The sequence below is a fragment of the Loxodonta africana genome, chromosome 4, assembly GCF_030014295.1.
Source record: "Loxodonta africana isolate mLoxAfr1 chromosome 4, mLoxAfr1.hap2, whole genome shotgun sequence".
In the NCBI taxonomy this organism is placed as follows: domain Eukaryota; kingdom Metazoa; phylum Chordata; class Mammalia; order Proboscidea; family Elephantidae; genus Loxodonta; species Loxodonta africana.
In genome coordinates this window covers 181,885,474-181,957,562 of record NC_087345.1, presented here as the reverse complement: position 1 = coordinate 181,957,562, position 72,089 = coordinate 181,885,474, and positions in this window count along the sequence as shown.

Below are 72,089 nucleotides of genomic sequence, written 5' to 3'. Positions count from 1 at the left end.
CCACTGCCATCGAGTCATAGGGGCCCTACAGGACAGAGTAGAACTGCTCCATAGGGTTTGAAAGGAGCAGCTGGTAGATTCAAATCTTTTGGTTAGCAGCTGAACTCTTAACCACTGTGCCACCAGGGCTCCTGGTTGCTGGTAAGCGCTACAAAAGTATACATTACTACAGCTGCTGCTGCTACTGCTGGCAGTACTACTACCGCTGCTGCTGTAATGAAGTCATGACTCTTTTTAGCCTTAGTGATGTCTTTTGCTTTCATATCCATTTTGTCTACTCAATATAGCTTTACCAGCTTAATTTTGGATAGAATTGGCCTGGTGTGTATTTTTTGTTTTATTTCTACTTACATTCCATCTTTAAGCCTTTTTTATCCCCTTGCTTTTGCTGACAGTTTGCCCTTTGTAAATGGAATTTAGCAAGTTTTCTTAAGCTAAACTAATCTGACAATTCCTATCTTTCACCTGACAATTTAGCCTATTTAGGTTCACTGTGTGTGGTTCACTATTTTTTTTTTTTTTTTTTTTAGCCTATATCCAGTTTCTCTCCCATTGGGAGATTATACTTCTCAGCACAGTTGAATATAGGTGGTCTTGTAACTCACCTTGGCCAATAACATGTGAGTGGAGTGTAAGTCTGTCCCTTCATGGTAGAAGGTGAGTCCTGAATGCCTTGCCATGGTCTCTTTTCCCTCCACCGTGGAAATCAGCAATGTTCCAGAAGACTGCTCTGCTAGCCTGGGCCTTGAAGTAAAAACAAGGACCAAGCAGAGAAGGACAAGGACCCCAGCTGACCTTCAAAGAAGGAGCCCAGGTGGCACAATGGTTAAGCATTCAGTTGCTAACCAAAAGGTCGGCAAAACCCACCAGATGATCTGCTAGGGAAAGATATGGCAGCCTGCTTCCATGAAGACTACAGAATTGGAAACCCTATGGGGAAGTTCCACTCTGTCCTATAGGGTCACTGTTATGAATTGAACTTTGAGATATAAAAGAGAGAAGCAAGCAGAGAGACATGGAGACCTCACACCACCAAGAAAGCAGAGCCAAGAGCAGAGTGTACCCTTCGGACTCAGGGTCCCTGCACTGAGAAGCTCCTAGGCTACAGGAACATTGATGACAAGGATCTTATCCCAGGGCCAACAGAGAGAGAAAGCCTTCCCCTGGAGCTAGTGCCCTGCATTAAGACTTCTAGCCGCCTAGACTGTGAGAGAATAAATTTCACTTTGTTAAAGCCATACACCTGTGGCATTTCTGTTACAGCAGCACTAGATGACTAAGAGAGTTACTATGAGTTAGAATCAATTCGATGGCAATGAGTATGACCTGCAAAGCATGTTAAAGTGATAAACATTTCCTATTTTTAGTCATTGAGTGGGATTTTAGCCAATTCGAATGATAGACAATGGTTGGTACTAGGTTTATTTTGGTTTCTAACACCTTATTTTGTGTTGTGTTTATGTCCTGCTTTATCCGTGCTTCTTTTCTTTCTATTTCCTTTTCTGCCTTCTTTTGAATTGATTAAATGCTTTTTGTAATACTAACTTTTTCCACCTGCTATATAATTTACAAGGAATTCCTGAGTGGTACAAACTGTTAAGGACTTGACAACTAGCTGAAAGCTGGTGGCTCAAACCCACCCAGAGATCCCTCAGAACAGCCTTGAAAACCCTACAGAGTTGTACTGTGCACACAAGGGGTTGCCATGAGTTGTAATTGACTCCATGACAACTAACAACAACAACGACATAATTTGCATAAATGAAATGCACAAATCTTAAGTGTTATAATTGAATACAGTTTGAACAAATGCATAGATCCACGTAATCCACTCTTATATCAGAGGATAGACTATTTCCACCATCGCAAAAATTCTTTCTTGACCGTTTGAAGCCAATCTCTGTCCTTCCATCTTGAAGCAACTGTGACTGTGATTAATTTTGCCTGCTCTAGAGCTCATTGAAATGGAATTATAAAATGTATGCTTTTGTATGTGTGGCTTCCTTTGCTCAGCATGTTTCTGAGATTCTTCCATGTTATGGTGTGTAGCAATTTACTGTGAAGTATTCCATTGTGTCAATATACCACAATTTATTTATTCTTTGTTCTCTAAATGGAATATTTGTGCTATTTGCAAGTTTTTTTTTTTAATTTTATTGTGGTTTAAATGAAAGTTTACAAATCAAGTCATCCTCTGATACAAAACCTTATATACACCTTTCTATATCTCCCAGTTGCTCTCCCCCTAATGAGACAGCACATTCCTTCTCTCCACCCTGTGTTTCCATGTCCATTCAGCCAGCTTCTGTCCCCCTTGGCCTGCATATCTCCTCTCCAGAGAGGAGCTGCCCAGATAGTCTCATGTGTCTACTTGATCCAAGAAGCCCACTCTTCACCAGTATCATTTTCTGTCTAGTACTCCAGTCCAATCCCTGTCTGAAAAGTTGGCTTCGAGAAGGGTTCCTGTCTTGGGCTAATAGAAGGTCTGGGGACCATGACCTCGGGGTCCCTCTAGTCTCAGTCAGACCATTTAGTCTGGTCTTTTTACTAGAATTTGGGGTCTGCATCCCACTGCTCTCCTGCCCCTTCAGGGATTCTCTGTTGTGATCCCTGTAATGGCAGTCATCGGTTGTAGCTGGGCACCACCTAGTTCTTCTGGCCTCAGGCTAATGTAGTCTTTGATTTATGTGGACCATTCTGATGCTTGGGCTCATTCTTACCTTGTGCCTTTGGTGTTCTTCATTCTCCTTTGCTCCAGGTGGGTTGAGATCAATTGTTGCATCTTAGATGGCTGCTTGCTAGCATTTAAGACTCCAGATGCCACTCTCCAAAAGGGGGTGCAGAATGTTTTCTTAATAGTTTTTATTACTCCAATTGACCTAGATGTCCCCTGAAATCATGGTCCCCAAAACCCTGCCCCTGCTACATTGGCCTTCAAAGCGCTCAGTTTATTTAGGAAACTTCTATGCTTTTGGTATAGTCCATTTGTTCTGGCCTCTCCTGTATTGCGTGTTGTCCATCCCTTCACCTAAATTAGTTCTTGCCTACTATCTAATTAGTGAATCCCCCCTCCCTCCTCCTCTCCCTCCCCCCTCTTGTAACCATCAAAGAATGTTTTCTTCTCTGTTTAAACTATTTCTTGAGTTCTTATAATCGTGGTCTCATACAATATTTGTCCTTTTGCAACTGACTAATTTCACCCAGCATAATGCCTTCCAGGTTCCTCTATGTTATGAAATATTTTGCAGATTCATCATTGTTCTTTATTGATGCATAGTATTCCATTGTGTGAATATACCATAATTTATTTATCCATTCATCTGTTGATGGGCAACTTGGCTGCTTCCATCTTTTTGCTATTGTAAACAGAGCTGCAGTGAACATGGGTATGCATATATCTGTTCGTGTAAAGGCTCTTATTTCTCTAGGATATATTCCAAGGAATGGGATTGCTGGATCATATGGTAGTTCTATTTCTAGCTTTTTAAGGAAGCACCAAATCGATTTCCAAAGTGGTCGTACTATTTTACAGTCCCTCCAGCAGTGTATAAGTGTTCCAGTCTCTCCACAGCCTTTCCAACATTTATTATTTTGTGTTTTTTGGATTAATGCCAGCCTCGTTGGAGTGAGATGGAATCTCATTGTAGTTTTGATTTGCATTTCCCTAATTTTTTAATGGCTAATGATCGTGAGCATTTCCTCAAGTATCTGTTAGCCACGTGAATGTCTTCTTTAGTGAAGTGTCTGTTCATATCCTTTGCCCATTTTTTAATTGGGTTGTCTTTTTGCAGTTGAGTTTTTGCAGCATCATGTAGATTTTAGAGATCAGGCATTGATCAGAAATGTCATAGCTAAAAGCTTTTTCCCAGTCTGTAGGTAATCTTTTTACTCTTTTGGTGAAGTCTTTGGATGAGCATAGGTGTTTGATTTTTAGGAGCTCCCAGTTATCTAGTTTCTCTTCTGCATAGTTAGTAATGTTTTGTATACTGTTTGTGTCATGTATTGGAGCTCCTAGCATTGTCCCTATTTTTTCTTCAATGAACTTTATTGTTTTAGATTGTATATTTAGATCTTTGATCCATTTTGAGTTCATTTTTGTGCATGGTGTGAGGTATGGGTCTTGTTTCATTTTTTGCAGATGGATAACCAGTTATGCCAGCGCCATTTGTTAAAAAAGACTCTCTTACTCATCAGACATGAAAGGGACTGGACAGTGGGTAGGAGAGAGATGCTGATGAAGAGTGTGCTAATTATATCAGGCGGACACCTGAGACTGTGTTGGCATCTCCTGTCTGGAGGGAGGATGGGAGGACAGAGAGAGTTGGAAGCTGGCAAAATTGTCATGAAAGGAGAGACTGGAAGGGCTGACTCATTAGGGGGAGAGCAAGTGGGTGTACGGAGTAAGATGTATATAAACTTACATGTGACAGTCTGACTTGATCTGTAAACGTTCACTTGAAGCTCAAAAAAAGTTAATAAAAAAAGACTGTCTTTTTCCCATTTAACAGATTTTGGGCTTTTGTCAAACATCAGTTGCTCATATGTGGATGAATTTATGTCTGGATTCTCAATTCTGTTCCATTGATCTATGTATCTGTTATTGTACCAGTACCAGGCTGTTTTGACAAATGTGGCAGTATAATATGTTCTAAAGTCAGGTAGTGTGAGGCCTCCCACTTTGTTCTTCTTTTTCAGTAATGCTTTACTTATCCGGGCTTCTTTCCCTTCCATATGAAGTGGGCGATTTGTTTCTCCAACTCGTTAAAAAATGGCACTGGTATTTGGATAGGGATTGCATTGTATGTATAGATCACTTTGGGCAGAATAGACATTTTTAAGATGTTGAGTCTTCCTATCCATGAGCAAGGTGTGTTGTTCCACTTATGTAGGTCTCTTCTGGTTTCTTGCAGTAGTGTCTTATAGTTTTCTATGTATAGATCTTTTATGTCTCGGGTTAGATTTATTCCTAAGCATTTTATCTTCTTAGGGGTGATTGTAAATGGTATTGATTTAATGATTTACTCTTCGTCACTCTCTTTTTTGATGTAGAGGAATCCAACTGATTTATGTATGTTTATCTTGTATCCTGATACTCTGCTGAACCCTTCTCTTAGTTTCAGTAGTTTTCTTATGGATTCTTTAGGTTTTTCTTTGTATAAGATCATGTCATCTGCAAACAGAGATACTTTTACTTCTTCTTTGCCAATTTGGACGTCCTTTATTTCTCTATCTAGCCTTATAGCTCTGGCCAGGACCTCCAACACTATGTTGGATAAGAGTGGTGATAAAGGACATCCTTGTCTGGCTCCTGTTCTCAGTGGGAATGGTTTCAATCTTTCTTCATTTAGGATAACCTTGGCAATTGGCTTTGTATAAATGCCCTGTATAATGTTTAGAAATTTTCCTTCTATACCTATTTTACTGAGAGTTCTTATCATGAATGGGTGTTGGACTTTGTCAGGTGCCTTTTCTACATCAATTTGTAAGTGATGTGGTTCTTGTCTTTTGTTTTACGTATGTGATGGATTACATTGATTGTTTTTCTAATGTTGAACCATCCCTGCATACCTGATATGAATCCCACTTGGTCGCGGTGAATTATTTTTTTGATTTGTTGTTGAATTCTATTGGCTAAAATTTTGTTGAGGATTTTTGTGTCTAAGTTCACGAGGTATATTGGCCTGTAATTTTCTTTTTTTGTGGATTTTTTACCTGGTTTTGGTATCAGGGTTATGCTGGCTTCATAGAATGAATTTGGGAGTATTCCATCGTTTTCTATGGTCTGAAATAACTTCAGCAGTAGTGGTGTTAACTCTTCTCTGAAAGTTTGGCAGAATTCTCCAGTGAAGCTGTCAGGGCCAGGGCTTTTCTTCATTGGGAGTTTTTTGATTACTTTTTCAATCTCTTCTTTTGTTATAGGTTTATTTACTTGTTCTGTCTCTGTTTCTGTTAGTTTAGGTAGGTAGCGTGTTTCTAATTTGTTAGAGTACAACTTTTCATAGTACTCTATTATGATTCTTTTAATTCAGTTGGGTCTGTTGTAATATCGTCCATCTCATTCCTTATTTGGGTTATTTTCTTCATCTCCAATTTTCTTTTGTTGGTCTGGGCAATGGTTTATCAATTTTGTTAATCTTTTCAAAGAACCAGCTTTTGGTCTTGATTTCTCTTTCAATTGTTTTTCTGTTTTTTATTTCATTTAATTCTGCTCTAATTTGCATTATTTGCTTTCTTCTCGTGCCTGAAGATTTCTTTTGTTACTGTCTTTCTATTTGTGCAAGTTGTAGAGGTAATTCTTTGATTTTGGCCCATTCTTCTTTTTGTATGTGTGTATTTATTGATATAAATTGACCTCTCAGCACCCGCTTTTGCTGTGTCCCAAAGTTTCTGATAGGAGGTGTTTTCATTCTCATTGGATTCTATGAATTTCTTTATTCCATCCTTAATGTCTTCTATAACCCAGTCATTTTTGAGCAGGGTATCGTTCAGCTTCCAAGTGTTTGATTTCTTTTCCCTGCTTTTTCTGTTATTTATTTCTATTTTCATGGCCTTATTGTCAGAGAAGATGCTTTGTAATATTTAGATGTTTTGATTCTGTTAAGGCTTGCTTTATGGCCTAATATGTGGTCTATTCTAGAGAATATTACATGTGCATTGGAAAAGAAAATATACTTGGCCACTGTTGGGTGGAGTGTTCTGAATATGTGTATGAGGTCAGGTTGGTTAATTGTGGCATTTAGCTCTACCGTGTTTTTATTGAGCTTCTTTCTGGATGTCCTGTCCTTCACCGAAAGTGGTGTGTTGAAGTCTCCTACCTTTATTGTGGAGTTGTCTATCACAGTTTTCAGTGCTGTTAGAGTTTGTTTTATGTACCTTGAAGCCCTGTTGTTGGTGCACAAATATTTAATATAGTAATATCCTCCTGATGTATTGTGCCTTTAATCATTATATAGTGTCCTTCCTTATCCTTTGTGGTCAATTTAAGTTTGAAGTCTGTTTTATCAGAAATTAGTATAGTCACTCCTGCTTTTTTTTATTGTTGTTTGCTTGATATATTTTTTTTATCCTTTGAATTTTAGTTTGTCTGTGTCTTTAAGTCTATGGTGCGACTCTTGTAGGCAGCATATAGCAGGATCCTGTTTTTTTAATCCATTCTGCAACTCTCTGTCTCTTTATTGGTGCATTTAGTCCATTTACATTCAGTGTGGTTATAGATAGGTACAAGTTTAGTGCTGTCATTTTGATGCTTTTTTGTGTGTTTTTGACAATTTTTTCCACTTACTTTTTTGTGCTGAGAAGTTTTTCTTTGTAAATTGTGTTCCTTTTTCATTGTGGTTCAATTTGTTTTTGCTTCATCTTTATCTTGTTTCTTATTTTGAAGTGTAGAATTGTTAGTCTTCTTTGTGGTTACCTGTATATTTACCCCTATTTTTCGAAGTTTAAACCTAACTTGTATCTCCCTATATCGCCTTGATTTCCTCTCCCTATGGAAGATCTATGCCTACTTTATTTAGTCCTTCTTTATTGATTATGGTCATCTTTTACATAATGACATCACTGATTCCCTGTTTTGAGCATTTTTTTTAATCTTGATTTATTTTTATGATTTCCCTATCTGAGTTGATATCTGGTTGCTCTGTTCTATGTTCTAGTGTTGTGCTGATATCTGATGTTATTGATTTTCTATCCAGAGAATTACCTTTACTATTTCTTGTAGTTTTGGTTTGGTTTTTACAAATTCCCTAAGCTTCTGTTTATCTGTAAATGTCTTAATTTCTCCTTCATATTTGAGAGAGCATTTTGCTGGATATATGATTCTTGGCTGGAATTTTTCTCCTTCAATTCCTTATATATGCCATCCCATTGCCTGCTCGTCTGCATGGTTTCTGCCAAACAGTCCAAACATATTCTTATTGATTCTCCTTTGTAGGTGACTTTTCACTTATCCCTGGCTGCTCTTAAAATTTTCTCTTTATCTTTGGTTCTGGCCAGATTGATGATAATATGTCTTGGTGACTTTTTTGGGGGATCTACCTTGTATGAGGTTCAATAAGCATCTTGGATAGATATCCTGTCATCTTTCATGATATCAGGGAAGTTTTCTGCCAACAAATCTTCAACAATTCTTTCTGTATTCTCTGTTATCCCTCCCAGCTCTGGTATTCCAATCACTTGCAAATTATTCTCCTTGATAGAGTCACACATGTTTCTTAAGGTTTCTTCATTTTTAAAAATTCTTTTATCTGATTTTTCTTTAACTATACATATGCCAAGTGATTTATCATCAGTCTCACAAATTCTGCATTCCAGTTCCTCAGTTCTGCTCCTATGATTTTCTAATGAGCTAATTCTGAAATTTTGTTGTTAAACTTTTGGATATCTATTTGCTGTCTCCCTATGTATCCTAGCAGCCTGTTAAATTTATCATTCTGATCTTGTATAGCTTTCTTGAATTCCTCTGTTGCTTTGTCTGTGTGTTCTTTGGGTTGGTCTGACTTTTGAGTGATCTCATTCCTGATCTCTTGAGGAGCTCTGTATATTAATCTTTTGAATTTAACCTCTGGTAATTACAAGAACTTTTCTTCCTTTGGGAGGTTTCCTAGTTCTTTGTTTTGGTGGCTTAATGGATACATCTTGATCTGCCTCTTTATGTGATTTGATATTCACTGTTGTCTCCAAGCAGTCAATATGTTGTATTTATTTATCGTATGCTTGTTTACCGTGGCCTGGTTTTTTGTTCTGTTTTGTTTTGACATGCCCAAGTAGGCTGAGCATATAAGCTACTTTGATTATTGGCATCTTTGAAGCTCTCACATCCTGTCTCTGGGTGGTTAGAGCAGCTACTAGGTGTGTGAGCCCAGGAGTCTGTTTGCTTTTCTTGTGTGGATGCGTCACATGTGTCTAGATCATGAGTCGCTGAGTATGTGGTGCAGACACTCACCTACAGACCTAGATGGGCAGGGTTGCTTAGGAGTGATCAGACCAGTCGCAGGTATATGGCTGCAATAAGTGCTATGTGTGGAGCAAGGTAGGGGGCTGATGGCTGCCCCCAGGTGCCTGGGTGGAGGGCCTGTCCCTGTCCCCTAGAGCACATGGGGGGTGCATTTTAGCTGGTCCTTGGGCAACCAATATTGTTGGTTGGGGGGACTGGGAAGAATCACTTATTCTCAGTCCCCATCATGGTTGGCTTGATGAAGGCCCCTGGTGGGTTAGGTCCCTGCTTAATGGACAGGGTGGTGACAAATGTCATGAATCTGCAACTCCCCTTGGCTACTGCAGCTGAATATAGGTTTCAGGTGTATGCGCTGTTGTTTTATACTAATGAGGACCTATGGTGTTGAATCAGCTCACACAGGTCTAGGCAGGGGTGAATGGCACTAGAAGTCTATGAACCCCTTATGCCAGTGCCTAGGCAAAGGGGCAGGGCCTGCCCTGAGTTCCTAGGTTAGGGGGCATGGGTTTTTTTTAAAGTCAAGAGACTGATTTGGGCACAGATAGCTCTTAGTTCTAGCTTAGGGTGTGTGGCAGTTGTTGAATACTGCTGGACTAGTGTTGGAGCAGAGTGGGGTGGGGGGTGAGTGAGAGGAAAGAGGCTCTTCTCCCCTGTGAAAGTCCCAGAGTAGGAGGGGGTATTTTGACCCCACACAGTAGGTTAGATGCTTGCACTTAACTTTCATGCATCCAGTGCTGCTTTCAACTGGCTCCAGAGGCTTGTATGGACTCTCCACCACTAGCCTTTGCTGATGTGGTGAGATGTGTCCCAAATGCTTCTGCTCCCCTCAGCCCATGTGTGTCAGACAGCCCAGCTGGCCAGGTGCTGGCAACCTCAAGACTGGCACTTCTTCACTGCTTTTGAATTGTCTCTCTTTCTTTCTCCCACTCAGTCCAACTCTTCAGCTTTGTCTGTGATGATCAAGGCTCCTAGATTGCATTATATAATCAGTTCATTTGTTTTTTCAGGTCTTTGTTTTAAGAGGGATGACAGGAAGCATCTGACTATTCTGCCATCTTGGCCCCTCCTCCTATGATCCACATCTTGGAAAGGTTTCTGAAACTTCACAAATCTTATGACTCTTTTTTTTTTAATTGTACTTTAGATGAAGGTTTAAAGAGCAAACTAGCTTCTCATTAAGCAATTAATACAAACATTGTTTTGTGACATTGATTACCAACCCCATGACATGTCAACACTCCTCTTCTTAACCTTGGGTTCCCCATTACCAGCTTTCCTATCTCCTTCTGCCTTCTCATCCTTGCCCCTGGGCTGGTGTGTTCATTTAGTCTTGTTTTGTTTTATAGGTCTGTCTAATCTTTGGCTGAAGGGTGAACTTCAGAAGTGACTTCATTACTGAGCTGAAAGGATGTCCAGGGGCCATACTCTCAGGGTTTCTCCAGTCTCTGTCAAACCAGTAAGTCTGGTCTTTTTGTTTTTTGTGAGTTAGAATTATGTTCTACATTTTTCTCCAGCTCTGCCTGGGATTCTCTATTGTGATCCATGTCAGAGCAACTGGTGCTGGTAGCTGGACACCATCTAGTTTTGCTGGACTCAGTCTGGTGGAGGCAGTGGTAGTTGTGGCCCATTAGCCCTTTGGACTAATCTTTCCCTCGTGTCTTTGGTTTTCTTCAACCTCCCTTGCTTTAATGGGGTGAGAGCAATGGAGTATCTTAGACAACCACTCAAAAACATTTAAGACCCCAGATGCTACTCACCAAAGTAGAATGTAGAAGATTTTCTTTATAAACTACGTTATGACAATTGAGCTAGATATTCCTTGAAACCATGGTTCCCACAGCTCTCAATCCAAGAATTTGGTCCTTCAGGGTGTTTGGATGTGTCTATGGAGCTTTCATGACCTTGCCTTGAACACGTTGTGCTGGTTTCCTCAGTATTGTGTACTGTTTTACTCTTCACCAAAGTTACCACTTATCTATTGTCTAGTTAGTGTTTTTCCCTCCTACCTCTCCCCTCCCTAGACAAATCTGATGATTTTGATGAAAGGAGTTTACATGTGAAAAAGGGCCAATATATAAGGGGGCCAATATATAAAAATATATGTGTGTATGTTTGTATATATAACTATCTACATGTATATAAACTATATGTATGTGCTTACATGTACACATACATAATTCCTTTGCTTGGTACTAATCCTTTTGTGAGTGGTAAATAGCTGTCATAACAAAATAAGGAGAATCTTATAGAGATTGGAGATGTGAGATTGAAAATGTTATATTTAATGTCCAAACTGGCTGAAAATAAATCTGGAAGGTTCTGATTGTCACAATACTTAAAACTAGTCCAATCAATTTTTATAGTAAATAAATGATAAATGATTATCTTGCTTAAGTTTTCATTTTATGTAAATGGGCAGTACTGTAGGACTATACAAAAAGGTAACTTCAAAAGCCAAGTTGTTTTTTCCTAGTAAAAAAGTTAATAGAATTGTCCATTCAAGCCCTTTGCCTATTTTATGATTGGGTTATATGTCTTTTTGTTATTAAGTTGTCCAAGTTTTATATGTATTTTGGTTATTAAGTTCTTGTCTGATGTATGGTTTCTGAAGATATTCTCCCAGTTAGTAGCTTGTCTTTTCATTTTTTTTTTTTTTGGCAAAGTCTTTTGATGAACAAAAGTTTCTAATTTTTATGAGGTTTCATTTATTTATTCTGTCTTTTGCTTTTGTGCTTTTGTTTTTAGATTATATAATCCATTATTAAAAGCTAGGCCTGACAGCATTGCCCATGCTTTTTCTTCTAAATCTTTATGGTTTTGGTTTGCATATTTGGGTCCCTAATTCATTTTGACTTTATTTTTGTGTATAGTGTGAGGCTTGGCACCTGTTTCTTTTCTTTTTTTTTTGCATGTCAAATGGCCACCAAAGACATGGAAAGATGGTGAGAGTCATTAGCCTTCAGGGAGACACAAGTCAATTCCACAATGAGATAACATTCCACTCCCATTTGAAAAAAAAATAAATAAATAAAATAAAGTAACAAATATTGGTGAGGATGTGGGGAGATTGGAACTCTTACTTATTGCTGGTAGGAATACAAAATTTTACAGCCATTGAGAAAAAAAGCGTGTTGGTTCCTTAAAAGTAGAACTACTATATCACCCCGCAATTACACTTCTAGAATTATACCCAAAAGGCTTCAAAGCAGAGACTCAAGCAGAGATTTATACATCAATGTTCATTGCAGCACTATTCGCAATAGCCAAAAGTTGGAAACAACCTAAATGCCCATCAACAGATGAATGGATAAACAAAATGTGGTGCATAGATGCAATGGCATACTACTGAGCCAGTAGGAAAAATGAAATCTTGATACATGCTACAATGTGGATGATGCTTGGAGACATTATGCTGAATGAAATAAGCCAATCACAAAAGGACAAATATAGTATGATTTCATTTATATAAAAAGACAGGAAAAGACAAATGTATAGACAACAAAGTTAATTAGTGGTTACCAGGGGCAAGGGTTGGGGTAGGGAGGTTAGTGGTGATGGGAATATCGCACCGATTTAGGGTATTGTTGCAGAGCCATTTATTGTAATTGCTGTCAGTAAGTTGTACACCTGTAAAAAGTTGTGTGATAGATACATTTACAACAACAACAAAAAGATAGAGCAGCTGCTGAAGCTGATTATATGCAACTAAAAACCTCATAGGATTTACTTTCTTTTTTGGAAGTTTAGGGTCATGGTTTAATGGGACATCCCAGTGAATTGGCCTAATAACATGTTCGTGCCTCTCTTCTGTCTCCTAGTTTGATATGCCGTGCTCAGGATCTCAAAAGCTGGCATGCAGCCATCCAAGGCACAATTGGTATACATTCATCTGGAACAACAAAGGAAGAATGAAAGTCAGGAATAGGAAGATATGGAATCTTGGCTAATTGTCTCCAGGAAGAACTGTGCCCTTTGCCATGAGACCAGAAGAATTGAATGTGCCCAGCTACCATTACTGAATATTTTGATCAAAGATTCGGAAGAATCCTGATCAAAGGGGAAAATGAAGAACAGAATTTCAAATTCTCATGGTGTCCGTACTTTCTGGAGCCACGAATGTTGGATGAGCCCCTGAAACTATTGTCGTGGATAATCTTTAAACCTTAAGCCAAAATATCCCCTGTAGTCTTCTTAAAACCAAACAATAGCTTAACTCGTAAAAAAGGTCAACTTTGAGTGTTATGTTCCTTTAAGAACTATCTATACGGGATTAAAGTGACAACAACAACTCAAAAGATTAGATAGCAATCTTAGGAAGCAGTGAATTTATGTTAATGAAGGAGGAACAACTCAGAAAAGGAAGGTGAGAATGGTTGCACAACTTGAAGAACGTAAGCAATGTCACTAAATGGTACATGTAGAAACTGTTGAATTGGTGTATATTATAGTGTGTATATTTTAACAACTAACTAAAATAATTAAATATGTGTGTGTATGCATACACACAAATATATAAAATTAGCATAATTTAAACTAGCTGTCTAAAATCCCACACACAGGATAGATGCAAGGGCAGGTGTTTTCTTATTTAAAGCAAATAAAATAAATATTCTTGGTGTGATAGTTGAGGTTGTGTGTTAATTGGGTGGGGCTGTGATTCTCAGTGGTTTGGCAGTTATGTTGTAATTTGGCAGCTATGTAATAATGTAATCACCTCCACAATGAGATCTGATATAATGTAATCACCTTAATAATGAGATCTCCTTTGAACAGCCAATCAGTTGAAAGGGAGTTTCCTTGGGTGTGTGACCTGCATCCAATATATGTGCACTTTCTGGCAAAGCTCACTGGCTTTTACTTGCTCTGGATCCTGCATCTGGCTCGTTATCTGACCTCCAGTTCTTGGGACGTGAGCTAGCAGTTTACCTGCCAATCTGGGATTGCATTAACCTCCACACCCTGTGAGCCAGTGTACTGCCATCTGACCTGCTGATCTTAAGTTCATTAGCCCCTGCAGCTACATGAGCCAGAATAAGCCTCTAGCCTGATCCATGGACTTGAGACTTTCCAGCCTCTACAATCGAGTGAGCCATTTCCTTGATAAAAATCTCTTTGCCTCTCTATGTGTGTATATACACACACACACACAAACACACACACACACACATATGCTTCACTGGTTTTGATTCTCTAGAGAACCAGGCCTAAGATACTTGGTAAGGAGAAATTGTTAGGTATAGACATCTTCAGGTCTGAAATCTAGAGACTGAGCCTTAATTCTAGATCATCAATACTCTCTTAAATCTTAACTATGTCAAATCATTTAAACATATAAGCTCCAGTTTCATTGCCTTGATGGATTAGGAAGAAAATAGTAACAACCTGTTTGCCTCATATTATCACTGTTTAAATCAAGTAGTGTGTGAAAAAGAATTGAGATAATTAAAATAATATTATTTATTGTTTCTATCTATACCACATTGTCCTTTTCGCTGTAATGATCACATCTACCTATGTATACAGGATTGGTTTAAAAATTTATACCCTGTCTCATTGCCTTCCTTTTCATTCCAAATTTCTTCCACCCTAGACAATCTATAGGCGCTCTGGTTGCACAGTGGTAAAGCACTGAACTGCAAACCAAAAGTAGGCAGTTTGAATTCCCCAGCAGCTACACAGGAGAAAGATATGGCAGTCTGTTTCTGTAAAGATTACACCTTGTAAACCCTATGGGGCAGTTCTATTCTGCCCTATAGGGTTGTTATGAGTTGGAATTCACTTGACAGCAGTGGGAGATAAACTATAAATAAATGTTGGAGATTCTCAGGGCTCAGTTCCAAATCCACTTCTAGTCCATTCTTAGTACGTTACCTTAGATGATATGATCAGTTCCCACAGAATTAAAAGTATCTACTCACCAACTCTTTCAAACTAAATTTATAACTCAGCCCAAAAGATTCCTTTGATCTAAACCCATATACCCAGCTCCCTACTTGAGCTGGGTTATGGGCTTATTAAAATTTAACTCTTTCAAAACCATATCATGGATCTCCTCGGCTCTTCCAATTTTCTCCATTTTAGTAAGTGGCTTCTCCTTCCATTCAGACCATCATGTCACAAATATGAACCTCTTTCTTGATATTGCCATCTTCCTCACCACACTCATAAAAAAAGATCAGTGACTCTGTAGATCTAAACCACCATCATCTCTTCATGCTACAGCTACACACAGTTCTGCCATTCTTGGTTCACAATGAGCTTGTTCTCATTCATGACACTTGAGTATGCTATTTCCTTTGTTTGAAATACTCTTTTGCCTCCCCCATCTTTTTTGGGGGGAGCTTTAAAAAAAGTTAAATATGCTATACCTACTGTCATGGATTGAATTGTGTGCCCCCAAAATATGTGTCAATTTGGCTAGGCCATGATTCTCAGTGGTTTGGCAGTTATGTAATGATGTAATCATTCTCCATAATGTGATCAGCCAATCAGTTGTGATGGGATTAGGGTGGAATGAAATGCTCTTACTCAGGTCACAGCCCTGATCTAATGTAAGGGGAGTTTCCCTGAGTTGTGGCCTGTATCACTTTTTGTCTTACAAGAGATTAAAAAAAGAGAAAAGTGAGCAGAGAGCACTGTGAGATGTCAGCACTGCCAGAAAGAAGTGCCAGGAACAGAGCACATTCTTTGGACCTGAGGTCCCTGCACTAATAACTTCTTAGACCCTAGGGAAGATTGATGCCGAGACACATGGAGAGCTCCAAGGGTTCCCAGGGCCATGGATGTTGAAAGGAGACAAGGACTTTCCCCCAGAGCCAACAGAGAGAGAAAGCTTCCCTTAGATCTGGAACTCTGAATTTGAAGTGTTAGTCTCCTGAACTGTGAGAAAGTATATTTCTGTTTGCTAAAGCCATCCACTTGTGGTATTTCTGTTATAGGAGCGCTAGATAACTAAAACGCATACAGAAGAATGTGTAAAAGGATGATATTCAATAAACACTCGCAGAGTCGTCACTCAGTTTAAGAGCTGACACATTGCCAGTTCTTTTAAAAGCCCTTCTGTGCCTACCTGATGCAACCCCATCCATGCTCTCTTAGGTAATAACTCTCTTGATGTTAGTACTATTCATTCCACTGTTTACATTTTGATCACATGTATGTGCATATTAACATATACATGCTTGTGCACTCACACAACACATATCCCTAAGGCATATATTGCTTAGTTTTGCCTGGTTTTGAACTTCATATAAATCATATGTGACATATATATTTCTTGCAACATTTTGTTTTTGAGATTCCTCCATATTTCTGTATGTATTTGCAAGTCATTTATTTTCATTGCTCTATTCTATTCTATTATGTGATTATGCTATAATTTATTTCTTCAGTCTGTTATTAATGGATATTTATTTTTTTCTCTAGTTTTACCTAGTTTTTGTGTAAGTTTCCTAGGGTATATAACCTAGAATGAAGCACAAAATAGTAGTTCTTCTAAAGAAAGCTGAAAGTAGATTAGTGCCGCTATAGCATTTGGGTTTGGGTGTGTATATGTGTGTGTGTGGAGGGGGTGTGTATGATTAGGTGATCATATGGAAGAGAAAAGCAGTGACCATATATAGAGGGTATTGCAGGCCATTCTAAAAAGTTTGAATTTTAGCTTGAAGCCTGGTACTCACAAAAGAGCTCTAGTTTAGGCATGTGGAGTTTTGAGTCACATGTTTACAGATATAATTGAAGTCATAGCTATCGAGTAGCCTCCTAGGGACAATGTACACAGAGAAAAGAAAGGTGGTCAAGAAGACGAACTTGGAATGTTAAAACTCAGAGGACAAATGAGAGAAGAGTGTGAGAGCTTGGCCAACCATACAATTAAGGGGAACAAAGTGAACACTAGACCACTCTCACTTCTGATAGTAATTTTAAGTTCAGGGAGTTTCCTTAACCACCCTCAGGTTCAATAATTTTCTAGAAAGACACACAGGACTCACTGAAAGAGGTTTTACTGAGAGTTATGTTTTATAAAATGGAAAGGATACAGATTAATATCAGCCAAGGGAAGAAGTGCATAAGTCAGAATCTAGGAGGGTACCAAATGTAGTGCTTTCATTGTTCTCTCCCTGTGGAGTCATGATTGCGTTACTGTCCAGGAATCAAGGCATGTCAATATGCTTGGAGTGTTGTCAACCAGGAACGCTCACTTAAGCCTCAGTATCCAGAGTTCTTTTTGGGCTCCATCATGTAGGCATGATTGATTGTTCACATCACTGAATTCAGTCTATAGGCTCTCCAGGGCTGATCCTAAGACATCCTCCCCCCACCTAAATCAAATTGTTGGCTTTTCTGGTGTAGATAGCTCCACCCTAAATACTATCTAATGTGACCAACCGCCACCCTAAGTCACATTTTAGACTACTATCTGGCAAGAATCTGATGAGGGTGCCTGTTGGGATACACCCGTGACCTGCAGCATTTAAATGGTCTTGAAGGGACTGAGTTCAACAGACATCCACAAAGCCCAGAGCCTGACACCCTGTCTTATTCATCTTTTCCTAAGACCTGGCACCAGCAAATGTCTACTGAATTAAGGTCCAAGTAGTTCAGTGGAGAGGAAAGTCAAAGACTTGAGGCATAAGGAGAGAAACAAACAACAACAAAAAATTACTGAGACAATTTCTACTGGCTTTTTGGTATTTTGTGATATTTCTTCCATTATTTAAACATATTGCATTTGTTTAATGTAGAGTGATATGCCACCTTCTTAGAATATTCTAGAATACTTTAGAAACTGAAAAGAAGAAATACACCCACTTCTCATTTATCCACATGGTTAAGTTCCAAAGACCAGGTCTTTATGTGAAAATCAGTGTTATATAAATGTGGAAAATGACCACATCCAATCACAAAATGGAGGATGACTACATCATTACATGACTGCCAAATTGTATCATTACGTAACTGCCAAGCCAGTGAGAATCATAGCCCAGCCAAATTGGTACATAACCTTAACCATCACAGCCAGCATTACTCTTGCCTTGCACCTCAGTGTTCATTACTGCCGATGTACATCGTCAAGGCACAAAATAGTCAGATAGTAGATTTTTTACTGTTGTCGTAAATGTGAAATGTTGGATAATGAGATAGTCGATAAGTGAAGAGTAGATGTATATGCTTTGAGAACTCTGTATATTGAAAGGCATCTAGAGCACACACACACTGAAAATGATTTACGAGCATGTCTTGGTCTTCAATTTTTCTTGGCTACCTGAATGTTCTAAAATAATTTAAAACATAATAAGTATGTTTTTTTTTTTCTGCCAGAAATGACATTGCATAAAGATACTTAAAATATCTTTATCCATGAATAACTTGTGTAAATATCTTTCAAAATACCTTGTTCAATGTGCTTTGAGTTCCAATATAGTAGTTACAAGGCCATTTATAACTTCAGACTATTTGTCCTGAATCCTTGTTTGAATGGGAAGTCTCAACAAAGTGTTGTTTGACTTCACTGTCTTGCCTACCACATCGACCCAAGAGGTGAAATTGGAAAGAAACAAATGGAATTTTACTATGAAAGGCTATTTTTTTTTTATTCCTAAAGGTTAAAGTACACACACACATACACACACAAAGAAATAGGAATACATGTCTGCCTAAACTTGGGAACGAAGTTTATCAGCAAGCAATGCTCAACAGAAAGCTTTCTTAAGAAATTGATAGAGCTAGAAGTTTGTGAGTTGCCAATCATTGTTTCACTTGAAGAGCTATCGCTCACCCTCCTCATTTGAATAGGAAATTAAAACATTCATAGGAACAGCACAGTTTGACTTACTCCTAAAGTCTCTTCTCAGAAAATGTGAAGGTTAACATGATATAAAAATCAATACTTTCCAGCTACAGAGACTGGAATGTTTGGCACATTTCCTTCCACCCTTCTTTTTCTCCCCTGGCTGTCCAGATTCTATTCCCATAATCCTTAAATCCTCAGCTTATTCTCATCACCATAGAAACACCTGCTGGTGTGATCAGTTTTGATCAGTCACATGCTCACCCTCTGTGGTTTTTGCCAGCAGGCTCTTCTCTGCTCTGGCCTCTGTTACTGCAGGGCAGAAAGGGCAGTGATGGGGAGCTGGCTAAACAAAGCTTCTCTCCACTTCCATTGTCTGATTTTCCCTTTAGGGAGAAATGCATCCCTGATATTTTTTTCTTTCTTGTGTTAGCAAATGCTTAAGTGCTTTGGGCTTCTGAAATACCATACATAAACCGAGCAAGGTCTAAATCTCTTTCTCTTCTTTTCCTTCCTTTCTCCCTCCCTCTTTCTTTCCTTCCTCTCTTTCAAAGGGAATGATTGTTCTTATTCTTCTTACATCTCCTCTCATTTCATCATTCCCATTGACCTCAGAATAACCTCTAGATGTTGAGAAAATAATCAGTTTGGAAAAACATATTTTCTTAACATATTTTAGCCTGAAGGAAAAATCTTTATAAATATGAAGATTCGTGTGCGGCCTGGGGCATGAGAGGTAGAGGGTAGAGCTCGGCGGAAGTTGTGGGTGTGCTATTTAAGCTCAGCTCCATTTTCTGGTACAATACATGGTATGTGGTTCCAGAAATTCTGAAATGTATGCAACAAGCCTGAAATATGTACAGGTTAAACATAAATACTAAAAAACAAAGAAAGGCTACATAGGTAAAATGGCTATATTGAGTCATTAAATTGATTTGGTCATTTCAGCCACCTTAACGACTGATGAGGGTTGTGGCAGGATTGATTCAGCTGTAGCGAATGGTATTGATCATTAAGATAGCAAAAGAGATTAGATCCCCATGTCACAGTGCAAAATGAAGTGGCTGTTTGTCAATTATCCTGTTAATTTGATCCATGCTCTCTTGTCATTGTTCCTCTTTATGTCAGCATTGTAAATTCTCTTTGTGGGATGAAATATTTTTCAGCGTTTGCCCTAAAATGCTTATAAACTCAGCGTGATTCCTCTTACTAAATATAGACCGAACTTTTTGACCACTTTCAACCAATTTGAATTAGACACAGTGACAAAGAGACAATGACAAAATAATGATAGCGATGGAGACGATGATAAAAAAATTCAATAATTTTGTCAAGAAGAGAAAAAAAATGCAGAAAATGATCTAAAAGTCCATGGAATAAAAATTAATGGAAATTGTTAAGTAGTATATTCTTTTAGACAAAAATATCTCTTTTTTCTTAAATACCCATTGCTGTGGAGTCAATTCAGACTCATAGTAACCCTATAGGAAAGAGAAGAACTGACCCATATGGTTTCCAAGGAACACCAGTTCTTAAACACCATCCATTAAAAGGAACAAATAGAATTTATCTGTATCAAAACACTTGATCGGGTATCTTCTAACCAGATAATTTAAATGTCTGAATAAGTCATACTAATGGGGTCAAAACAAGGGACATGATAGTCTTAAGTCCTGTTTTTAGTTAAATTCTCCTTGGCTAATTGGATTGATCATATAGTTACCCATACCAATTGCTAACATGGCCAGGCCCCAACTCAACCGTGTCCACTTCTAGTGTTTCCCTGTCTTGACTAAAGATATCCTAATTTGACTACTTAGAAATCTCTGCTCAGAATTTTCAGGGAGGAAGTGATATTAAAGAACATGGATGGCTTCTTTTTCTTTGTGTAATTAAACATCACAGCACAAAGCAATTTAAAGGCTATAATAGCCTCAGTAAAATGTTTAATTCAATTTCTTATTGTAGCACTATTTATATGCTACAAAAAATCACAGGATTTTGTTGACATCTTTGGTATCTATTCTTGATTTTCAGACTGGGTGCTAGAAGTTTATGATTAAAGTTGTTTGGTGCAATTAGAAAATAAATGCCCTCATAAAACAACACTTTTTAAGGTGGATTGAAGTTCCATTCTTATTTGTACCTATTTGTGTGACTTCATGTGCAAAGCTCCTGTATTTCCATTTATCCCAAATTGCCTTTTCCACCAGACCATCTAAAAAATTTTATCATTAGCATCACTACATCACTACTGTAGGTTATAATAATTTTATAGTCAATAAATGTTAAAATGAAAATATTAGTTAAGATGGAAGAATCCATTCAATGGTATGTGAGCCTTGACTCATTTATCAAATTAGATACTATCGAGTAGTACACAAAGGAATGGAATAACCCTTCTTAATTTCTCAAGGCAAGAAAAAGCAGAAAGTCAGGTAGTCAAAGGGCAGTGTGAAGACATTTCGCAACCCGCGGGGAATGAGAAATTGCAAAATGTGTGTGTGTGTGCGTGTGCATGCACACAAGAGTGTGCACGTGTGTCCATTAAAAGAAGTGGTGTGGTAAGGAATCCAGATTTTATATGTGCCAACCAAAAACCAAACCAATAGTGGGGAAGTCAGTTCCGACACATGGAGACATTGAGTGTGCAGAATAGAGTTTCTCCATTGGATTTTCAAGGCTGTGATCTTTTGAAAGTAGGTCACAAGCCTGTCTTCTGAGGTGCCTCTGGGTGGCCTCAAACCTCCAGCCTTTTGGATAGTAGTCAAGTGCTTAACTATTTGTGCCACCCAGAGACTCCTTCACATGTGTCAGTCTTTTCTTCGGAACCAGACTTGTCCATTTCATCCACTCGCCAGGTATTTGTGGGGTATAGGAATAGGTTCTAATTTTTGTAAAATGATATGTGTTATAACTCCTACCCCTTCACTTCAGATTCTGCTCGGAGCAGACAAACTTTTCCAACAGTCCTGATGCTTTTCTTTCCTTCCAGAGATACAAATTTAACCTGATTTCCTCTGGGTTCCACCGGGAACCTAGTACCTGTGAAAAATCTTACAAACATCTCCAGGGGAGCTACATGAATGGGTTAGGCATACCAATACCCCTATATAGAATAGTTCAATTATGCTCCTATGGAGGTATAAAAGAAGAAAAAAATCTTTTTTTTTTTTTTAATGGAGGGGGATAGCAATATTTCCAAAAGGGACCAGTTGCAAAACCAATTTAGAGGTTTCAGAATAAATCAAGTTTCCTGTTGATGACTACTGAGTCATTGACTATGTATGATTATTCATATATTTTTCTCTTAATAGAATCTGAAGGATACTTATTCCTGAGACTTCCTAGAGATTCTATGGCTTTCCAAATACTGTCCACTCCCAAGCCCACTTGGCTAAATAGGTGTTAAATGAAAAGGCTGCTGGTTGAAGCAAAAGCTACAAACTGCATTTCAAACACCTAATAAGATACTAAAAATTACCTCAAGCTTTCAAATGTCACATATAGTAAAAATACAAATTAGACTGGAAATGCAGCCCAGCCATAATTAACACTCTGATATGTTCAAATAATCAAACGATCCTCTGTGGAGTCTATTGAAGGGGATTATTATAAGTGATAGTTCACTAATCATTAGGTGACAACTATTTTTATGTCATTGATCTAGTCTGCCTTGTCTATTTTACCAGTGCTGCTCAGGTCTTTTTAAAAAGGGTGATATTTCCCCACACACAGAGACAGCTCTTCCCAGTGCTCCAGTTGATGTCAACCTTTGCTCAGAGCTATCATCTGTACACAGCCAGGCTTCATTTTAAATCAGAGAAGCGGGGGAAAATAAAACTGGATGGCTTTCAGTTCCAATCACGTCTTGTTTTACCTCGCTCCAGCCAATATGTTATCGGGAAATAATGAATTTTTATCTGTGAAAGTGAAAGAGCAGGTCTAAGATTTTCAAATTTAAAAATGTTCTTCTGCATTTTATGTGGTGAACAGAAGGCTTTCTTTGATGGAAAGAGGAAAGTTTCATTTTATTCTAATGTAAAAGAGTGCTTTCAAGATAGAAAATTTAGTTAGTTTCTATCCTTAAGCAAACAAGGTACTTGCTGTACATAGAGTGTCTGTAGCAAAAGTTGAATACACATTCCTGAATGTGTGGTTTTAGAGGGATGTACGGCCATTGAAATGTCTTTTGCATATAGAGCTGTCAGTGAGCACAGGGACATGATAGTCTTAAGTCCTGTTTTTAGTTAAATTCTCCTTGGCTAATTGGATTGATCATATAGTTACCCATACCAATTGCTAACATGGCCAGACCACCAACTCAAACGTGTCCACTTCTAGTGTTTCCCTGTCTTGACTAAATATATCCTAATTTGACTACTTAGAAATCTCTGCTCAGAATTTTCAGGGAGGAAGTGATATTAAAAACATGGATGGCTTCTTTTTCTTTGTGTAACTAAACATCACAGCACAAAGCAATTTAAAGGCTATAATAGCCTCAGTAAAATGTTTAATTCAATTTCTTATTGTAGCACTATTTATATGCTACAAAAAATCACAGGATTTTGTTGACGTCTTTGGTATCTATTCTTGATTTTCCGACTGGGTGCTAGACCCAACGCAGAACTTACCACCTTTGAGACCAAGCATTCCCTCGACAGGAGATTTGGGTCTCCTCAGCGAGCAACCTACCTGGGAAGAGGCCTAAAACTCTCCCCAGCTTGCCTTAGAACACCATGTTCACCAGCACTCGCTGCATTCAGGGCGGGTGAACAAAAACATTTTTAAACAGAGTTGCTACCTTCCTTCATCTGATTTTTTCGACAACTCTCCTCCAAGATTAGGCCCTTTTTAAAATCTTATTCGAAGCAGGGCAATAGCTACTTGGTTGGTAAGCATTACCTTTTTTTTAACTGATTGCAGACGACCAGCATACCATTCTCCCCACGGCTACCAGATTAAACTTCCTTTTTTAAAGAACTGCGGTAGTCACGTTACTCAGCTCAAACCTTTCAGAGCCCTCTCCCCACGCTCACCACCCACCCCCTCCAGGAAATCTAACAAAAATCCAAGCTTATTAATTTGGCATTCAATGCCATTATTTACTTGGCATACAAAATCCTCCAGATTTAAATGCAGCCACCGATCTAGACAAATCTGCTGCCACTTTGCCCCAAGAACCCCATATGCCAGGCATCTGGACTACTTGGAATTCTTGGTTTTTCCATCTCTGAAATGTTTAAACCCTTTGGAAAAGCCTTATATGTATAATCGCCACAGATCAAAGTTTACCTATCACTCAAGGTACAACCACAAACCTCTGCCCTCTCAATGGTACTTGTCTGCATCTTCTCCAGACACATGCGAACCCCTCCTCTTTTATGTGATGCTAGAACCCCATTTTGCTCATTCATGTGACCCGTCTTACCTACTACCTTGAGAGTAGATATTTATGAAAATATCTCCTTGAGAATAAAGACCATGTTTGGGTAATTCCATCCCTTCCAGGGTGTATGTAGTGCCCTGCATAAGTAAATGTCAGACAACTTAGGGATTAGGGGGGTGTTTTTGAAAACATTTTTTCATTATTGAAAATTTGGAGAATACAAAAAACTAAAGACAAAAATGCCACACTAATATCCATTGTTCCATTACCTGTATATAACCATGACAGCCATTGTTCTTTGTTGGGTTTATAGTCTTTTTGCTGAGAGTACATAAATGCATTTAACGTATTTGGACAATTAAGTGTACTATGTACTATCTCTAAGGGATTTTTGATCATTTTAGACTTTAGAAAATTTGAAAAATACATTAAAATCTATAGAAGAAAATTCAAATTAACCAGAATTATACCTCTCAGAGAAAACCCTCCTAGCATTTTAGTGTATCTCTTTCACATTTTTATTTCTTTATACATTCAATAGCATATCATGTAACTACCAATGTAAAAGTATAAGTTAACAAGTATAAATTTAAATTAATAAGTATTGAATTATTTTTATGCAATTATTTATAGGTCACACCTTCAACTTTCTAAGGCTTGACCCCCTTTGTGTGTTTGTGCTGTATTTCTGGAGAATAACCCCTAGTTCTCAATCTGCTCTTACATTTGTCCACCAAGCTTTGTCTATTTAGTAACCCATTCGGGCTAGCCTTGCTTATTGTCATGGATTGAATTGTGTCCCTCAAAACTACCTGTCCACTTGGCTAAACCATGATTCCCAGTATTGCGTAATTGTCCATCATTTTGTCATCTGATGTGATTTTCCTATGTGTAGTAAATCCAATCTCTATGATGTCAGTGAGATGGGATTAGCGGCAGTTACGTTCATGAGACAGGACTCAATCTACAAGATTAGATCGTGTCTTTTACATGTCTTGAGACATAAAAGAGAGAAGTGAGCAGAGAGACAGAGGGGACCTCATACCACCAGGAAAGCAATGCCGGGAGCAGAGCACATTCTTTGGACCTGAGGTTCCTAAGCTGAGAAGCTCCTAGGCCAGGGGAAGACTGATGATAAAGACCATCCCCCAGAGCCAACAGAGGGAGAAAGCCTTTCCCTAGAACTGGTGCCCTGAGCATGGACCTCTGTTCTCCTAAACCGTGAAAGAAAAAATTTCTCTTTGTTAAAGCCATTCTCTTGTGGTGTTTCTGTTGTAGCAGCACTAGATGACTAAGACATTTATATTCCAATGTAACAATCAATAGAATTAATTTTGGAATAAATAAGAGACAATATTACTATTCTGTTTAAGAGCATAGACTTGAGCCAAATAACTTAAGTTTGAATCCAGAATTCAACTCTTTGGAACCTAGAAGGCTGTGGCCCCATTCTTTGAGATCCAGGAGACTGTAACCCCACCCTTTGAGATCAAGAAGGCCTGGATTCCCATGTTCCTTCCAACAGTCCTGCTGATCTCAAGCTGCTCCAGCAACGGTCCCTTTTTTTTTTTTTCTTTTCTTTTTCTTGGAGGACAACACATGTAACTCCTCTGGCCTGTTTCCTACCTGTAGAATTCCAAGAGGCAGACAGTGTTTTTTCCTTTCTTTGTCCCCTTCAGTCCAAGCTGATGTGTTTTCTGCTGTGGTAAGTGGTTAGACCCATCAATCACAGGCATAATCTCTTTAACAAAATATTGTGTAGCCATGTCCTTGGTAAAAATTCTAGGACTCATGTCCTTAGCTTGTACGAAATAATTTTCCAAATTTTGAAGTTTGTTTTTTTTTTTCATTTTGCACAGTTAGTTTTAAAGTCCATTTCTTTCTTCTTGAATTTTACTATAAGTGACAAGGAGAAACCATGTGGCCCTGTTAAGATCTTGCTTAGAAATTGTCTCAGTCCTCTAGTGCTGCTATAACAGAAACACCACAAGTGTGGTATTTAACAAAGAGAAGTTTATTCTCTTGCAGCCCAGTAGGCTAGAAGTGTGAATTCAGGGCACTGGCTCCAGAGGAAGGTTTCTCTCCCTACTGGCTCTGGAGGAAGGTCTTTGTCATCAGTCTTCCCTTGGTCTGGGAGTATCAGCACAGGAACCTCAGGTCCAAACAACGTGCTCTGCTCCCAGTGCTGCTTTCTTGGTATTATGAGGTCCCATGTCTCTCTACTTGCTTCTCTCTTTTATATACAAAAGAGATTGTCTTAAGACACTACCTAATCTTGTAGACCTCATCAATAGAACTGCCTCTAACTCATCTTATTACATCATAGTGATAGGATTTACAACATATAGGAAAATCACATAAAGTGGCAGACAACACAATACTGAGAATCATGGCCCAGCTAAGTTGACAGATATTTTGGGGGGACACAATTCAATCCATGACATTCCACCCTTTGGCACCCAAAAATTCATGTCCTTGCCACATATAAAACATTCACCCCATCATATCATTGCAAAAGTCTTAATTCAACTCCAAGTTCAAAATCCAAAAATTCCTCTTCATCTGTGAAATTTAGAATACTATTTATCTGCTTCCAAAGGTACAATGGCAGAACAGGCACAAGCTAGACATTTCCACTACAATTGGGAGAATTTGGAGGGAAAGAAGGCATAACAGGCACCAAGCAAGTCAGCAGAACACATTACATTAGCCCTTAAGCTTTTGAAAATAATCCTCTGTTCTCTGAGACTACACAATGGCCCTGCCTTCCAGACTCTAGGTATAGGCCACACTCTCCAGATTCTGAGTGGAGGCCCCTCGGCCCTGGGCTTCAGCTCCGCCTTCCAGGCCCACTGAGATGGCAACTCTGCTCCCTCAGCTTTAGATGCACCATTATCCTAGTCCATCTGAGTAGCAACTCCACTTAGAAACATCAGCGGTCATGGCTCCAGCCTTCGAAATCCCAGAGGTCCAAGCCATACCTTCTGAGACCGAGGCAGCTTGGCTTCCTGTGTTCCTTGCCTCATCAGCTTCCTGGTTTCTTGACGTCTAGGCTCCTTGGGCCTCATGCCCATATCTGCCCTGCTGGCACAAGTGTTCCAAAGCTCTGTAGCTCCATTGATAAGTGCCTGGAGGCACCCCGCTCTGCCAGTAAACTTTAGCCAGAAGGCACTCAGCTCTCTTGCTGTGGGTAGGCAAGCCTAGCTCCACCAATAAGTGCCTGGAGGCACCCCACTCTACCAGGAAACCTCCTGTGCACAGACACTCAGCTCTCTCACTCCATGGGTCAGCTGTAGTGCTGTCTTTCCCTGGTCTCCTGGTTCTGCTGCTGTCAGTTCTCTGCTGCTGCCACTTCTCTGCTGCTTCTGGTTCTTTGCTATTGCCGGTCCTCTATCCATTCACAGTTTCAAAACTGCTTCCATATTTTAGGTATCTGTTAGGGCAGCACCCTACTCTCGGTACCAATCCATGACAGAAATCTTCCCAGCTGGATATTGAAGTTCATCACTTACAAGTTCTACCTTCCACCAAACATTTGAACACAATTCAGACAAGTTCTTTGCCACTGCATAAAAAACATCACCATTCTTCCATTGTCCGATCACATGTTCATCATTTCCTTTTTAAAGCCTCACCAGAAGCACATTTAACACCCACATTTCTAGCAACATTCTGTTGCTGGCACCATATGTATTCTCTAAGACAATGGTGACTTTCTCTATAGCTCTTCTCACTTCCTTCCAAGGCCTCGCCAAAATTGCCTTTGACGTCAATAATTCTACCAACAGTCTCTTCATGCAATCTAGGCTTTTCTATTCCAAAAAAAAAGGCTTTTCTATTAGACACCTTAAAATTCTTCCAGCCTCTACCCATTACCCAATTCTAAAATCACTTGCATATTTTAGGTATCTGTTACAACAGCACTCCCACTTCTCAGGACCAAATCCTGTTCTAGTTATCTAGCTCTGCAACAACAGAAATTTGAAACTATTTCTTAAAGCCACCGCTTGTGAGCGGTGGCTTTAAGAAATAGTAATTTATTTTTTCACATTTCAGGAAGCTAGAAGTTTAAATTCAGGCTGTAGAGAAAGCTTTCTTTCTCTGTTGGCTCTGGAGGAAGGTTCTTGTCTCTCCTGAGTTCATACAGATATAGCATATATAATATAAATATCAAAAGGATTTTTACCTGAGTTCTTTGACTTTGCATTGTAGCTTCTTTCCTTTAATATGATAGACTTTCTTCTTGTGTGGTGAAGAATTAACTTCACCCTGAGAGGTAACATAACCCTTGGAATTTCTCCAGTGATTGGAATGTCATTGTTATTCTTAGGAGGCTTTGGACTACAGCTGGAAGATTATGCTAATGAGGTGACTCTTGTTGGGCTGGGGCTGGCCATGCCAGAAAGAACCATCAAGTGATATCAGCCTGACCTCTGGGAGGGAAGAGGGCTGGAGATTGAGTTCAACCACATGGGCAGTGATTCAATTTTGCCTACATAATGAAACACCAGTAAAAACACTGAAGCTTGGATGAGCTTCCTGGTTGGTGATAGACACTGATGTTTGGTAGAATGACATGTCCTTTGGGAAATGAAAGTCCCATGTTGAGGACTTTCCCAGATCTTGCCCTATGCATCTCTTCTTTTGTATCCTTTTGTTCTAATAAAACTGTCATTGCAAGTACAACACTTTCTGAGTTTTATGAGTCATTCTAGCAAATTATTGAATTCAAGAGGTTTTGAGAATCTGCAAATTTGTAGCCAACACCCCCTGAGCTGGCAACTGGTGTCCAAAGGGTATAGTGGGAACTGCCAGATTTTGAGCCAGCAGGTCATAAGTGAGGGTATCCTGGAGGACTCCAAGCTATGGCTGGTTTCCTGAGAGTTGCTGGAAATTGCTCTGAACTAAGTTCAAGTCTGAAAATTGGTCATTTTTGACAACTGAGTTAACTTCAGCTCACCACTTTGGTTAATTTGGAGACCATGTCATACAATTTGTAACTAGTTAGCCAAAAGTGTAGGTGTCCTGGGGGTCTCCCGCACTTATGCTGGCTGGTGTTTGAAGTCTTAGGCAGACTTGACAGACTTAGACACACTGTGCCCTTTATCCTGTGAGATCTAACCTATCTCTGGTGGTCAGGGTCAGACAAAGAACCGCATTTGCAGTCGGTGTCAGAGAAGACATTTAGAGTTGGTGTCAGAAGGGACACATCTAGTTTCCTAATGACACTAACGTAATTACTCATTTACTTACTCTAAGAGTTTTAAGATAACACTGAAAATAGTTTCAAAATAATATTCCTATTGGTATTACTAACCAGCGTTCTGAATTTACTTTATGATTTCTTTGTGGTTCTTTTTGTGTTTAGGATATAATCACTCTAGAAATGTGCAGTCATGATATTGTATTTTAAAGTACATTGAAATAATTCTCTTTGTGATTAAATCTTCAACTTGAAATACAGTTTGCTTAATTTGTTACAATTTTTATTTTAATTTTAAAGATAGTGCTTAGGTATATCTGCCCCCCATTTGATTTAATTTGATTTTTTAAGTTATGTAAAATTTTTACAGTTTCCATACTCAAATTATAAAAGAAGATACTTTCCTCCTTGTTACCTCCCACCCCCAATAGGCAGCCATTTTTTAAATTAATTTTTTCTTTTTTCTCTTTACCTTTTTTCTTTTGTAAAGCAGTTTTTAAGATTTGTTGCAAATACCAAGACTTCAATAATGATTAGTTGTTATGACTTTCTTTACTTACAGGTGATGTTTCACATCTCTTTTATCCAATGTTGACATGGAAGCCCAGATACTAATTTATCTGGGTTAACTAATTTGTCCAAGAGCATACAGCCAACTAGTTGCAGTGTTACAAGGAGATCCCTGGCTTCCCGACTGTAAACCCAAGGCTTTCAAAATAGTCACCTCCCTGTTTCCCCATGTGGATGGTGAGGGCCTGAGGCATGTCCCATTCCATGTTCTTACTTATCATCATTAAGCCATTGCCATCGAGTCAGTTCCAACTCACAGTGATCCTATAGGACAGAGCAGAATTGCCTCACAGAGTTTCCAAGTAGTGACTGGTGAATTTCAACTGCCGACATTTTGATTAGCAGCGGAACTCTTAACCACTAAGCCACCAGGGCTCCTTTCTTATCACAATAATCCAATATTTCCACTTTCACTACAAATGCAAACCTATGTGATTTCTATGGAGAGTAATAAGGTGAAAATTTCTTGTAACGTTCTCTTTCATGTATATTTGATATGTCGAATCAGAGTGAAAATTGCTCTGAACTAAGTTCAAGTCTGAAAATTGGTCATTTTTGACAGCTGAGTTAACTTCAGCTCGCCACTTTGGTTAATAAATACTCTTCTACTCTTGACAGACAAGTGAAAGCTGCCATTGTACTGCATAACAACCTTTGGTAATTGCATTTTCCTACCAGTGGTAAGGCTGTTCTCACTGCTATGCCAAGGAAAGATAATTCATGACAGAGCTCTTCCCTTATTTACAGAGAGCAATGTGACCTTCTTTTATGACATGGTCTCCAAATTAATATCATAGTTAGATGACAGTGACAAGGGCTTTTTATTTCTATCTCTACCTTTGTTTTTTCTATTTTATTCTCTTTTCCCTTTCTTGAAATTAAGGTCATAACAGAAATATAATCTTGTAATTAGTAAATGGTATTTTTCTGAAAAATACTCTAATTTTCTTATTTTATAGCTGAGGAAATTTAGTCCTAGACTCTTTATTTGTATTTTTCATTCATTTGAATTTTAAAAAAGTGGATCAAAATAAAAATATTTCCGAAAGTGTATTACTACTCAGTCATGAATGCAGCAGTCTTATCCAAAGATCTGGGGTTTTCTTTTCCATCATCCCCAATTTACTAATGATCATCAAACCCTTTTAATTATCTTTCAACATTTATATTTTGTCCCATAGCTCTAGGTTGCATAGTTTATTCATGGTTCTTTATTTACAATGATTATTCTCTAATTGTGATCTCTTCTTTTAGCCCTCTCTTTTATTTTGCTATTGCCCTCCTCATGATTCTAATTTCTCTTTAATTTATTTAAGAGTATGGATTTGAATTTATTTATATTTTGTTTGTTTTTTTCCTCTGGAACTCATCCTTTCTCTTTTCTCTGTTATTTTCTTACTCTCTCCCATTTTTTAAATTTTAATTTATATTCCTTTATTGTTTACAGTATCTATACTTAGATCCTCACCACTCTGTCAGTTTGTCTTACTGTTGTGGCTTGCATGTTGCTATAACGCTGGAAACTATGCCATTGGTCACCCCTGCAGGACAGGTTTCAATGCAGCCGTCAGACTAAGACAGACTAGGAAGAAAGGCCTGGTGATCCTCTTCTAAAAAATAGCTAATGAAAACCTCATAGATCACAACAGAATATTTTCTGATATAGTACTGGAGGATAAGCACCCTAGGTTGGAAGGTGCTCAAAATACACAGCGGCTAAAACAATGTACTCAAGCATACTAATGATGGTGAAGATGGTGCAGGACCAAGGAATATTTTGTTCTGTTGGACATGGGTCACTATCAGCTGGAATCAACTTGAGGGCAACTAACAACAACATATTTAGATTCCACGATAGTTCTGGTTTCTGGTTATCCTACTGAGTGGAAGTACTGAGCTCAGATCTACGGTTAGGCGTTGCATGTGTTTAGGGGACGGGGGTTGCACAGGGAATGCACTAGGACTTTAGTAGTCAGAATTCGGTGTTTTGCCTCAGAATATATTCTCAACAGATGCTCTATTCTTTACCCTATCATTTATAGGTCCAATCCAAGCATTTCTTTTCATTCACCCTGGGATTATTCTAATCCAGGCCGCTATCATCCATACCTGCATTATGGCAACAATCTCTGTTCTTGCTCTCTTCCAATCCATTCTCCAGACTTTAGTTAGTGTGATTATTTTACATTTAAGTGAGAACACATTGCCCCCCTGCTCCAGATCTAAAGGCTTCTGTTGTTCTAAGAATAAAGTTCCAACTCTTCTACATGACTTACAAGGCCCCTTTCTATTCTTTCTCTGCTTATTTCTCTAAAGCCATCTGTTATGGCTCCCCTGCCATCTCATAAAATGTTCTATGGCTTTGCCTAGCAGAGTTCTTTCAGCTCTTCAAAGGGCCCATGTTTCTTTTTTTTTTGTGTGGCTTTCAGGTCTTCGCACGTTTTGTTCTTATCGTCTGGAACAATATCCACTACACACTCTCCCTCTTATTCATCCTTCTAAGGATGAGCAATCATTTCTGGAGGAAGATGTATTTGATCCAAATCAAAATCTGTCTTATATGCTCCCACTTCCCATATTATGGAAACCCTAGTGGCATAGTGGTTAAGTGCTACAGCTGCTAACCAAAGGGTTGGCAGTTCGAATCCACCAGGCACTCTTTGGAAACTCTATGGGCGTAGTTCTGCTCTGTCCTATAGGATCAGAATCGACTTGACAGCAATGGGTTTGGTTTGGTTTTTGTTCCCCATATTATTGAATTTAGTGGGTTATATTGTAACAAGTTGCTTGGTTTTTGTTTTTCATATTAGATGATAAGTTTGGTGAAGGTTGGGGTTGTATTGTACTTTGCCATTTAGGGTTGCTATGAGTTGGATCAACTCAACAGCATGCAACAGAAACAATACTAAGTTTAAATAAATCTAAGTTGAGTATGGGATAAATAAACATGTAGAGGAGTAAGAGGTGAGCTTGTGCCAGATCATAAAGGCCCTTGTATATCATGCTATAGATTTTGGATATTTTTCTGCTAGGATACCACTGAGCAATTTTAAGGAAGAGAATAACCTGATTATGTTTTCACTTTATAAATATCCTCCCAGCATCTTTTTGTAGAAATATATTAAAGGAACTCTGGAGGCCTAGGGATAATAGCTAGCAAATTATCTTAATAATAGTTGTAATAAGGGTGAAATTCTGAAATGTGGTAGGAAAAACAGAGGAAGATATTTTAGAGGTAGAATTCACAGGCTTTGATAGTCAGAAAGAGGGAGGGGTTAAAACAGAGGGGTTCAACTCACAAGGGCTCTCCTTTTTGGGGTCTTGGTGAGTACATGGGTGGGGAGTACCTGGGTGAGATATTGTTTACTGAGATGGGGAACAAAGAAGAGAGGACAGATTTAGGGGTGATGTGCTTGTGCCATATTGAAGTTGAGATCTGAAGACAGGTCGGTGGTAAGAGCTATAAGCAAAAGGGTATAAGTGTTAAGCAAATGGACAGTGGAGAGAGATGGATATGGGTTTGATTTCTGAGTGTATCTCTAGCCTGCTATGTGACCTTAGCAAGTCAATTAATCCTTATAAGCCCCACTCTCTTCTTCTACATAATAGTCATAACAATACTACTTCATCCACAAGAATAATGTACGGAGTAAAAAGGATGCTATATACAAAGAATTTAGCACAGTATTCAGCACATAGTAACCTGTTGCCATCGAGTTGCTTCCAACTCACAGCGACCCTACAGACAGAGTAGAACTGCCCTACAGGGTTTCCAAGGAGTGGCTGGTGGATTCAAACTGCCAACGTTTTGGTTAGCAGCCAAGCTCTTAGCCACTGCACCACCAGGGCTCCAGCACATAGTAAGTACTCAAAAATGTTAGTTATTATTAATTGACACTAAACATGTGTATTTTGTGGTCACCCATTTATGGATGATAGTTGTAGCAATGGAAGTGAATGAGAAAACTCAGACATACTGTAAAAAATAAGAGGGTTGATGACTGAATTCTGTGGGGCACCAACATTTAAAAAAAGGATGCAATAAGAGAAGATCACAATCACAACAGAGATTGAAAAAAGGCAGTCAGGATGATAAAAGGAAACTAGGAATGAAGCAGTGTTACAGAAATCAAGGGAAAAGAGGAGAGCTTCAAAAAAGAAATTACTAGTATTTTTCAAATAGTTAAAAAGTGCTTAAGTAAATAAATAAAAAACATAATGTCAAACGAATTTGGCAATTAGAAAATTCCTGGGGAACCTATTGTTGCTGTTAGCTGCTGTTGAGTAAGCCACCAACTCATGGCGACCCCATATACAACAATCCTTCGCAGATCAGACTGTCATGATCCACAGGGTTTCCATCAGCTGATTTTTAGAGGTAGATCATGAAGCATTTCTTCCTAGTCCTAGTCTGAAAGCTCTGCTGAAAGAGAGTGCCATACAAACCTCCACTGACAGATGGGTGGTGGCAGTTCATGTGGTGCATTGGCCTGGAATCAAACCCTGGTCTCCTATATGGAAGGTGAGAATTTTGCCACTGAATTGCCACTTTCTCATCTGGTTACCCTAAACCAAATCAAACCTATTGCTGTCAAGTCGATTCTGATTTATAGCGACCCAATAGTACAGAGTACAACTGTCCCATAGGGTTTCCAAGGAGCATCTGGTGGATTCGAACTGCTGACCTTTTCATTAGCAGCTGTAGCTCTTAACCATTACGCCACTGAGGTTTCCCTGGTTACCCTAATACTGACTACAAATTCATGAAGGGCTGGAAGACTCTTTTACAGATTATTTCCCAATTGTTGACTTTTTTTTTAGAGGCTAGAGAAATATGAGGCAAGGTCATTTGCTGAATGGGGTGGAGGAAGATGAGGGTCAGAATACCTGAAGAAAATGGTAAACACTGGTGTAGCTGCTGAGGAAAATGGGAGATGGAATTAACCCAAGGCAGATAGAAAAACTGCAAGGTCGAAAAGTGAAGGAGTAGTGGAGATTGATACCACGGCCCTGTGGTGGTGTCAATCCTCAGGCTTCTGAGAAGGTTTTGTTCCAAGCCACATGGCAACCCAGATGCTGAAGTAGGGACAACCTGCACTGGACAAGGGTATGTGTGATGGAACAGTAAGAGAACAGGGAATTTGAGATAAAGCTGTGCTCCTTGGTATATAGACAGGAGAGAAAAGGAAATTAAAACAGGCTAGGGCTGAAAGTTTGTCAGCTTGGAAGCATCAATAAGGTCAAAGAGTAAGAGAACTGAACAAATCAAAGATTATACAAAACAATGGAAAACAAAGGTACATTTACAAGATGGGTCTTATGGATTGAATTTTGTCCCCCAAAAATATGTGTTGCAAATCCTAACCCCTGTACCTGTGAATGTAACCCAATTTGGGAATAAGATTTTCTTTGTTATGTTAATGAGACATTATCAGTGTAGGGTGGGTCTTAAGCCAACTGCTTCTGAGATATAAAAGAGCAGATTAGGCAAGAAAGTCATACACAGGGGAAGGACCTACACTACCTGAAGGCAAAGGAGGCAGACCAGTCTATAAGAACACCAAGGATGACTGGCTAGAGAAACTAAGACAGGGATTGGTCCTCAGAGGGGACAGAGAAAGCCCTTCTTAAAGGCAGTGACCTGAATTCAGACTTCTGGCCCTCATGGCACAGTGGTTAAGTGTTGGGCTGCTAACCAAAAGGTCAGCCATTCGAATCCATACAGGCTTGCTGTAAGTTGAAATTTACTCGATGGCAACTTTTTTTTTTTTTTTTTTGGCTTCACTGTGACAGAAATACCACAGTGGGTGGTTTTAAAGAACAAAAATTTATATTCTTACAGTTTAAGAAACTAAAACCCGAAACTGTTGCCGTCGAGTCAATTTTGACTCATAGTGACCCTACAGGACAGAGTAGAACTGCCCAATAGGGTTTCCAAGGAACAGCTGGTGGATTCAAACTGCCAACCTTAAAATTGGTTAGCTGCCAAACTCTTAACCACTGTGTCACCAGTGCTCTGTAGCACTAAGAAATTAAGACAATGGGGATTTTCTGTGGTACTACAAAGGTCCTAGGTCTCTGGGTTAATTGTTCTGAAGTAGCCTGAAGGTTATTGGACTGCTTTGATGAAGCTCCACCAGTCCTTCAAAACACATACTTTTAGACTTATTATCACATCTTTAACTATTAGCCAAACCTCCCATTTTGTAACAGCATCCTTGTAATCTATAATGTTTTATTTCCCTGGTATTTGTATTGTGAAAGTGACATGTTCATCACGTTTCAGTATCTTTGTCTCTGTTGTGTACTGACGGTGTCTGAAAAGCTGGTTGGGAGGAAAATCAAATACAAATGTGAAGATACTAGATATGATGGGCTATTAGCGGTCATCTGGGAATTCTTTGAAACTCTGAAATCAATATTTAATAACAAGTTTAATAAGAGCGATACTGAGACTCTACATGCTTTATCTTGAGTATTTGTGTTACAGTTATGCTTCTCATTACTTTAGGGGGGCTACTGTGTCTTATTTAACCAATAACTGCACTTCAAAATACTGGTCTTTCAGATAGAATAAATAGGTTGGATTGAGTTTTACGACATTACTGCCATTTTTATTTGGAAACTGAAAATATATCCCTTATTCTAATTGTCTTTGCTTGGATAACAGATTTAGAATTAAAATGTAAATAAAGTATAAGAAAATATGATTGGAATTTATAATAATTAAAGATACAATTATTAGGATTATTAGGGAAACATTTGTACATTAACTGTGAAATCTGCCAATAATCTAATCAGCGCATGTTTATAGTTATGTCATTTAACCTCTGGGTCTCCTTTTTTCTATGTTATAAAATAAGTAGGTTAAATTCTATGGATTTAAGACCCTTTTCAGTTTCTTGCTACATTTCTAAGAAAATAAACAATAATGTGTTTGAATTTACAAGACTAGCTCATTAAATCTGGGCTTACTAAACTTAGAAGTCAACTTATTAAATGCGAAAGATGTGTATTTAAGGGCCCCCCCCCAAAAAAAAGGTAGTACTATTTTACAAAGTGAGTAGCTATCTTCCAGAACTCATTATTTCCGCACTTAATCATATTTTCTTCTTCTCTTCTGGGAAACCCATGAGAATGATTGTTGTTTTTTTGTTAGGTGCCATTGAGATGGCTCCCACTCATAGCTGCTCTCTGCACAACAGAACAAAACACCGCCCAGTCCCGTGCCATCTTCATGATCATCGTTACGCTCGAGCCCACTGTTGTGTCAGTTCATTTCCTTGATGGCCTTTTTCTCCTTCACTGACCCTTCACTTTACCAAGCATGATGTCCCTCTCCATGGACTGATCCCTTCTGAGACGAAGTCTCGTCTCACCATCCTTGCTTCTAAGGAGCATTCTGGTTGTACTTCTTCCCAGGCAGATTTGTTTGTTCTTTTGGCAGTCCTTGGTATATTCAACATTCTTCACCAACACCACAATTCAAAGATGTCAATTCTTCTTCAGTCTTCTTTATTCATTGCCCAGCTTTTGTGTGCATATGAGGGGTTTGAAAATACCATGGCTTGGGTCAGGCACACCTTAGTCTTCAAGGTGACATCTTTGCTTTTTAACACTTCAAAGAGATCTTTTGCAGGTGATTTGCCCAATGCAATTTGTCATTTGATTTCTTGACTGCTGCTTCCATGGGTGCTGATTGTGGATCCAAGCAAAATGAAATCCTTGACAACTTCAATCTTTCCTCCATTTATCATGATGTTTCTTATTGGTCCAGTTGTGAGGATTCTTGTTTTCTTTATGTTGAGGTGTAATCCATACTGAAGGCTGTTGTCCTTGATCTTCATCAGTAAGTGCTTCATCAGTAAGTATCAAGTCCTCTTTACTTTCAGCAAGCAAGGTTGTGTCATCTGCATATCACCAAACCAAAAAAAAAAAAAAACCAAACCCCTTGGCGTCGAGTCGATTCCAAATAATTGTGACCCTATAGGACTGAGAACTGCCCGATAGAGTTTCCAAGGAGCACTTGGCCGACCTTTTCTTGTTCAGCAGCCGCAGCACTTAACCACTATGCCACCAGGGTTTCCCAGCATATCACAGTCTTCCTGAAATCCTGATGCCCCATTCTTCTTTATATAGTTCAGCTTCTCAGATTATTTGCTCAGCATACAGATTAAATAAGTATGGTGAAATAATACAACCCTGACATACTCCTTTCCTGACTTTAAACCACACAATAGCCCCTTACTCTGTTCAAATGATTGCCTCTTGATCTATGTACAGGTTTCTCATGAATACAATCAAATGTTCTGGAATTCGGGTTCTTTGAAATGTTATTCATAATTTGTTATGATCCACACAGTTGAATGCCTTTGCATAGTCAAAACATAGGTAAACATCTTACTGGTATTCTCTGCTTTCAGCCAGGATCCATCTGACAACAGCAATGGTATCCCCGGCTCCACATCCTCTTCTGAATCCAGCTTGAACTTCTGGCAGTTCCCTGTAGATGTACTGCTGTAACCGCTTTTGAATAATCTTAGCAAAATTTTATTTGTCTATGATATTAATGATGGTGTTCGGTAATTTGTGCTTTTGTTTGCCTCACCTTTCTTGGGAATAGGCATAAATATGGATCTCTTCCAGTTGGTTTGCCAGGTAATTGTCTTCCAAATTTATTGGCATGGGCCAGTGAACACTTTCAGCACTGCATCCATTTATTGAAACATCTCAATTGGTATTCTGTCAATTCCTGGAGCCTTGCTTTTTGCCAATGCCTCCAGTGCAGCTTGGACCTCGTCCTTCAGTACAATCATTCTTGATCCATATGCTACCTCCCAAGATGGTTAAATGCCAACCAATTCTTTTTGGTACAGTGACTCTGTGTATTCCTTCCATCTTCTTTTGCTGTTTCCTGTGTCATTCAGTATTTTGCCCAGGGAATCCTTAACTATTGCAGCTCAAATCTTGAATTCTTTTTTTTTTTTTAGTTCTTTCAACTTGAGAAATGCCTAGTGCATTCCTCCCTTTTGGTTTTCTAACTCTAGGTCTTTGCACGTGTCATTATAATACTTTACTTTGTCTTGCTGAGACACCCTTTGAAATCTTCTGTTCAGCTCTTTTACTTCATCATTTCTTCCATTTGCTTTAGCTACTCTATATTCAAAAGAAACTTTCCAAGTCTCTTCTGACATCCATTTGGCCTTTTCTTTCCCACCTTTTTAATGGCCTTTTGCTTTCTTCATATATGATGTGCTTGATGTCATTCCACAACTCATCCTGTCTTCGATCATCAGTGTTAATATGGCAAATCTATTCTTGAGATGGTCTTTAAAACCGGGTGGGATATATTCAAGGTCATACTTTGACTCTTGTGGACTTGTTCTAATTTTCTTCAGCTTCAACCTGAATTTGCATATAAGCAATTGGTCATTTGTTTCACAGTCAGCCCCGGCCTTGTTCTGACTGATGATATTGAGCTTTTCCATTGTCTCTTTCCACAGATGTAGTCGATTTGATTCCTGTGTATTCCCTTTGGTGAGGGGTAAGGTCCGCATGTATAGTAGCAGTTTATGTTGTTGACAAAGGTGTTTACAGTGAAGGAGTTGTTGAACTTTCAAAATTCTATCATGTGATCTCCGGCATCATTTCTATTACCAAGGCCATATTTTCCAACTACCAATTCTTTTTCTTTGTTTCCAACTTTCCCGTTCCAATCACTGGTAATTATCAATGCATCCTGATTGCATGTTTAATCAATTTCAGAATGCAGAAGTTGGTAAAAACCTTCCATTTCTTCACCTTTGGCCTTAGTAGTTGGTATATAAATTTGAATAATGGTGGTATTAACTGGTCTTCCTTGTAGGGCTATGGATATTATCCTATCACTGACAGCGTTGTACTTCAGGATAGATCTTGAAATGTTCTTTTTGATGATTATGGCAACAACATTCCTCTTCAAGTTGTCAATCCTGTCATACTAGACCAAATGATTGTCTGGTTCAAAATGGCCAATACCAGTCCATTTCAGCTCACTAATGCCTAGGATATTGATGTTTATGTGTTCCATTTCATTTCTGACAATTTCAGATTTTCCTAGATTCATACTACATACATTCTACATTTCAATTATTAATGGATGTTTGTAACTGTTTCTCCTTATTTTGAGTCGTGCCACATCAGCAAATGAAGGTCTTGAAAGCTTGACTCCATCCATGTCATGAAGGTCGACTCTACTTTGAGGTGGTAGCTCTTCCCCAGTCATCTTTTGAGTTCCTTTCAACCTGAGGGGCTCATCTTCCAGCACTAAATCAGACAGTGTCCTGCTGCTATTCATAATGTTTTTACTGGCCAATTTTTTTCAGAAGTAGACTGCCGGCTCCTTCTTCTTAGTCTGTCTTAGTATGGAAGCTCAGCTGGAACCTGTCCACCATGGGTGAAACTGCTGGCATTTGAATGCGGTGGCATAGCTTCCGGCATCACAACACGCAAGCCCCCACAGTATGACAAACTGACAGCCACATGTGGGAATAAAATGATAGTAAAGGAATAAATAAGCTTAAATTCACAAGGAAAAACATAACATAAGAGGAGAGATTAATGGTATGAGATTTCAATTAAGCTAATGGCTGGAAAGTAATTGTATATAAATAGGAGAAAGCTAAAAGGTAAAGCTCCTGAAGGGAGGGAATATTGAAGAAAATAGAAGCAACTTATCAATAGTCATCCAGAAAGTAGCTGAGGGAGACTGGAGAATCAAAGTCTGTATTTTGGAGAAATTGAAACAGAGATGCCCTGTGCTCAACGTCATCAGAAAGAGTATAGGGGGTGGTGTAATTAAATGAAAATTTGTGTAGTAGATGGTAGAATTTCCAGCTCCATTCTGCACTCTAATTGCAGAATCCCATCATTCAAGCAAATGTTTCTTAAGCAGGAGATTACGGAGATTCTTCTCTAGATTCCAAAGTCTAGAGAAACTGAATGACCCCAGAAAGAACTCAGGGTGTTATCTGTTCATACCCATTAACCTAATTGTGAAGTCCAGAAATTAAAAAGCTGTGCCCATACACTCAAAACTCTCAATCAATATTTAGAACATCACCATTAATATTGAGTGGACAGTTACGGAAAGAAAATTTCCAAACGGAAAGAGAAAGACAAAATTCAATAGAAAAAGAAACCCAGCAGAAACAGGTAATAAAGGAAGCAGAGAACCCTATAATTTTTATGCTTAGAGAAATAAGATATGAGCAATATTATATAGAATAAAAGGATAATCAGAACATAGAAAACACATTTTAGAAATTTAAAGTATGATAGAGAAAAGGAAATTAATGTAAACGTGGAAGATAAAGAAAAGGATATATCTCACATAACAAAAAAGAAATGAAAAGTAGAAAATATATGAAAATTTGAAGGACAATGTAGATATCCAAATTTAACTGATGGTAATTCTAGAAAAAGTTAACCAAGAAAACAGATAGGAAATTATTAAAGTTTAATATAATAACTGAATTTCAAGAATCTGACTTTTCAACCTGAAATGGCCCGTTAGGCACTTAAGACATTGAATGAAAAAAAAGAAAAAAAATGGTCCAGTAGGCATATAATTATAAAATTTTATAACTTCAACAACAAAGAGAATATCCTAAAATCTTCCAGGGGGATGGTATTGTTGGAGAATAATAACATAAAAAGGAAGAGCAATCATCATGGAATTGGCTATTTCAAAATTAATTCTGAATGTTATAAACGAATGCTTTTTAACTAAGAATTCTATACTCACATAACTATCATTCAAGCATGAGAAGGGGTCATAGGAAGACTAATCATTTTACTTTTCATTTACCATTTCTTAGGAAACTACTGGACTACGTGTTTCAGGAGTGATAGAATGGAGAGCCAAGAAAAAATTCAGGATAGTGGATCTCACTCAGGAGAGCAATGAAGATAATTTCCAGGAAGAGAGCAGTGTGGCAAGCCTGGGGAGTAGCAAGTCTAGATGAGAGAGAAGGAAGAAACTATATGCAATTGATAGATTATCTGATATGCTCCATTATTTGGGAAAATATTGATAATCATGGACTAATCTGATGGAAAAAAATAAGAATAGATAACAGAAGACTATGCACATGAAAAATAGGAGGGGACTATTAATTCAGGAAAAACAAATGTTATAAAAATCAAGTATAATCATAGACTACTACTTGTGCTACAATGATCAATGCTGATATGATTGAAATAATATAAACACTGACAATTGATTTAGTAAAAGTTGTCATTTAACTCCATAGAGAAAATGGGAAAGGGGAGTTTGGGTGTAAAATAACTAAATTTTCATGTCAAGAATAACAATGTATTATATTTAAAATTAATGAGATAATACCAGAATAATCCAAGGTAAAAATAATCTCAGTTACATTGTCTCCAGCAGTGGGTCGTGTGGGGTAGAAGAATGATGTTTATAACAATGTGCACTGTAATAATCTGGTTCGATTACCAGTTAAACTCTGAAATTTCAGAGGCTTAGAGCATACGAGTGTATTTTTCACACAAATTCCTCTACAGGTATGGCAACTCCCTTCAAAGTGGTGACTCAGAGATACAGTAGGCTTCCACCCGAGGCTAGACTATCTGAATATGGTGTTTTCAAGGTCACATTGGTAGGGGAAGAAAGACTTGGAGGCTCATGCCGGTGCTTTACCTAGGTCATATAGCCAAAAAAGGACATGTCAGTTCTGCTCGTGAGTCATTGACTAGAAACTGTCACACGGCCTTGATTAGCCACAAGTGAGTTGAGCTGCATAATTTTTTTTGTATGCCAAAGGAGAGAAGGCCTGGATATAGGTTAGTTTCAGTAATCTCTACCATATATCTTTTAATATCATTTGGTTTTTAACTACATGAATGCTATTTCAATTAAACTAACAATAAAATATATTCTAATAAAAATAAATTCATAAATGCCAGATCCATAATAGATTATTAAAGGAAATTAAGATGTTGAAGTAGATGGCAAGTAGCAATCATTACATCCCTCAGTCCTTCCCTCAGTGTCATTGTTATTATCAGAGCAGGTTGGATCGGGGACCTGATTCAGTTGCTTATGCTGATATCTGTATAAATTAGAAATGCTAGGCGTGTATTCAGGGAAGAACTGCTCAGTTCTCACATGTATTATATGATAAGTATGCCACAAAAGCAAATAAAATTAAAGGGACATACCTTTCTCTTCATTATTAGTGTTCCAAAATAATAATAATGTTCCCCACGGTGCCTACTCACAAAACTTACACGGTACACCCTAAAAATGATGCAACCCACAGCTTTATTCGAACTGAATCATTCTCTGCCCTTTCATACAAGGCAATTTCTGATCTTCAGGAATTTGCTCTCATCATTCCATTCTCTGAATTGCCTCTCTCTCTTTATGAAAGAGCTCAAATTGCATTTTCTTTATAAAACCTTTGCTGACATCCCAAAAGATACGTTTCTATTCCTATTGCAAATTTCGTCTGTATAATTAAGTTGGCATTATTGAGAGTAGAGTATCGAGTGTCAGTTTTGTTATTGTCTTGAGTAGATATTTAAATTTTTTAATCCTCTTTGCATTCATGTGTGGATTTATTATCTCTCCTTTTGTACTGTAAGCTCCTTGGGGACAGGGACTGTGTCTCACACTCCCTTTTACCTTTACCTTGTATGCACTCTTTCTCCTGTCGCCCCTACATGCCCTTTCTCCTATCCCCATCACAGATTTCTCCAGCACTTGACACATGCCTTCCAAAAGAGATTTTAAACAATCGTTTTGGGAAAAAACTGTCTGAGTCACAAAGTAAGCATGTGAATAGCAGCATTCTAGGAAGTGTTATTCTGTGATTCATCCCTTTCCTGAGAGCTCCTGCAAACTATTCCTTCAGAAACCATTACTAGAACTGGGCGCTCCCACTGATGCTAAGTGTCTAAATGTGTGAAAGGCTTGTCCAGATATATTACTATCATTCTTCACTCTTGCTTTTTTCTGCTTATCAGGATATTTTAACCACCATGAGGTTAAGAGAGCAAAGACAGGTTTTGATATGATATTTTTAAGTGCCTTTACTTTGAGAAACACTGGTCAAGCAGGGCCTTCTTTCTAAGATGCTAGCAGTTGGATGCTGAATCTTAAAAAGCACAACGCTTCACGAGTAGAATTGTTACTGTCAACCCTTTTCACAAACTATTCTGAAACCCTTGATGTAGGAGAGAGGCGAGGTAAAAAAGGAAGATGGAGAAGGTTAATGTTGCTAGGGATTGAGAGAAAGGGGACAGAAGTGAGGGAAGGAGAGAGAAGGAAGGCGAGGAGAAAATACAAAGAGAAGGGAAAGGAGAGCACCCTGTGAAACACTAAGTCAACTCTAGGTTACCCAGGGGCCATGATTTAGTGTATGGCTTACTCTGGATCCTTAACGACTGCTGTAGGCTGACCTATGGCTACTTGGCTACAGAGAAGGATGTGGCTTATGTATAGATGGGGGGGGGGGATTTACGTCATTTTGGCAGAAAACTAATCTAGTTGTCTCTGTTTGTGGGGCCAGTGACTTTTCATAGTTTGGTGAGTTTAATACCATGCGACAACTTTAGTTTTCTCCACTATTGGAAGTGTGACTTCCAAGAATCGCTGTGGACAGTGATTACAAGAAGTAACTTCTTAAGGTTTTCATGATTATTGGAAACATTACTGTAAAATGTCAAGCCAGGGAGATGGAGAGGAAACACAATATGAAGTTGAAAATGGACAAAGTGTGTGAGCTTCCATGAGTAGCATGAGTGGATTGGGAGGACAGCAAGAGAGAGGGGATGGGTTGGGGGATGGCAGATAGTGAGGAGGGCTAGAAGTCAGCAGTGATTACGTCCCCCTCTTATCAACCCCTCTTACCAACCACCAACTGTATTTCCCACATACCTATCACATAGCTTTAACAGTTATCAACACTCAGCCATTCTTATTTTACTATGCTACCCCTTCACTCCTCATCCACATTTATTACCTTTATTACAAGATTTACTATTATTATTTTTTTTTTTTGGTTCAGTAAAATTTACACATATTGAAATGCAGATAAAATCTCCACTCAGTCCATTTCAATTTTAGTCCTGCTTTTGAGCTGGGTCCCGTGGGTATCCCCTGTGCATGTCTTTTAGGGAGACATTCACATAAACAGGATGTAAAAGCCACTCTTTTCCTTTTAATGTTTAGTAAATAATTAGTTATGAACCAACAACAGGTCAGTAGCCACAATGAAAGGCCTGGGCTCGATATTTGCCACTCCCAAAAAATATGCCAAACAATTCCAAGCCTGGCTATGGTTCAAAATGGGCACTGGTCTTGAATGTCAAATGTCCAAACAGAAATGGGAGGAGCAAGACAGAACCCCCACAGTGCTGTATTCTTCACCTGGCTTCCTCCCCTTCAGTGCTATATTGCAGAATTGTTTCCTTTGTTGGGCTCCCCTCCTTTGCTTTGCATTTGAATCCTCTTTTGCTCGGAGGTTATATGTAAACCCCATTGGAACTGCATAGTTAAGAATGTTGCTGACTTGACTTTTATGAACTCCCTTTAAAAGTAACCTGCCTACCTGCCAGTCTTGGCAGCAGCAGCTCCGACTGACTCCGGACTTTCTTGTTCTCCCACCTTGGTCTCTCATTTATTGGCCAACAGGAGTCATGCTGAGTAAGAACCTGGGGTTTCCACCTGGTAACACGTATGTAGTTTAGTTGTCACCAAGGATTCTGATAGGCTTTATCTGGGGATCCTGGGTCACTGCTCTGTGACTCCTCTCCAGGACTTCCTCCTCCCCTTCTGACAACTGCATCAGAAGTGAGTTCTGCTGTGACACCTCAGGCACCTGTTGCCCTGAGCCACAGGTAGACTGGGAAACGGGCTCAGGAAACACGCTGAAACTCTCACATCTCACCAGTTACAATTTCTGTCTTCAAGGGTTAACTTCCCTCAGGTTTCAGCCTGCTTTTGCTTTCCTAGGTCTTCAAACAAGCAAGCTAATAAATATATTAAAATTACTATCTACATTAAAAAAAATATGGACTATATAATTCTGTCTACAGGAAGTTTAGTCCTGCTGAGCTACGTGCTATTTCAGCAAGCTGGAAGTCCACTTAATAAAGCTTCAAAACAAATATTTCATGTGCAATTTTAGCTGTAGAGGCCGTAAAGCCTCCATGCTCATTTATCTTTCACATGGGACCTGTGTCTGAGAGGCAGGTGGCTCCATAGCCTATTTCTATGTGTAGAGGAACATGCTTCTGGCAATGGGAATGCTTGGTGAACCCTATTTTCTATTGCTGCTATAAAAAATTGCCACATACTTAGTGGCTTAAAACAACACCATTTATTATCTTACAGTTTTGTAGGTTAGAATTTCAAAATGAGCCTCACTGGTCTAAAATCAAGATATTGGCAGGGCTGCACTTCTTTCTGATGGCTCTGGGGGACAATCTGTTTCCCTGTCTTTTTCTGTTTAGAGGGCTCTTGGCCTCCTTTGTCTATCTTCAAAGTCAACAAGAGCTGGTTGAGTCCTTTTTACATTACATCACTCCCACTTCCTCTTCTATAGTCAAATTACCCTCTGCTTTCGTCTTCTTGTTTTGAAGATCTTGTGATTATATTAGGTCACCTGGATAATCCATTATAATCTCCCTGGTTTAGGGTCAACTGAGCAGCAAACTTAATTCTATTTGCAACCTTAATTCCCCTTTGCCATGTAATTTAACATGTTCACAAATTCTAGGGATTAGGATGTGGATTTCTTTGGGGAGGCATTTTCTGCCTACCATATGGACAAATGTTACTCAGGGTTATTCTCTGAGCCACTATTATTTGCCTGACACTGTCCTATGTGTTCCAAGCACAGTGGTGAACTAGGTGGTCAAAGTCTCTGCCCTTATGGAGTTTAGGAGGTGCATTTCCGGTAACATGCACTGGCGTGTCTTTGTTTTGTTTTGTTTTTAAATCTCCTTAAATCATGACACACACTTTTGTAGCTACCATTTACACAATGCTTGGTTAATCCTCCCATAATCCTCCCTGCAGTAAAGATGCCCTTCATAATGTTAAACCTTCTGTCTGGATCCAGTTGCCTGCTCATTTTTACCTCAACCATTTCCTTCAAGGGTTCTTAGTGGTATTTACATTTGAATAGCCAAAACAATACTGCTCCTTTTTCTTTTGAGAAAAGGTTCAGCATTGTCACTCATGTATCAAAGTGTTATCCAGAATGCAAAATATTCTCAAGTCACTAGCAAAGAGATTTTGTAATATGGTACCCTAATATGCCTATTAATTGGAAATATACAGTACATTTTGCACGTTTGTTCTCATTGACTGTGGGCATATCATACCACCCAGAACATGAGGGAATATATATAACACACACACACATATAGTGCCCTAAGAATTTTTTTCAAGGATATGTTCACAGATAAATTATGATTATTATTATTCAGTTAATTATGATAACATTAATTAATATGGCAAAAGGCAGCTTTAAATGGCTTATGATTGCATTTGAAGACTTCAAAATACAGAGGAATGCATTATAAAAAAGCCTCTGTAGCCCATGCATTCTCTTCTCTATTGGGAGCATCGACCCCGGTACATCCCAGGTTGTCCCTATTAACCTTACTGTGTTGCATGAAAACCACATTACACACAGGGTGATTTCTGAAGCAAGCCATGTACTACAGCGGACTTTCAATTGGGCATTTTTCTTTCCTTGTCTATGTGATTATACGTATTGAGTTTATCAACAAAGCAGGAGGGTAAATTGAGACACAGGAGAACAGCGCTGACATACCTGATTACTAGTTAACGCCAGTAAGAAAAGTAGTCTTAAGTAAGTACCTTAACTGCAGACTAAGATTCAGACATTGGCTTCTGTGAAGGCTTTGATGATTACCGCCATATTTGGGATCCACTGTCACCTTTAAGATGACTTATTCCAAGGAAAGTTTATTTTACACTTGGTAAAACTTGGTGATTAATTATATATACGTCAGGTTTCTATCAATTGACTCGTTTTGAATACCCACACAAATGTCACTATTTAAAGTAAATGCTTCTTTCCGATAAGCTGTCATAAAAAAACAAACCGTGCCCTTCATTACTGATTTGTTGGTTTAGATACGCATATGTCAGGAAGACTGAACCAACTGTTAGTGGCTCTTATTTTTTTAAATCAGCTTTAAAAGGTGACTTTGATAAAATTGCTAGATATCAACTGGGAAGAATAAGGTAAACCCACAAAAGGAAAGATGTCACCTTGTCTGAGCTCTGAGTTTTCTCTCTCTCTGACAGTGATTGCCACAGAGGCTTAAAGGGTGGAGGTCTTGGCCGGTTTTTACCATTCCACTTAACCCTGACTGCTAATCACTGGTCCAGCATATTGCTGAAATTCACTTTAATTTTCTCACACCTGACCTGCCTGTCTCCTGTTCTGAATTTTTTTTTTTTTCAATAAAGAAAAGGCTAGAGACTCCCCTAATGGCTCTGATTTGTTAATAATGGGTTATGTTCAAAACAGAAATTGGTCCTGCTGAGGGGGTGACCTCCTTTATTCTCCTCACAGACCTCCACGTGGTAGCACTGGCTTCATCTCTTACTTTAACTCACTTCACCGGGAAAGGTAATTACAGTTAAAATTAAACTCTGTGGACTGTGTCCTACCGCCTTTTAACAGCATGGTGCGAAGGGAAGGCTGATCCCTGCGTACTCACCTCTTGTTTAGAAGATTCATGTTTATCTAATGTGAAGTCAATATTATTGTCCGGAAAAGAGTAACGGGATTGCTAACAACCCGTCAGGGAGTGCTCCTTTACGGCACCGACGCCATGCTCTGTTGGCTCAGAAACCACTTAGCAGCTCTGAGCTTCTGGGCTCCCTTCGCACATCAACTTGCATGCAGCCCATCCTTTATCTCATCTTACAATGTTCAACAGTAAAATAGTCCACAGTGTTTTAATAACGGCTAAAGCAGAAGCAGTGTCAGGAAAGGACTCTAGTGACAAGAGATAGTCCAAACCAGAAAAGTCACCGCAGCCTGCCCTTTTCTGGATTTCTTCTTCTGTCTAAATACGGAGCGTTGCGATCTGCAATGCCTGTGGGGGTGGGCGGGACGTGGGCGAGCAGAAGGGGGAACCGGCGTGAGAATCCTTCACTGCCGACAAAGGGAGGTTGGTTTGTGTTTCACAGAACCATAGATTTTAATGCATTAACAGGTTTGTTTTAATCTACTCCCCAGTTTAAGATAGGTAATGGAATAAAAAAAAATTTTTTTTTTCTTTATATTTTACAGTGAGGCAATACATAGTGAAGCAAATAAAAGACAAGGGACTTGGTCAAAATTACATGCAAGCATCTATTATTTTGGGGCTATAAAAACATATATATACATATAACGTATAATATATACTGCATGTTTATATTATAGCCCAAAATAATGTATTTATAGAATATGTATTATATATAATATTGATCAGATATGTTATATATAAGGTCCCTAGGTGGCACAAATTATTTGCTGTCAGCTACTAATCTAAAGAGCCCCGTTGGCACAGTGGGTAAGTACTGGGCTGCTAACCAAAGGTCAGTGATTTGAATGCATCAACTGCTCCAGGAGAGAAAGATGTGATGGTCTGCTTCCATAGAGATTACAACCATGGAAACGCTATGGAGCAGTTCTACTCTGACCTATAGGGTCACTATGAATAGGAATTGACCGGACAGCAGCAGGTTTGGTTTTTTTGACTAACCTAAAGGTTGACAGTTCAAACCCACCCAGTGGCACCACAAAAGAAGGGTCTGGTGATCTGCTTCCTTACAGAATACAGCCAAGAAAACCCTATGGAGAACTTCTATTCTGTAACACATCAGATTTTCATAGGTTGGAACTGACTTGATAGCAACAGGTTTAGTTTTATATTACAGATACATTCATATATATATATATATATATATATATTCCTATAATCCCAAAGTAAAAGATGATGTAAAGTCTCCATTCTTTAACCTTTTCTTATCACCTAACTTTTAATAAGAAAAAATAGTTTTGACAATCCACCTGGAAATTCTACATATTTCAAAGTAGTTAAAAACTTCATCTTCTTTCTTCTTCAACTCTTGAGTGTAAGTATAGACAGGAAGCAAAACTAACCATTGGTCTTTCATACTATTTCTTTGCTTTTTTTTCCCCCTCTGTGGATATTGTGCTCCTATCCAATTAAATATTTAAAATTAATGAGTTAAAAAAAAAAAAGAGTCCAAAGGCTAAGAATTAAGATTATGGAAGTAGAAATGAGTAAAGAGTGGACTTAAGATATATCTTAAGGCCTAAGGCATAAGGCTTAGAACTTGTTGACAGATTTGCTGGGAGGGGAGAGAAACAGTAGAGTAATCAGGTTTGGACTTGAACAATTAAGTGCATAAGGAGGCCATTTGCTAGATGGTAATAACTTCAATAAAAATAGAATTAAGCCTGATATGGTTTAACCTAAATTCTCCATTTTAGATATGCTGAGTATGAGATTCTAATAGACACTGAAGATATGTTAAACAAACCAGGACTTCAGGAGAAAGGTGTGCTTAAAGAACCAGTGTATTAATGATATTTAAATTCATGAGATAGGGGAGAATACCCAGAGAGTGTTACACACCACAGCTAGAAATTCAAGAAAGCCCCAAACTGACCTCTGAGATGCTCCAACATTTGAAACTTGAGGAGAGGAGGAACAACCCAGAAAGGAAACTGAGAAGGTGAGCTATTTAACTTCTCTGAGTCCAGGCTCAGTTTTCTTATTTGAAGAACAGGTATATTATTACCTTCCATGAACAATTATTGTTAAGGCTAAATGACATAGTATATGCAATGGGTCTACCAAATGCCCAAAATTTAACAAGCATTCAAATATTTCCTTGCTTTTTTTTTTTTAATCCCTTCACATCTGTCTCCTGTAGGATTGGTCCTCAAGAATGAACTCATTCCCCAACCCATAATTAAGACTCCTCCTTCTCATTTCACCCTTTCAATTTTTGACATATTTCATATTTGAGTGCAACAGATGTTGTCTTTTAAGTTCTACAAGCTTATCAAGTCCCACTTGACAGAGTACTGGTCATATTTTAAGGCCAGTTGGCAGCCAATGTCCTGTGGCTCCTGTGTGCTGCAGGAAGTTATCTGATATTGATGTCTCTGGATGAGTAATTCATCTTACTCACTCCTTTGGGGTCCATTATTTCTCCCTACTGTTTGTTTCTTATGGGACCTTTGGGAGAAATGTGGTCTATGTGCCCATTTCTGTGCCCCCTTTCGTAATGACTCAGTATGTTTAGTGGGATCCTTGGCTGGTGCAAAGTGTCAACACACTCAGCTACTAACCAAAAGGTTGGATGTTTGAGTCCATGCAGACTTGCTTCAGAAGAAAGGTTGGGTAATCTACTTCTGATGAATCAGCCATTGAAAACCCTGTGAAGCACAGTTCTACTCTGACACACATGGGGGTGCCATGAATTGACGAAACAGCACCGGGTACTGAGATGATCAGTCTTGGGAAAACTGCTAGACGTAAAAATACTGAGTATCTAGAGATAAGAGTGGAATGACATAAGCTTTGTGCCTGTGCCAATGTGCACCATAGACTAGAAGATGGGTAGTGGCAGGAGGTGGAACACAACCGAGACTTACTGGAGCAATAAAATCAGAGCTTCCAAAACTTATTTCTGGACTCAAGGGTAATTGTATGCTCAAGAGGCCATAACCAATCTGCTGACATAAGAAAGATAAAAAAGATGATTTATGGTCATATTGTAAAGAATATTCATGAGAAGACAATAGCAGGAAATCTTTCCCTTTTTTCAAATGGGCAACAAGGTAAAAGCTCGAAGCAGCAAAACTCCTCTTAAGGTGAAAAGAAAAGAGACAGTAGGAGCAGATAATAGTGAGGGAAAAAAGTAGATTCATAGGGGATTTAAGGAACAGAAAGAAACAGTGAGAATAAAGAATTCTTCAGGAAAAAAAGAGTGTCTTAAATAGATCAAACACATAAACAAAATCATCCCAAGCAGCTTGCTGTGCTCTGAGTGAATTAGACCCAATTCCTCTAAGTGAATTCTGCTATTGCTGTCATGCACAGATTACCAAGCACATGCATACCACAGGGGAGCTTCAGCTCATTCCTGGCCAGCCCTCCCCTGTGCCTATCTGCGCATTTTGCATTAATCATACACGCATGGCACTTCCTGTTTAATCACTTGGCAATTATCTGGTTTATATCTTCTGTTTTCATCTCCTAAACAAGATTTGCCTCATCAGATCTTAAAATTGCATTTGACATGGTAACGAATAGTTGAATTATTTGTTCCTTACAAATGCAATTATTTACCATGTAATTTTCAGGAAGACACAGCTTCCAAGTGTTCGTATAGAATTTACTATGCAATTATCACACCACAACCCTCCCTCACAGCTGAAATGGCCAGCAAGGGCACTCCTGTCAAGAGGAAAGATATTGTACGAGGCGCAGTTTAGGAAACAAAGTATTGTGTGTAGAGGTAGCTTCCTGTGAGTGACAGCTATGCATTATGAACATCTAGGGAAATCATTTAATATCTTTTTGTGTCAGTCTCTTCATCCAGAGCATGAGGTAATAGGAGAGAGAAAAGATTGTAGAGAATAACTAATAAGAACAAAGAAGAATTTGGAGAAAATGCAAATAGTTATGATAGATGTTCGCCATTTTGGTACAATGATTCCTCAGCTAAAAGGTGGGGGGAAAGATAGGGTTCTTTTAAGGGCAGATGAATTTGGAGGCCCCAGCCTAGATTCTCTCTTTAGAGTGCAAGAAGGCTGGCCTGAAGACAGCCCCTGCCTTTGGGGCCAATGAGAAGATGTGTCCTTAAGATATTGAGAAAGCAAGGGAAGGAAGGGGCTCCATTTCTAAGCCTTCGTGGTACTCACCTAAGTGAGCCAGGCTGGGTATAAGAAAGCTAATCCTGAAGAATAATAGCAGAAGCATTCAGAGGAAATCTCATATGACTCAAAAATAGACATGCGTGGTGCCTTGGCTTCCTAGTGCTGCCGTAACACAAATACCACAAGTGGGAGGCTTTAAGAACAGAAATTTATTTTCTCATAAGTTCTGGGGGCTAAAATTCCAAATCAGGTTCTAGGCTGAGCTGATTCTTTCCTTATTGGTAGCCCCCAGCATTCCTTGGTTCCTTGGTGTTCCTTGGCTTATAGACAATTCTTCCATGGCATTTGTCTTCCCCTGTGTGTTTCTCTGTGTCTATCCTGGTCTTCTTTATAATTCAGAAGTGATTAGGTTTAGGATCTACCCTACACTGGTGTGACCTCATTAACATACAAAAGAAAAACCCTATTTCCAAACAAGATCACATCCACGGGTACCAGGGCCAGGAATTAAACACGTAATTTTGAGGTGACACAATTCAATTCATAGCTTAAGTTTATATTTATGAGAAATAAGGTAGGCGGTGGTAGTTATTGAAACAACTAACTCCAAGGCTGTCATCTAAGTTGTCACCATTAATTTGATCATCAGTTCTTACGTAAATTCCAGATCCCTATTTTTTCTTCAGGAAACCTGGTGGTGTAGTGGTTAAGAGCTATGGCTGCTAACCAAAAGATCAACAGTTTGAATCCACCAGGTGCCCCTTGGTATTAGGCAGTTCTACTCTGTCCTATAGGGTCGCTATGAGTTGGAATCGACTCGACAGCAACGGCTTTGGATTTTTTTATGGTTTTATTTCTTCTTCAACTCTCTCTAATTTTTTTTCTGTCTTGGATCTGATTTACTTTGCAATCACTTTGATACTGTATATGTGTGTGGTGTGTGTGTGTGATAGTGTATATGTGGCGTGTGTTTGTGTGTGGAAAATGAGAAGTGGTATGTAATAATAGTTAAGACCTTGGGCTTCTGAGTCACATATACCTGAGTTCCTCAGATAGCTCTACCATGATCTAGTTTTCTGATAACTAGACAATTATTTAATGTCTCTAAGCTTTATATTTTTTGTTTGTAAAATGAGAATGGTAACAGTGTTTGGTGGTAAAGGAGATAATTAAGTAAAGTGATGATTGCAGTGTCTGTCACTTATTAAATGTTCAATTAATATAAATATTGTATTTAGTTTTGACCTTTTGTATCAAGATTTAATAATGTTTCTGACATTCTATAGGAAAAGCAGGCATTGACCTTTTACTGGCTTGGATTTTATTTTTTTTATTCCTTTTAGCCTAGTTTAGGCACTCACTCCTTGCAGACATATGGCTGATTAAAATGGTTTTCTGAGTCCAAACCCTTGTGTCATCTATTTAAAAAAAAAAAAAAAAACGAAACCCGTTGCCACTGACTCAATTCTGACTCATAGCGACCCTGTAGAACAGACTACAACTGCTCCGTAATGTTTCCAAGGAGCAACTGGTAGATTTGACCTACTGACATTTTGGTTTGCTGCCGAGCTCTTAACTACTGTGCCACTAGGGCTCCACCATCTCTTTTGCTACCTTCAAGCCCATCATTACTTGCTTGATTCATAGGAAAAGCCTCCTAACCAGTCTCCTGGCCTCTAACTTTATACTTCAATCTACTGCACATATATTTTTTAGCTGAATATTTCTGAAATGCAACTACCCCATTATGTACGGACTAATAACATAGATTTGAACTATTTAATTTAGGTTTTGTGACAAACACTTTTGGTTGGCTCCCTCAATACCCTTTCTTGTCCCTTATTTCCTTACATTCCTGTAACATAGAGGCTACATCATCAATTTAACAGCCTCCCTTGCATCTAGGACTATCCATATCATACAGTACTGGCCAATGAGTGAGAACTTGGAAAGTTTTGGGAAAGCCTTTGCTTCCTCTATAAATGAATGAATGAATAAATAAATAAATGACTATTCCCTTTGTCCTGTCCGTCTTTCTTTTTCTCGTGTTATAACTGGATATGATGCCTGGGGTGCACCAGTCATCTTGAGAACACGAGATATCAGTGATGAAGAAGAAAAGTAGTTCTCTAAGTATGGTAGATGGAAAAGATAAAATGAGCCCAGATCCTAGACTGCATCATCAAAGAGATAAAACAGTGTGGGCAACCATCTGCCCCAGAAATTTTGTTTGTGTGTTAGATTTTAGAAAACTACATTTTTATTTGTTTTGGCCACTTCTAATTATGTCTTTCCTTTTTTTTTTTTTTACCTGCGACCAACTGCATCTCTAATTCATATTTCGGATCCCCTATATTTCAGGTAAGAAGTAAGCTGTATAATACCTATAATTTCCTAACAGACAGTCTATCATGGAGTCAAAAAGGATCATATGCCAAGATCAACCTTTTGATTTCCTGCATCCACACTTACACTCATTCTATTCCCACTAGATGGAATGAGCCCCAACTCTGTCAAAATCCAAGCCATTCTTCAAGGTGTAGCTCCAATACCACTTCTCTCATGAAGCATTTTTGTTTTATCCCAAAGTCTGGTGCTTCATTGATTTTTAAACTTTAGGCTACTTTATTTTTTAAAAAATAACTTGTTTAAATTCTTAAAGAATTTGTTATACTTGTCTTTTCCTGTGTAACTGTATTTGTGTATTTGTTTCATTCATGTTTCCAGAATGTAAGCATTTTAGGCTGGATATGTGCTTTTTTTGTTGTTGTTGTTAGATATATATATATTTTTTAACATTTTGCACATCATGAGTGCAAAATGAATATCTATAGCACACTCTTGGAGTAAGACTTTCTTACTGAGACCTCCAACCCTCCATCTGACAGGTTCAAGAGAGCCCTGTGCACCAAAGTAAGACCCCATGCCTCTACTAACAGAAGGGGTAGGAATACATGGACATTGCCCGTTTCTGCTTTCCCACATGGCAGCTTCATCATAACCATTATCTGAGATTAATAAGCCTGATTTCATTATGCCCTTTTATTCTTTTTTATGTCAGACTCTTTAGAAGATACAGAATCCCAGGTCACTCTTGTCTCCCTTGTTCTAAAGCCTCATAGCTCTGGGCCTCCCTGTCTTCCAACCATCCTCATATTCTAAAACTCTACTAGTGTGCCTTTCACAATCCACCATAGCACATGTTTCTAATTCCTCTGCTTCTATCTGTGTTCTCTCTCCTTGATCTAAACAAATTCTGGATCTCCTCTTAGGACATTTCACTTCCACGGTGATGCTTTATATCTTGTCATTACCAGTAATTGCCAATTGACATAATCCCAAATCAAATATCTCATTCTATGATCACCACCTCTTCTCTTTCCAGCTCACTTTCTCTAATGCTCTGACTCCAACAATTCTATCTCCTTGGGAACTAAAATTATTAATTCTATTACTTTCACTCTCTTCTATGATTAGTTATTACACTAACTCTCTTGCCCTCTCACGTTTTATCATACCACTTAAAAACCTCAACCCCAAGTTAGTAGTTAAATCTACTTACTTGCTACAGCAAAATGATGTTGAATGAGAAAAGTGTGCAATCACTCTGAAGGGATTAACTTAGATTCATAATTGCAAACTTGGCAACCAAACACCTTTATTCACACTCTTCTTATCCTCACTTTTTTCATTTCTTCTCTTCTCAACACTACGAACCTTATCTTCTTTTGCCTCATTCTCAGCCTAAATGGTTTCTCATTTTGCTTGGATAGTCGAAGGAATTAGAGTAGACTTTCTAAAGCTCCCATCTCCTAAGCTATCCGACATGTGCCTTGCTTTCTCTTCTTTTATTAAAGATTGTTTCTTAACTTGGCTTCAAATTAGTAACACCTTGGAGCTTTTAAAATTACCAGCACACAAGTGCAGCTGGAGAATTCATTACATCACTTTCATATTGGACAGAAGATCTAGAAAGAATATTATCAAGGAAACAGAGGACCTGAATTGCACTATAAACCAACTAGACTTAGCAGACATGTAGAACATTCCACCCCAAAACCTAACAATATGCATTCTACTCCAGTGCACATAGATCATTCTCCAGACACCTCATTTTAAGTCACAAAACAAGTCTTGATAAATTTAAAAAGATTGAAATCATACAAATTATTTTCTCTGACCGTGGTAGAGTGAAGCTTGAAAGCAATAACACAAAGAAAACAAACAACCTGGAAAATACACAAACATATGGAAATTAAACAACACACAATTAAACTACCTGTGGGTCAAGGAAGAAATCACAAATTTCTTTGAGTCAAAGAAAATGAAAGCACAACATACCAAAACTTATGGGATGCAGCGAAAGCAGTACTCAGAGGGACACTTATGGAAATAAATGTTTATGTGGGTAAAAAAAAAAAAAAAAAATCTCTCATTAAAAGCCTAACTTGACAACTCCAGAACTGGAAAGAGAAGAACAAACTAAGCCCGAACCTATCAGTAGAAAGGAAATGACAAAGATTAGAGCATAAATGAATAAAATTGAACACAGAAAAACAGTAGAGAGAATCACTAAAACCAGAAGTTTGTTCTTTGGAGACATCAGTAAAATTAACAAACTTATAGCTACACTGGAAACCCTGGTGGCATACTGGTTAAAAGCTACAGATGCTAACCAACAGGTCAGCAATTCGTATCCACCAGGTGCTCCTTGGAAACCCTGTGGGGCAGTTCTACACTGTCCTTTAGGGTTGCTATGAGTTGGAATTGACTCGACAGAGATGGCTTTTTTAATTTTTTTTTTTAGCTAGACTGACAAGAGAAGAGATGTGAAAGCTAAAATAAAAGATGAAAGAGGGGACATTACAAATGGCGAGATAAAATAAAGAGAATTATGAAAGAATATTATGAACAACTGTACGGCAACAAACTGGTAATCTACATGAAATAGACACATTCTTAGAAGCACATAACCTACACAAACTGACTCAACAGGAAATAGAAAGTCTCAGCAGACTCAAAACAAGTGAAGAGATAGAATCAGTGATCAAAAATCTCTCCCTTCTCCCTTCCTCCACCCCCCGCCCCCCAAAAAATATCATGGACCAGGTAGCTTACCTGGGGAATTCTACCAAACATTTAGAGAAGACTTGACGCCAATATTGTGTTAAGCTGTTCTAAAGAATAGAGAAGGAGTGGCGGAGCCAAGATGGCAGACTAGGCAGACGCTACCTCGGATCCCTCTTACAACAAAGACATGGAAAAACAAGTGAATCGACCACATACATAACAATCTACGAACCCTGAACAACAAACACAGATTTAGAGACGGAGAACGAACTAATACGGGGAAGCAGCGATTGTTTCCAGAGCCTGGAGCCAGCGTACCAGTCAGGTACGGCACAAGCACAGAGAGCTGCCCCATCCCCCTGAACTAACCCCGGAAGGGGGACCAGCCAGTTTCGCGGGCGGCGTGGGATGCAGCCAGTAGGAGAAGTCCCCGGGAGGCAGTGACTGGTCTTGGAGCAGAAAGAGCAGCGTCCGAGCCGGGGAACCGTCCCACAGGGATTTAGACTGGACGCAGAAACGGCATAAACACGGACAGTTGCTCCACCCCCCTGAACTAACCCCGGGAAGGGGACCAGCCAGGTCGCGTGGGCGGCGTGGGACTCAGCCAGTAGGAGAAGTCCCCGGGAGGCAGCGACTGGTATTGGAGCGGGGAGAACAGCATCCCAGCTGGGACACTCGGTCACGGCACAAGCACGGAGAGCTGCTCCACCCATCTGAACTAACCCCGGGAGGAGGCCCAACTGGTTCTCGGAGGCGGCACGGCCACGCGGCTGGAGGGACGAGAAGTCCCCGGGAGGCAGCGACTGATTTTGGAGTCGAGAGTGCACCGTTCCAGTAGGGGAGACTTGACGCTGGGCGTGGGGCTGGAAGCGGAGGATCTGACCGTGACTCCAGCGGGCCAGACCCCCCGGGGGCAATCTCCACACAGCCGGCACACATAGGCGACGCGCCCGCGGGAATCTCAGATATAATAGTCATTCCAAGCAAGACAAGCAACTCTGGCTATATTCTGAGGTGCTACTCTCCTATCTCTCTGTTCCCTCCCCCACCCTCCCCAGGCGGCTTCATTAACATCTGAATAGCCTGAGCCAGAGGGAGAACTCTGATAGGGATCTGACTGCATTTTTTTTTTAGCGGATTTTCTGGAAAAACTAGTTTCCCAGTGATGGCTCAGAGACAACAATCCATATCAAACCACTTAAAGAAGCAGACCATGACAGCTTCTACAACCCCCCAAACAAAAGAATCAAAATCTTTCCCAAATGAAGATACAATCTTGGAATTATCAGATACAGAATATAAAAAACTAATTTACAGAATGCTTAATGATATCACAAATGAAATTAGGATAACTGCAGAAAAAGCCAAGGAACACACTGATAAAACTGTTGAAGAACTCAAAAAGATTATTCAAGAACATAGTGGAAAAATTAATAAGTTGCAAGAATCCATAGAGAGACAACATGTAGAAATCCAAAAGATTAACAGTAAAATAACAGAATTAGACAACGCACTAGGAAGTCAGAGGAGCAGACTCGAACAATTAGAATGCAGACTGGGACATCTGGAGGACCAGGGAATCAACACCAACATAGCTGAAAAAAAATCAGATAAAAGAATTAAAAAAAATGAAACCCTAAGAATTATGTGGGACTCTATCAAGAAGGATAACCTGGGGGTGATTGGAGTCCCAGAACACGGAGGGGGGACAGAAAACACAGAGAAAATAGTTGAAGAACTCCTGACACAAAACTTCCCTGACATCATGAAAGACGAAAGGATATCTATCCAAGATGCTCATCGAACCCCATTTAAGATTGACCCAAAAAGAAAAACACCAAGACATATTATCATCAAACTCACCAAAACCAAAGATAAACAGAAAATTTTAAAAGCAGCCAGGGAGAAAAGAAAGGTTTCCTTCAAGGGAGAATCAATAAGAATATGTTCTGACTACTCAGCAGAAACCATGCAGGCAAGAAGGGAATGGGACGCCATATACAGAACACTGAAGGAGAAAAACTGCCAGTCAAGGATCATATATCCAGCAAAACTCTCTCTGAAATATGAAGGAGAAGTTAAGATATTTACAGACAAACACCAGTTTAGAGAATTCGCAAAAACCAAACCAAAGCTACAAGAAATACTAAAGGATATTGTTTGGTCAGAGAACCAATAATATCAGATATCAGCACAACACAAGGACACAAACAGAACGTCCTGATATCAACTCAAATAGGGAAATCACAAAAACAAATTAAGATTAATTAAAAAAAAAATACACATAACAGGGAATCATGGAAGTCAATAGGTAAAAGATCACAATAATCAAAAAGAGGGACTAAATACAGGAGGCATTGAACTGCCATATGGAGAGTGATACAAGGCGATATAGAACAATACAAGTTAGGTTTTTACTTAGAAAAATAGGGGTAAATAATAAGGTAACCACAAAAAGGTATAACAACTCTATAACTCAAGATAAAAACCAAGAAAAACGTAACGACTCAACTAACATAAAGTCAAGCACTATGAAAATGAGGATCTCACAATTTACTAAGAAAAACGCCTCAGCACAAAAAAGTATGTGGAAAAATGAAATTGTCAACAACACACATAAAAAGGCATCAAAATGACAGCACTAAAAACTTATTTATCTATAATTACCCTGAATGTAAATGGACTAAATGCACCAATAAAGAGACAGAGAGTCACAGACTGGATAAAGAAACACGATCCATCTATATGCTGCCTACAAGAGACACACCTTAGACTTAGAGACACAAACAAACTAAAACTCAAAGGATGGAAAAAAGTATATCAAGCAAACAATAAGCAAAAAAGAAGAGGAGTAGCAATATTAATTTCTGACAAAAGAGACTTTAGACTTAAATCCACCACAAAGGATAAAGAAGGGCACTATATAATGATAAAAGGGACCATTGATCAGGAAGACATAACCATATTAAATATTTACGCACCCAATGACAGGGCTGCAAGATACATAAATCAAATTTTAACAGAATTGAAAAACGAGATAGATACCTCCACAATTATAGTAGGAGACTTCAACACACCACTTTCGGAGAAGGACAGGACATCCAGTAAGAAGCTCAACAGAGACACGGAAGATCTAATTACAACAATCAACCAACTTGACCTCATTGACTTATACAGAACTCTCCACCCAACTGCTGCAAAATATACTTTTTTTTCTAGTGCACATGGAACATTCTCTAGAATAGACCACATATTAGGTCATAAAACAAACCTTTGCAGAGTCCAAAACATCGAAATATTACAAAGCATCTTCTCAGGCCACAAGGCAATAAAACTAGAGATCAATAACAGAAAAACTAGGGAAAAGAAATCAAATACTTGGAAAATGAACAATACCCTCCTGAAAAAAGACTGGGTTATAGAAGACATCAAGGAGGGAATAAGGAAATTCTTAAAAAGCAACGAGAATGAAAATACTTCCTATCAAAACCTCTGGGACACAGCAAAAGCAGTGCTCAGAGGCCAATTTATATCGATAAATGCACACATACAAAAAGAAGAAAGAGCCAAAATCAGAGAACTGTCCCGACAACTTGAACAAATAGAAAGTGAGCAACAAAAGAATCCATCAGGCACCAGAAGAAAACAAATCATAAAAATTAGAGCTGAACTGAATGAATTAGAGAACAGAAAAACAATTGAAAGAATTAACAAAGCCAAAAGCTGGTTCTTTGAAAAAATTAACAAAATTGATAAACCATTGGCTAGACTGACTAAAGAAATACAGGAAAGGAAACAAATAACCCGAATAAGAAATGAGAAGGACCACATCACAACAGAACCAAATGAAATTAAAAGAATCATTTCAGATTATTATGAAAAATTGTACTCTAACAAATTTGAAAACCTAGAAGAAGTGGATGAATTCCTGGAAAAACACTACCTACCTAAACTAACACATTCAGAAGTAGAACAACTAAATAGACCCATAACAAAAAAAGAGATTGAAACGGTAATCAAAAAACTCCCAACAAAAAAAAGCCCTGGCCCAGACGGCTTCACTGCAGAGTTCTACCAAACTTTCAGAGATGACTTAACACCACTACTACTAAAGGTATTCCAAAGCATAGAAAATGACGGAATACTACCCAACTCATTCTATGAAGCCACCATCTCCCTGATACCAAAACCAGGTAAAGACATTACAAAAAAAGAAAATTATAGACCTATATCCCTCATGAACATTGATGCAAAAATCCTCAACAAAATTCTAGCCAATAGAATCCAACAACACATCAAAAAAATAATTCACCCTGATCAAGTGGGATTTATACCAGGTATGCAAGGCTGGTTTAATATCAGAAAAACCATTAATGTAATCCATCACATAAATAAAACAAAAGACAAAACCCACATGATCTTATCAATTGATGCAGAAAAGGCATTTGACAAAGTCCAACACCCATTCATGATAAAAACTCTTACCAAAATAGGAATTGAAGGAAAATTCCTCAACATAATAAAGGGCATCTATGCAAAGCCAACAGCCAATATCACTCTAAATGAAGAGAACCTGAAAGCATTTCCCTTGAGAACGGGAACCAGACAAGGATGCCCTTTATCACCGCTCTTATTCAACATCGTGTTGGAAGTCTTAGCCAGGGCAATTAGGCTAGACAAAGAAATAAAAGGTATCCGGATTGGCAAGGAAGAAGTAAAGTTATCACTATTTGCAGATGACATGATTATATACACAGAAAACCCTAAGGAATCCTCCAGAAAACTACTGAAACTAATAGAAGAGTTTGGCAGAGTCTCAGGTTATAAAATAAACATACAAAAATCACTTGGATTCCTCTACATCAACAAAAAGAACACCGAAGAGGAAATAACCAAATCAATACCATTCACAGTAGCCCCCAAGAAGATAAGATACTTAGGAATAAATCTTACCAAGGATGTAAAAGATCTATACAAAGAAAACTACAAAGCTCTACTACAAGAAAATCAAAAGGACATGCTTAAGTGGAAAAACATACCCTGCTCATGGATAGGAAAACTTAACATAGTAAAAATGTCTATTCTACCAAAAGCCATCTATACATTTAGCGCACTTCCGATCCAAATTCCAATGTCATATTTTAAGGGGATAGAGAAACAAATCACCAATTTCATATGGAAGGGAAAGAAGCCCCAGATAAGCAAAGCACTACTGAAAAAGAAGAAAGTGGGAGGCCTCACCTTACCTGACTTCAGAACCTATTATACAGCCACAGTAGTCAAAGCAGCCTGGTATTGGTACAACAACAGACACATAGACCAATGGAACAGAATTGAGAACCCAGACATAGATCCATCCACGTATGAGCAGCTGATATTTGACAAAGGACCAGTGTCAATTAATTGGGGAAAAGATAGCCTTTTTAACAAATGGTGCTGGCATAACTGGATATCCATTTGCAAAAGAATGAAACAGGACCCGTACCTCACACCATGCACAAAAACTAACTCCAAGTGGATCAAAGACCTAAACATAAAGACTAAAACGATAAAGATCATGGAAGAAAAAATTGGGACAACCCTAGGAGCTCTATTACAAGGTATAAACAGAATACAAAACATTACCAAAAATGATGAAGAGAAAGCCGATAACTGGGAGCTCCTAAAAATCAAACACCTATGCTCATCTAAAGACTTCTCCAAAAGAGTAAAAAGACCACCTGCAGATTGGGAAAGAATTTTCAGCTATGACATCTCCGACCAGCGCCTGATCTCTAAAATCTACATGATTCTGTCAAAACTCAACCAGAAAAAGACAAACAACCCAATCAAAAAGTGGGCAAAGGATATGAACACACATTTCACCAAAGAAGATATTCAGGCAGCCAACAGATACATGAGAAAATGCTCTCGATCATTAGCCATTAGAGAAATGCAAATTAAAACTACGATGAGATTCCATCTCACAGCAGCAAGGCTGGCATTAATCCAAAAAACACAAAATAATAAATGTTGGAGAGGCTGCGGAGAGATTGGAACTCTCATACACCGCTGGTGGGAATGTCAAATGGTACAACCACTTTGGAAATCTATCTGGCGTTATCTTAAACAGTTAGAAATAGAGCTACAATACAACCCAGAAATCCCACTCCTAGGAATATACCCTAGAGATACAAGAGCCTTCATACAAACAGATATATGCACACCCATGTTTATTGCAGCTCTGTTTACAATAGCAAAAAGTTGGAAGCAACCAAGGTGTCCATCAACAGATGAATGCGTAAATAAATTGTGGTATATTCACACAATGGAATACTACACATCGATAAAGAACAGTGACGAATCTCTGAAACATTTCATAACATGGAGGAACCTGGAAGGCATTATGCTGAGCGAAATGAGTCAGAGGCAAAAGGACAAATATTGTATAAGACCACTATTATAAAATCTTGAGAAATAGTAAACCTGAGAAGAACACATACTTTTGTGGTTACGAGGCGGGGAGGGAGGGAGGGTGGGAGAGGGTTTTTTATTGATTAATCAGTAGATAAGAACTGCTTTAGGTGAAGGGAAAGACAACACTCAATACATGGAAGGTCAGCTCAATTGGACTGGACCAAAAGCAAAGAAGTTTCCGGGATAAAATGAGTGCTTCAAAGGTCAGCGGAGCAAGCGCGGGGGTCTGGGGAACATGGTTTGCGGGGACTTCTAAGTCAATTGGCAAAATAATTCTATTATGAAAACATTCTGCATCCCACTTTGAAATGTGGCGTCTGGGGTCTTAAATGCTAACAAGCGGCCATCTAAGATGCAGCAATTGGTCTCAACCCACCTGGAGCAAAGGAAAATGAAGAACACCAAGGCCACACGACAACTAAGAGCCCAAGAGACAGAAAGAGCCACATGAACCAGAGACCTACATCATCCTGAGACCAGAAGAACTAGTTGGTGCCCGGCCACAATCGATGACTGCCCTGGCAGGGGGCACAGCAGAGGACCCCTGAGGGAGCAGGAGATCAGTGGGATACAGACCCCAAATTCTCATAAAAAGACCAAACTTAATGGTCTGACTGAGACTGGAGGAATCCCGGCAGCCATGCTCCCCAGACCTTCAGTTGACACAGGACAGGAACCATCCCCGAAGACAACTCATCAGAAATGAAAGGGACTGGTCAGCGGGTGGGAGAGAGACGCTGATGAAGAGTGAGCTAATTATATCCGGTGGACACTTGAGATTGTGTTGGCAACTCTTGTCTGGAGGGGGAATGGGAGGATAGAGAGAGAGGGAAGCAGGGAAAATTGTCAAGAAAGGAGAGACTGAAAGGGCTGACTCAAGAGGGGGAGAGCAAGTGGGAGTAGGGAGTGAGATGTATGTAAACTTATATGTGACAGACTGATTGGATTTGTAAACGTTCACTTGAAGCTTAATAAAAGTTATTAAAAAAAAAAAAAGAATAGAGAAGGAAGGACTATTCCCTAATTCATCCTATGAAGCAAACATAACCCTGATACTCAAATCAAAGACACCAGAAGAAAAGAAAACTAGAGGCCAATACCTTTTATGAATACGTGTTCAAAATTCTCAACAAAATACTAGAGAACAGAATCCAACAGCATATTAAAAGAGTTGTACACCATAACCAAGAGAGATTTATTTCAGGAATGCAGGGATGGTTCAACACAGAAAAATCAATCCACATAATATACCTCATCAATAGAAAAAAGGAAAAAAACTACATGATCATCAGTATGGATGCAGAAAAAAAAAAATTCATAAAATCCACCACCTTTCTTGATGAAAACTCTAAAGAAGATTGGAATAGAAGAGAAATTCCTCAACATGACTCAGAGCATATATGAAAAACTAACAGCCAACATTATAGTTAACAGAAAAAGACTGAGAGCTTTCCCCTTGAAATTGGGAAAAAGACAAGAATGCCATCTCTCATCACTTCAAATCAATATTATTTTAGAAATCTAAGCCAGAGCAACAGGACAAGAAAAAGAAAGATATCCACACTGGAAAAGAAGAAGTAAAATTATCCCTAATCGTGGATGATATGATCATATATATAGAAAATCCCAAAAACTCCACAAGAAAACTTCTACAGCTAACAGAAGAATTTAACAAATTGGCAGGGTACAAAGTCAACAACAAAAAAATCTGTTGGGTTTCTATACACCAGCAATGAGAAATCTGAAAGGGAAATTAGGGAAACAGTTCCATTTACAATAGCATCTAAGAGAATAAAATACCTAGGAATAAATCTAACCAGTGACATGAAGGACTTATGCAATGAAAAATACAAAACACTGCTGAAATAGATTAATGAAGACTTAAATAAATGGAAAGATGTCCCATGTTCATGGATTGGAATACTTAACATTGTTAAGATGTCAGTACTACTAAAGTGATCTATAGATTCAACACAATCCCGATCAAAATTCCAACAGCCTTCTTTACATAAAAAGTAAAATGAATCCTCAACTTTATATGAAATGGCGAGAGACCCCCAAATAGCTAAAACAATGTTGAAAGAGAACAACAAAGTAGGTGGACTCCCATTTCATGATTTTAAAACATACTATACAACTAAGGTAACAAAAAACAGCCTGGTACTGGTACAATGACAGACACATAGAGCAATGGAACAGAATTGAGAGTCCAGAAATAAATCCACACAACTCTGGTGAACTGATTTTTGACCAGGGTAAGCATGTTAAGTCCGTTCAATTCACTCGATGGGGAAAGAATAGTCCCCTTAATACAAGGTGCTTGGAAAATTGATTTTCCACATGCAGAAAAATTAAACACAATTCATGCCTTACACCACACACGAAAACAAATTCACAGTGGGTTAAGGACCTAAATGTGCAAACTAAAACCATAAAATTCTTAGAAGAACAAGCAAGGGCAATACCGTCAGGCCTAGCTTTCATCATCGGACTATCTAATATAATAACAAAAGCACAAATATTCAAATACAAAATAAATACGTGAAACTTCAAAAAATTAAAAATGTTTGTTCATCAAAAGACTTTATAAAAAAAAGAAGTGAAAAGACAACCTGTCTACTGGGAGAATATCTTCAGAAGCTATATATCCCACAACAATCTAATAACAAAAATATTTGTAAAACTTTGACAACTTAACAACAGAAAACCAAATAACCCAATCCATAAAATGAGCAAAGGTCTTGAACAGACATTTCACCAAAGAGGACATTCAGAGGCCACCAAACACATAAAAAGACTCCCAGTGTCATTAGCCATCAAAGGGATACAAATCAAAACCACAATGAGATACATTTCAGTCTTACTAGGATGACTAAGTAAGGCAGGGAAAAAAAACAAGAAAATAAAAAATGTTGGGGAAGATGTCAGTAAATTGAAACCCTTATCTATTGCTGGTAGGAATGCAATATGGTTCAGCCGTTTTGGAAAACAGAGTGGTGGTTCCTCAAAAAGCTAAAAAGTGAACTACCTTATGACCAAGGAATTCCACTCCTCGGTATGTGCCAAAAAAACTTGAAAGCAGAGACTCAAACAGAGATTTATACACCAATGTTCATTGCAGCACTATTCACAATTGCCAAAAGGTGGAAACAAACTAACTGTTCAACAATAGATGAATGGTTAAACGAAATGTAGTACATATATAAAATGGAATACTACTCAGCCAATAGGAGAAATGAAATCTTGATACATGCTACAGTGTGGATGGAGCTTGAAGACATTATGCTGAGTGAAACAAATCAATCTCAAAATGACAAATATTGTATGACCTCATTTATATAAAAGACAAGAAAAGACAAATATATAGAGACTAAAGTTTATTATATAAACTTTATATACAGTTTATTTATATAGTGTCACTGTGAATTGGAGCCCTGGTGGAAAAGTGGTTTAGAGCTCAGATGCTCCTTGGAAACCCTACCGGGTAGCTCTACTCTATCCTATAGGATTGCTATGAGTCAGAAGTGACTCAACGGCAACAGTTTTTTTTTTTTTTTTTTTAAGTTTATTAGTGGTTACCAGGGGCAGTATGGAAAAGGAAAAGTGAGATTAACAATGACGGAAAAATCACATTGTTTAAGGATAGAGTTGCACAGCTAATTATTGTAACTGCTGTCAGTAAGATGTACACTTGTAAAAAGTTGAGTTGGCAAAAGTTGTGTGATAGATATATTTACAACAACAACAAATCAAACAAACAGAAAAAGACTAGCTGCTTAGGCTACTACGTATAACCAAACAGCTCATAGGATTTTGTTCCTTTTGGAGATTTAGGGTCATAGTTTCATGGGATGTCCCAGTTAATAGGTTATTAAACATGTTTAATGCCTCTGTTCTATCTCCGATTCATCCTTTACTGCCTGGTGTCTTGAAACTTATAAGTGGCCATCAAGGCACAATAATAGGTCTTTATTGACCTGGAGCAACAGAGGAAGGAGAGCCAGGAACAGGAGGATATCGAATGTGTGGATAATTGCTTCCATGAACAACTGCCTTCTTTGCCATGAGAACACAAGGACTGGATGTTGCCTGGTTACCATTACTGTAACACTTATCAAAGATTCCTTAGAAAAATTCTGGTCAAAGGGGAGAAATTCAGAACAGAATTTCAAATTCTCATGGACTCTAGATTTTCTAAAGCCATTGAAAATGGATGAACCCTAGAAACTATTGCCCTGAGATAATCTTTAAACCTTAAACAAAAATATCCCCTTAAGTCATCTTAAGGTGTGTGTCAGGGTTGTTTTCTTTCAGTATACCTATTCAATCTGTATGCTGAGCAAATAATACGAAAAGCTAAACTATATGAAGAAGAACAGGGCATGAGGATTGGAGGAAGACTCATTAACAACCTACGTTATGCAGATGACACAATCTTACTTGCTGAAAGTGAAGAGGACTTGAAGCACTTACTAATGAAGATCAAAGACTACAGCCTTCAGTATGGATTGCACCACAACATAAAGAAAACAAAAACCCTCACAGGTGGACCAATGAGCAACATCATGATAAATGGAGAAAAGATTGAAGTTATCAAGGATTTCATTTTACCTGGATCCACAATCAACAGCTATGGAAGCAGCAGTCAAGAAATCAAAAGACACATTGCATTGGGTAAATCTGCTGCAAAGAACCACTTTAAAGTGTTGAAGAGCAAAGATGTCACCCTGAAGACTAAGGTGCGCCTGACCCAAGCCATGGTATTTTCAATTGCATCATATGCTTGTGAAAGCTGGATAATGAATAGGGAAAACTGAAGAGGAATTGGCACCTTTGAATTGTGATGTTGGTGAAGAATATTGAATATATGGTGGAATGCCAAAAGAATGAACAAATCTGTCTTAGAAGTACAACCAGAATGCTCCTTAGAAGCAAGGATGGTGAGACTGCATCTTACATACTTTGGACATGTTGTCAGGAGGGATCAGTCCCTGGAGAAGGACATCATGCTTAGCAGAGTACAGGATCAGCAGAAAAGAGGAAGACCCTCAACGAGGTGGATTGACACAGCGGCTACAACAATGAGCTTAAGCATAATAACGATTGTAAGGATGGTTCAGGACCGGGCATTGTTTTGTTCTGTTGTGCATAGGGTCTCTATGAGTTGGAACTGACTAGATGGCACCTAACTACAACAACAACAAGTCATCTTAAAACCAAATGATAGCTCAGCTTAACTAGTAAAAATGGTCTGTCTTGAGTATTTTGCTCTTTTAAAAACTATGTGGAGGCAGGGCCAAAATGGTAGCATAGTCAGAAGTTTTTTAATCTCTCTTGCAACAAAGACTCAAAAAAGCAAGCGAATCGATTATATATGACAATCCAGAAGCCTTGAATATAAAAGACAAAGTTGAGGAGTTGGACTGAGAGGCATTCAAAGGGAGAGACAATTCAGAAGCAGCAAGGATTTGTGAGATCTGACTTGGCTGGCACCCTGAAGGCTGGATTGGCTGGCACAAGCAGGCTGAAGCAAGCAGTAGCAGTAGCATTTGGGACACTCTCTGAGAAGCGTAAAGTTTGCACAAGCCTCCAGAAGCAATGGGAAGCAGAGCTGGATCTGCAAAAAGTTAAATGCAAGCCTAACCTATCAAAAAAAAAAAAAAAAAACTACCCTGGGGGATAAAAATAACACTCTTCCGTCTGGGAAATACCTGTCTCCTCTACACCCACCCCCTCCCTGCTGTGCTCCAGTCCTGACCTGGCTTCAACAATTGCTATGCCCCGTGGACCAGAAGCGGTACTCATCTCATGCCCCGAGCCATTCTCCTGGCTTTGAAGAGGGAACAAATTAACATAATAATAACCAACAGGAAAAAAAATCTGCCAGCTCCCCTAAGCCAGCACCTCAGGGCAGGCACAGCCCCTTTGCCCAGGCAAAGGCATAAGGGGTCCCTGGACTTTGAATGCCTTTCACCCCTGCCTAGACCTGTGTGGGTACATTTTAACAGCATAGGCCCTTATTAGCATAGTATAACAGGGTATATACCTGAAGCCTATATTCAACTGCAACAACTAAGAGGGAGTGGCAGATTCATGACATTTGACAACACCTTGTCCATTATGCAGGGTCCTTACCTAACCACATCAGGGGCCTTACTATTGGTGGCTCCACCCACTCTACTTAGCCATCCATGACAGGGGTCCGAGAATAAGTGGTGTCCCTTGGTCCTTAAAGCCAACAGCATTTGGTGCCCAAAGTCTGGCTGCAAAACCTACCACCTATGCACTCCAGGGAACCAGGACATGCCTTCTACCCAGGCACTCAGAGACAGCTGTCAGCTCCTACCTTGTTCAGCACATAACCCCCGACTGCAGCCAGGTACCTGTGCCTCCTCCAATTACCACTACATAGCCCTGCATGTCTAGGACTGTAGGTGAGAGCCTGGGCCACACACTTGGTGACCAATGAACTGAGCACACACAGCTGAATCCACACAACAAAAGTAAACATACCCCTGGGCTCACATACCTAGTAATAACTCTAACCATCTGGTGACAGGACAAGAAAGCTTCAAAGACACCAATAGTCAAAGTAGCTCACATGACCAGCCTATTTGGGCATATCAAAACAAAACAAAACAAGAAGCTAGGACACAGTAAGCAAATATAAAATAAATAAATATAATAAATTATTTATGACTTGGAGACAACTGTCAATATAAAATCACATAAAGGGGCAGACCAGGATGGCTTCAGCGAGTGACCAAACAAAGAAGCAGGAAACTTCCTGGAGGAAGAGAAATTCTTGGAATTATCAGAGATAGAATTCAAAAGATTAATATACAGAGCTCTTCAAGAGATCAAGAAGGAGATCAGGGAAAGCTAAGACCAACCCAAGGAACACAGAGACAAAGCAACAGAGCAACTTAAGGAGGCTATACAAGAGCAAAATGACAAATTTAGCAGGCTACAAGAATCCACAGAGACATCAAATAGAAATCCAAAAGGTTGAGAATAAATTCCAGAATTAAACAACTCAATAGAAATTCATAGGAGCAGAATTGAGACAATGTAAGACAGAATTAGTGAGATTGAAAACAAAGTACTTGACAGCAACTAATATGAGGAAAAATCAGATAACCTAAGAGTGATTGGAGTACCAGAACAGGCAGGGGGGAGGGTAACAGAAAATACAGAGAGAATAGTTGAAGATTTGTTGACAGAAAACTTCCCTGATATTGTGAAAGCCTAGAAGAAATCTACCCAAGAAGCTCATCCAACCCCACACAGGGTCGACCTCAAAAGAAAGTCACAAAGACATATTATAATCAAAGTTGAAAAACCAAAGACAAAGATGGAATTTTAAGAGTGGTTGGGGATAAATGAAAAGTCATCTACAAAGGAGGATCATTAAGACTCAGCTCTGACTAATCAGCAGAGACCATGCAGGCAAGAAGGCAATGGGATGACATACATAAAGCCTTGAAGAAAAAAAATTGCCAGCCCAGAATTATATATCCAGCAAAACTGTCTCTTGAATATGATGGTGAAATTAGGGCATTTCCAGTTAAATGGAAGTTAAGGAAATTTTTAACAACACAACCAAAATTACAAGAAATACAAAAGACTGTCCTCCAGTTAGAGAATCAATAATATCAGATAATAACCCAAGAGTAGAACACAGGACAGAACAACCA